The sequence below is a fragment of the Oncorhynchus clarkii genome, chromosome 24 (genome assembly GCF_045791955.1).
Source record: "Oncorhynchus clarkii lewisi isolate Uvic-CL-2024 chromosome 24, UVic_Ocla_1.0, whole genome shotgun sequence".
NCBI classification, from domain to species: domain Eukaryota; kingdom Metazoa; phylum Chordata; class Actinopteri; order Salmoniformes; family Salmonidae; genus Oncorhynchus; species Oncorhynchus clarkii.
The window spans coordinates 24120202-24192290 of NC_092170.1; the positions used below are offsets into that span (position 1 = coordinate 24120202).

At 44.0% G+C, this 72089-nt stretch overlaps 1 protein-coding gene across 4 annotated transcripts; it reads left to right on the forward strand.

The window, feature by feature from the left end:
- Positions 1 to 25613: 25613 nt before the first annotated feature.
- Positions 25614 to 59653, forward strand: LOC139382970 (Friend leukemia integration 1 transcription factor-like). 4 transcript variants are annotated; one of them, XM_071127249.1, is made up of 10 exons: positions 25614 to 25776; positions 28307 to 28395; positions 36352 to 36563; positions 36920 to 37077; positions 37835 to 38038; positions 44463 to 44531; positions 53138 to 53197; positions 54984 to 55043; positions 55191 to 55238; positions 57067 to 59653. In XM_071127249.1, the coding sequence occupies exons 2-10, from the start codon at positions 28351 to 28353 to the stop codon at positions 57594 to 57596; spliced, it is 1386 nt and encodes a 461-aa protein (XP_070983350.1). In that variant the 5' UTR covers positions 25614 to 25776; positions 28307 to 28350; the 3' UTR covers positions 57597 to 59653. The 4 variants fall into 4 exon arrangements, with proteins under 4 accessions (XP_070983350.1, XP_070983351.1, XP_070983352.1 ...); XM_071127250.1 differs by having other exon boundaries at positions 25640 to 25776; positions 36923 to 37077; XM_071127251.1 differs by lacking the exons at positions 25614 to 25776; positions 28307 to 28395 and adding an exon at positions 32385 to 32605.
- The last annotated feature ends 12436 nt before the right edge of the window (positions 59654 to 72089 follow it).

A 72089-nucleotide genomic window follows, 5' to 3' on the forward strand; every position in this document is an offset into this window, starting at 1 on the left:
GTCCAGTAGCTCATCCAATGTAACTGGAGAATCCAGTGGGTTCTGGTATTCTTTAATAACTGATTTTAAGTTTTGCAAATTATCATGTATATGTGTTTTCTTTTTGTTCTTTGTTATATGGCTGAAAAGGTTGGAGAAGAGGTTTATCCATACATCATACATGGGGAGGCAGGATAGCTTAGTGGTTAGAGCGTTGGACTAGTAACTTCATATCCCCGATAGGGTCGTTCTGCCCCTGAAAAGGCAGTTAACCCATTCTAGGCCGTCATTGAAAATAAGAATTTGTTCTTAACTGACTTGCCTAGTTAAATAAAGGTAAAATATCCATACATCTCCATTTTGGATAAATAGCTCTTTGTGTTGTTTGTTTAGTGTGTTCCAATTTTCCCAGAAGTGATTTGATTCTATGGATTCTTCAATCACATTGAGCTGTTTTCTGACATGCTGTTCCTTCTTTTTTCTTAGTGTATTTTTGTACTGTTTTAGTGTTTCCCCATAGTGTAGGTGTAGGTTCTGGTTTTCTGTGTTTCTGGTTGGATAGTTTTCCGAATTTCTTTCTTAGGTTTTTGCATTCTTTATCAAACCATTTCTCTTTGTTAGTTTTGTTTGGTTTTCTGCTATAATATTTTTAATTAGAATCTTAGCTGATAGGTAAAATATACTGTTCTGGTTTCCTACTGATACATTTACACCTTCAATATTGCAAGGAAATATTTTGTCTAGGAAGATGTCTAGGATCGATTGGATTTGTTGGCCAATTGTTTTTTGGTAGGTTGTCTACTCTACCCATGTTTTAATAACATACAGTTTGTTTGGCTTCGATACATCATGGAGTATTGGTCTGTTCAAGTAGACAGTGATTGGCTGTATCTGATAGGGGTGTCAGTGGGCTGACTGTGAACGCTCTGAGAGACTCTGGGTTGAGGTCAGTGGTAAAGTAATCTACAGTACTACTGCCACGGGATGAACCGTAGATGTACTGACCGTAAGAGTCCCCTCGAAGCCTACCATTGACTATGTACTGACAGAGCTGCAAGAGCTGTGACCCATTTTTTGTTGCTTGTTTTGTTGTAGTTGTGTCAAGGGAGGCATATTTGGGAGGGGATGCTGTCACCTCCAGGTGCGTGCTTGTCCCCCTGTGTGCTGAGGGTGTCAGGCTCTTGTCCAGTTCTGGCGTTTAGGTCACCACGGGCAAGTACATGTCACCATGCCTGGAAATGGTTGAACTCCCCGTCTAGGATGGAGAAGCTTTCTTCAATAAAGTATGGGGATTCTAGTGGAAGGATGTAGGTAGCACAGTGAATTAAACATTTTTCTGTTGAGATTATTTCCTTTTTAATTTCTAACCAAACATAAAATGTTCCTATTTTGATTAATTTAATGGAGTGGGTTAATGGAACTACAAGCTCTCTGTAACCTAGAGGGCAGCCAAAGGCAGATGACCTCAGACCTTGTATATTCCAGGATGAGATAGTAAAAACGTTCTTCCATAGTGTCTAGTATTGTTTTTGTGTGGTTTAGGCATAGGCCATTACTCTCTCTCTCTCTCTCCTGCCCTGTTGCTGATTGTGAAGACTCAGAGGGTTCAAATCAAATCATATGTTATTGGTCACATACACATGGTTAGCAGATGGTGTTGCGAGTGTAGAGAAATGCTTGTGCTTCTAGTTCCGACAGTTCAGCAATATCTAACAAGTAATCTAATAATTCCACAACAACTACCTAATACACACAATCTAAGTAAAGGACTGGAATAACAATATATAAATATATGGATGAGCAATGACAGTGGCATAGGCAAGATGCAATAGATGGTACAAAATACAGTATATACATATCAGATGAGTAATGCAAGATATGTAAACATTATTAAAGTGGCATTATTAAAGTCACTAGTGATCCATATATTAAAATGTGCAATGATTTCAAGTCTGTATGTAGGCAGCAGCCTCTCTGTGTTGGTGATGGCTGTTTGACAGTCTGATGGCCTTGAGATAGAAGCTATTTTTCAGTCTCTCGGTCCCAGCTTTGATGCACCTGTACTGACCTCGCCTTCTGGATGGAAGCGTGGTGAACAGGCAGTGGCTCAGGTGGTTGTTGTCCTTGATGATCTTTTTGGCCTTCCTGTGGCATCGGGTGCTTTAGGTGTCATGGATGGCAGTTAGTTTGCCCATTGTGATGTGTTGTGCAGACCGCACCACCCTCTGGAGGGCCCTGCAGTTGTGTGCGGCAGGATGCTCTCAATTGTGCGTCTGTAAAAGTTTGTGAGGGTTTTAGGTGACAAATCAAATGTTATTTGTCACATGTGCTGAATACAACAGGTGTAAACCTTATCGTGAAGTGCTTACTTACAAGCCCTTAACCAACAATGCAGTTAAGAAAAATAATAGTTATTTACTAAATAAACTAAAGTAAAAAAAATGGGTGGCTGGAGTCTTTGGCAATTTTTTTGGGGCCTTCCTTTGATACTGCCTGGTATAGAGGTCCTGGATGGCATGAAGCTTGGCCCCAGTGATGTACTGGACCGTACGTATTACCCTCTGTAACGCATTGCGGTCAGAGGCCGAGCAGTTGCAATACCAGGCGGTGATGCAACCAGTCACGATACTCTCGATGGTGCAGCTGTAGAACTTTTTAAAGATCTGAGCACCCATGACAAATCTTTTTAGTCACCTGAGGGGAATAAGCGTTGTCATGCCCTCTTCATGACTGTCTTGGTGTGTTTGGACCATGATAGTTTGATGGTGATGTGAACACCAATGAACTTGAAGCTCTCAACCTTCGCCACTACAGCCCTGTCGATGAGAATCGGAGCGTGCTCGGCCCTCCTTTTCCTGTAGTCCACGATCATCTCCTTTGTCTTGATCACCTTGAAGGAGAGGTTGTTGTCCTGGCATCGTGGTTGTTCTGTGTTTAATATAGGCCTCTCATCATTCCGCCTGCTCCCCCTTACCACCAGGACCGTCTGTGCGGGCCAGGGGGGCCCACCAGTTACTGTCAGCAAACCACTTTATTCTATATGTTTACTGTTTTGTGTTTGTGAACATACAGATAACTGCCAAAATAAAGGAAACACCAACAGAAAGTGTCTTAATAGGGCTTATGTCTGGAACTCTTTCGGAGGGATGCGACACCATTCTTCCACAAGAAATTCAATAATTTGGTGTTTTGGTGGTGGAAAATGCTGTCTTAGGCGCCACTCCAGAATCTCCCATAATTGTTAATTTGGGTTGAGATCTGGTGACTGAGACGGCCACGGCATCGTTTTCATGCTCATCAAACCATTCAGTGACCATTCTTTCCATGTTGATGGGGGTATTGTCATCCTATGGGGGTATAGCCATGGTAGCCAAAATAATTGCCTGCCCAGTGGATAATTGTCACGGTATTCGTCGTCGTCGGATAAGGAATCATCGGACCAAATTGCAGCGTGGTAAGTGTTCATGCTTTCTTTATTAAAACTGAACACTATAACAAACATAACAAAGAGAATAACCGAAACAGTTCTGTAAGGTGCAAACACTAAACAGAAATTAACTACCCACAAAACCCATGTGGGAAAAAGCTACCTAAGTATGGTTCCCAATCAGAGACAACGATAGACAGCTGTCCCTGATTGAGAACCATACCCGGCCGAAACAAAGAAATACAAAAACATAGAAAAAATAACATAGAATGCCCATCCAAATCACACCCTGATCAAACCAAAATAGAGACATAAAAAGCTCTAAGGTCAGGGCGTGACAATAATGGTGCCGGGGGCGTGGCTGCTGTTTTACGGGCTCCAAACCAACTGTGCTATTTTGTGTGTTTTTGTAAGTTTGTAACTTATTTTGTACATAATGTTCCTAGTACCGTCTCTTATGACCGAATATCAGAACAGAACTAAGAACAGATACAACCCTTGGTTCACTCCAGACTTGACTGCCCTTGACCAGCACAAAAACATCCTGTGGCATAGCATTAGCATCAAATAGCCCCCACGATTGTCACGATCGTCGTAAAGGGGAGACCAAAGCGCAGCGTGGTGTGAACTCCTGCCGCATGCCGCAAAACCTAAACCTATAGGGGAGGGTCTGGGTGGGCATCTGGCCGCGGTTGCGGCTCTGGCGCGGGACGTGGACCCCACTCCACCATAGTCATTTCCCTCTTCAAGGGCCTCTTTAGAGTGGCGAACCTCGCCTCCGACCTTGGGTCGAAGTCCCTAATTAAAGGCCCCACTGGACTGAGGAGCGCCTCTGGACTGAGGGGCAGCTCCAGACTGAGGGGCAGCTCCGGACTGAGGGGCAGCTCCGGACTGAGGGGCAGCTCCGGACTGAGGGGCAGTTCCGGACTGAGGGGCCGCTCCGGACTAAGGGGCGGCTCCTGGCTGGCTGATGGCTCTGGCGGCTACTGGCTGGCTGACGGCTCTGGTGGCTCCTGGCTGGCTGACGGCTCTGGCGGCTCCTGGCTGGCTGACGGCTCTGGCGGCTTCTGGCTGGCTGGCGGTTCCAGGCTGTTTGGCGGCTCCTGGCTGGCTGGCGGCTCTGGCGGCTCCTGGCTGGCTGGCTGCTCCTGGCTGGCTGGCGGCTCTGGCGGCTCCTGCCTGGCTGGCGGCTCCTGGCTGGCTGGCGGCTCTGGCGGCTCCTGGCTGACTGGTGGCTCTGGCGGCTCCTGGCTGGCTGATGGCTCTGGGGGCTCAGGACAGACGGGAGACTCTGGCTGCTCAGGACAGACGGGAGACTCTGGCGGCTCAGGACAGACGGGAGACTCTGGTGGCGTTGGACAGGCGGGAGCACCTGTAGGGACGAGACGGAGAGACAGCCTGGTGTGGGGGGGTGGCACCTGATAGACCGGACCGTGAAGGTGCACTGGAGATCTTGAGCACTGACCCTGCCCAACCTTACCTGGTTGAATGCTCCCCGTAGCCAGGCCAGTGCGGCGAGGTGGAATAGTCCGCACTGGGCTGTGCTGGCGAACCGGGGGACACCATGCGTAAGGCTGGTGCCATGTATGCCGGCCCGAGGAGAATGCACTGGAGACCAGATGCGTAGAGCCGGCTTCATGGCACCTGGCTCGATGCCCACTCTAGCCCGGCCGATACGAGAAGCTGGAATGTACTGAACCAGGCTATGCACACGCACCGGAGACACAGTGTGCTCCACCGCATAACACGGTGCCTGCCCGGTTCCTCTCTCTCTCCGGTAAGCACGGGAAGTTGCCGCAGTTCTCCTACCTGGCTTCGCCACACTCCCTGTGTGCCTCCCTCCAATAAATGTTTGGGGCTGCCTCTCGGGCTTTCAGCCACGCTGCCGTGCTGCCTCCTCATACCGGCGCCTCTCTGCTTTCGCTGCCTCCAGCTCTGCTTTGGGGTGGCGATATTCCCCTGGCTGTGCCCAGGGTCCTTCGCCGTCCAGAATCTCCTCCCAAGTCCATGAGTCCTGCGTCCTTTGCTGCTGCTGCTGCTTGCCGTTACTACGCTGCTTGGTCCATTGTTGGTGGGTTATTCTGTTACGATCGTCGTAAAGGGGAGAACAAAGCGCGGTGTGAATGCATGATTTAATGATTGACGAAAAACACGAAGTACACTGGACAAACTATACAAAATAATAAGATGAACGTGACTGCTAATGAAACACTATGCTAACATGCAACATAACATAGACAATAACCCACAAACCACAATACAAAACAGGCTACCTAAATATGGTTCCCAATCAGAGACAACGACAAACACCTGCCACTGATTGAGAACCATATCAGGCCAAAACACATAGAAACAGACTAACTAGACATGCAACAGAATGCTCACTCACATCACACCCTGACCAAACAAAACATAGAAACAAACAACGCAAATAATGGTCAGAGTGTGACAACGATATGCAACTTTTCAGGGAACTTAGGAACCAATATACACAGTCAGTTAGGAAAGCAAAGGCTAGCTTTTTCAAACAGAAATTTGCATCCTGTACCACAAATTCCAAAACATTTTTGGACACTAAAGTCCATGGAGAATAAGAGAACCTCCTCCCAGCTGCCCACTGCACTGAGGCTAGGAAACACTGTCACCACCGATAAATCCACGATATTCGAGAATTTCAAAAAGCATTTTTCTACAGCTGGCCATGCTTTCCACCTTGCTACCCCTACCCCTGCCAACAGCTCTGCACCCCCCACAGCATCTTACCCAAGCCCCCCCTTCTCCTTCACCCAAATCCAGATAGCTGATGTCTGAAAGAGCTGAAAATCTGGACCACTATAAATCAGCTGGGTTAACAATCTGGACCCTCTCTTTCTAAAAATTATCTGCCGCAATTGTTTCAACCCCTATTACTAGCCTGTTCAACCTCTCTTTCGTATCGTCTGAGATCCCTAAAGATTGGAAAGCTTCCGCGGTCATCCCCATCTTCAAAGGGGGAGACACCCAAACTGTTATTGACCTATACCCATCCTGCCCTGCCTTTCTAAAGTCTTCGAAAGCCAAGTTAACAAACAGATCACCGACCATTTCGAATCCCACCGTACCTTCTCCGCTATGCTATCTGGTTTCCGAGCTGGTCATGGGTGCACCTCAGCCACGCTCAAGGTCCTAAACGATATCAAAACCGCCATCGATAAAAGACCGTACTGTGAAGCCTTCTCCATCGACCTGGCTAAGTCGTTCGACTCTGTCAATCACCGCCCGCCCGACTAGCATCACTACTCTAGACGGTTCTGACTTAGAATATGTGGACACCTACAAATACCTAGGTGTCTGATTAGACTGTAAACTCTCCTTCCAGACTCACATTAAGCATCTCCAATCCAAAATTGAATCTAGAATCAGCTTCTTATTTCGCAACAAAGCATCCTTCACTCATGCTGGAAAACATACCCTCATAAAACTGACTGTCCTACTGATCCTTGACTTCGGTGATGTAATTGACAAAATAGCCTCCAACACTCTACTCAGCAAATTGGATGTAGTCTATCACGGTGCCATCCGTTTTGTCACCAAAGCCCCATATGCTACCCACCACTGCAACCTGTATGCTCTCGTTCGCTGGCCCTTGCTTCATATTTGTAGCCAAACCCACTGGGTCCAGGTCATCTATAAGTCTTTGCTAGGTAAAGCACCGCCTTATCTCAGCTCACTGGTCACCATAGCAACACCCACCCGTAGCACGCGCTCCAGCAGGTATATTTCACTGGTCATACCCAAAGCCAACTCCTCCTTTGGCCACCTTTCCTTCCAGTTCTCTGTTGCCAATGACTGAAACGAATTGCAAAAATCACTGAAGCTGGAGACTTATATCTCCCTCACTAACTTTAAGCATTAGCTGTCAGAGCAGCTTACTGCACCTGTACACAGCCCATCTGTAAATAGCCCACCAAACTACCTCATCCCCATATTGTTATTTATTTTTGCTCTTTTGCATCCCAGTATTCTATACTTGCACATCTATCACTCCAGTGTTTAATTTCTAAATTGTAATTATTTCGCCACTATGGCCGATTTATTGCCTTACCTCCCTAATCTTACTACATTTGCACACACTGTATATAGATTTTATATTGTGTTATTGACTGTACGTTTGCTTATCCCATGTGTAACTCTGTGTTGTTTTTGTCGCACTGCTTTGATTTATCTTGGCCAGGTCGCAGTTGTAAATGAGAACTTGTTCTCAAATGGCCTACCTGGTTAAATAAAGGTGAAATCATATTTTTTTAAGCAGCGATTATTCACCTGGAACTGGACGAAGATTTTTTCTTAAATTTTTTCTTTAACGCAATGGATATACTTTTTTGAGACCAGGCCCAAATCCCCTTCATTTGCGTGAAGAAAAAACGGCGGGCGAAGATCAGGGCGCCTTGTTAGAATTTGTCCGCCTCTACCATCCGTTATATTGGCCAACATGCAATAGCTGGAGAATAAACTGGATTAGCTCCGTTCGAGACTATCCTACCAAATTGACTGTAATTTCTTATGTTTCACTGAGTCGTGGCTGTACGATGACACAGATAATATGCAGTTGGCTAGGTTTTCCGTGCATCAGCAGGACAGAACAGCTATGTCCAGCAAGATGAGGGGTGGGGGTGTTTGTCTATTTGTCAATAACAGCTGGTGAGCGATGCCAAATATTACAGAAGTCTCAAGGTATTGCTCACCTGAGGTAGAGTACTTCATGAGCTGTAGACCACACTATCTACCAAGAGTTTTCTTCTATATTATTCTTAGCCGTCTATTTACCACCACAAACCGATGCTGGCTCAAAGACTGCACTCAACTAGCTGTATAAGGCCATAAGCAAACAAGAAAATGCTCATCCAGAAGCTGTGCTCCTAATCGCCAGGGACTTTTAATGCAGGCAAACTTAATTCGGTTTTACCTAACTTCAACCAGCATGTCACATGTGCAACTAGAAGGAAAAAAACTAGGCCACCTTTACTCCACGCACAGAGACGCATACAAAGCTCTCCCTCACCCTCCAAATCTGACCATAATTCTATCCTCCTGACTCCTGCTTACAGGCAAAACCTAAATCAGTACCTCAAAACCTCGCTCAGTACGGATGTGGTCAGATGACGCGGATGCTACAGGACTGTTTTGCTAGCCCAAACTAGAATTTGGCATTGAGGAGTATCCCGCCACAGTCACCGGCTTCATCAATAAGTGCATCGACGACGTCTTCCTGACCATATGTACATATCCCAACCACAAGCTGTGGATTACAGGTAACATCTGCATCGAGCTAAAGGCTAGAGCTACCGCTTTCAAGGAGCGGGACACTGATCCGGATCCTTATAAGAAATCCTGCTATACCCTCCGATGAACCATCAAACAGGCAAAGCGGCTATGACACTCGTTGGATGTGGCAGGGCTTGCAAACTATCAAGGACTACAAAGGGAAACTCAGCCACTAGCTGCCCCATGACGTGAGCCTACAAGACAGGCTAAATGCCTTTTATGCTGGCTTTGAAGCAAGCAACACTGAATCATGCACGAGAGCATTAGCTGTTCTGGACGACTGTGTGATCACGCTCTCCATAGACGATGTGAGCAAGGTCTTTAAATAGGTCAACATTCACAAGGGCGCGGGGCCAGACGGATTACCAGGATTTGTACTCGGAGCATGCACGGACCATCTCAATCGCACTCCACACCTCCCTTTCCCACCTGGACAAAAGGAACACCTATGTTAGAATTCTGTTCATTGACTAGAGCTCAGCGTTCAACACCATAGTGCCCACAAAGCTTATCATTAAGCTAAGGACCCTAGGACCAAACACCTCCCTCTGCAACTGGATCCTGGAATTCCTGATGGGCCACCCCCACGTGGTAAGGTGTAGGCAACAACACACCTGCCATGCTGATCCTCAACATGGGGGTGCGTGCTTAGTCCCCTCCTGTACTCCCTGTTCACCCACGACTGTGTGGCCAAGCACGACTCCAACACCATCATTAAGTTTGCTGACAACACAATGGTGTTAGGCCTGATCACCGACAACAATGAGACCGCCTATAGGGAGGAGGTCAGAGACCTGGCAGCGTGGTGCCAGGACAACAACCTCTCCCTCAACGTGAGCAAGACAAAGGAGATGATTGTGGACTACAGGAAAAGGAGTGCCAAACACACCCCCATTCACATTGACAGGGCTGTAGTGGAGCGGTGGAGAGTTTCAAGTTCTTTGGAGTCCATATCACCAACAAACTACCATGGACCAAACATACCAAGAAAGTTGTGAAGTGGGCACGAGAATGCCTTTTCCCCCTCAGGAGACTGTAAAGATTAGGCATGGGTCCCCAGATGTTCAAAAATTTCTCCAGCTGCACCATCGAGAGCATCCTGACCGGTTGCATCACCAACTGGTATTGCTCGGCATCCGACCGTAAGGCGCTACAGAGGGTAGTGCGTACAGCCCAGTACATCACTGGGGCCAAGCTTCCTGCCATCCAGCACCTATATACCAAGCAGTGTCAGAGGAAGGCCCTAAAAATTGGCAATGACTCCAGTTACCCAAGTCAGACTGTTCTCTCTGCTACCGCACAGCAAGCGGTAATGTAGCGCCAAGTCTAGGTCCAAAAGGATCCTTAACATTTTCGACCCCCAAGCCATAAGACTGCTGAACAATTCATCAAGTGGCCACCTAGACTATTTACGTTGACCCCCCCCCCCCTCCCCCTCCTCTCCTTTGTTTTTACACTGCTGCTACTCGCTGTGTATTATCTATGCATAGTCACTTTACCCCTACATACATGTACCAATTACCTCGCCTAATCTAAACCCTGCACATTGACTCGGTGCTGGTACCCCCTGTCCATAGCCTTGTTATTTTATTGTGTTACTTTGATTTCATTTTTTACTTTAGTTTATTTAGTAAATATTTTCCTAACTCCATTTCTTGAACTGCATTGTTGGTTAAGGGCTTGTAAGTAAGCATTTCATGGTAAGGCCTATCTATCTATACCTGTTGAATTCGGCGCATGTGACAAATACAATTTGATTTCATTTGTCTTCTTGTTACTCATTTATTGAGGCACCACAAGGCATGCACTCATCCCCACATGCTCTGCTGGATATACACTGCAGCAAAACAAAGACAACTAATCCCCCAAAAATAATTGTATTCAGAAAATAAACATTTCCATTGGTCATATTTTTTGAACACCTGTTGTATTCGGCGCATGTGACAAATAAAAATGGATTTGAATGGATGTTAATTGCCTAATTAACTCCAGAACCACACCTTTGTGGGAGTACCTGCTTTCAATATACTTTGTATCCCTCATTTACTCAAGTGTTTCCATTGTTTTGGTAGTTACTATATTGTAGGTAATTGCCTTGTCGAGTCGTGCCTTGTCTTCTAAATGCTATATTCGCAACTGCATGAATATTCAGTTCTCCATTTCCCAACAGTATGTCATAACACTGACTGTCAAGAACACCTGTGACCAAACTCTGATCTCTGGACGTTTGGTCCTCAACTCTAACCCAATGTCTTTCCTATTGGTATCTGAACAAATCCAGTAAAATTGGATTATTCTCTGCTGTTAATCTTATTTATTTCACCTTTATTTAACCAGGTAGGCTAGTTGAGAACAAGTTCTCATTTGCAACTGCGACCTGGCCAAGTTGTCAGTTTGCCTAAATTATTCAACGTCTAAATGTTTTGGAAGTTGGTGCGTGTTGAACAAGTTTGATGTTTGTTCCAATTCATTGCAGTCAATTTCTGTATTCCTTTTAATGGTCCTCTGGTTACTAGCTTACTAATAATCGTGAATAGACTTACATGAGGTTCTCAGTCTGTTCCAAAGCTCAACTGTGCCCTCTATCAGTGGAACACCATATTACAGCCATTTCCCAGCCAGTCCTCTCAGTAGCATGGTAAAGTGAAGAAGTGCTATACGGTTTGAAGTGGCAGATTACATTTGAATAAACTTTTTTTTTCACAAGACCTGCTCAAGCTGAGAACTTTGATTCAGGCATTTTCTGAATTGGACTCTATTTATCTTTCCCCAAAACAATTTACACCAAATGACTGAAGTGGATATGTAATCAAGCATTGAGGTGAATACATTGTCTTTACGTACACAAAGCCCATTATAATAACTAGTATGGCCACCTACTGGCTTCAACGTATCCTGCAGTCAGACCCAGAGAACAGCACAATATGTTAAAACTTTATTCAACAGATACACATATGATGACAGTGACACTGTCTCTTTAAGAGGCATGCAGGAATGCAGTGGTTTTGCCCAGGCGTTTGGGGCACTGCCCTTATAATTGCACACAAACACAACCTCTCTCTCTCACTCTCAATTCAAAGCGATTTATTGCCATTGGAAACACATGTTTACATTGCCAAAGCAAGTGAAATAGATAATAAACAAAAGTGAAATAAACAGTAAACAACACACTTAAAAGTATCAAAGGAATAGACAATTTAAATCTTATAGTATGGCTATGTACAGTGTTCTAACAATGTGCAAATAGTTGAAGTACAAAAGGGAAAACAAATCAACATAAATATGAGTTTTATTTACAATGGTGTTTGTTCTTCAATGGTTGCCCTTTTCTTGTGGTAACAGGTCACAAATCTTGCTGCTGTGATGGCACACTGTGGTACTTCGCCTAATGGATATGGCAGTTGATGAAAATGTGATTTTATTTTTTTGTATTTGTGGGTCTGTGTAATTTGAGGGAAATATGTGTCTCTAATATGGTCATACATTTGGCAGGAGGTTAGGAATTGTAGCTCGGTTTCCACATTATTTTGTGGACAGTGGGCACATAGCCTTTCTTCTCTTGAGAGTCTGGCTTTCCCACGGCGGCCTCTCTCAATAGCAAGGCTATACTCACTGAGTCTGTACATAGTCAAAGCTTTCCTTAATTTTGGGTCACAGTTATCAGGTATTCTGCCACTGTGTACTCTCTGTTTAGGATTAAATATCATTCCAGTTTGCTCTGTTTTTTGGTTGAACCTTTTACTGAAGTGGGCTAAATCAGGGTCAACTTTGAGTTTGCATCCCAATATTACACTTTATATACATTACAGAAGAATGAAATATTCTCTGTTTAGGGCCATATAGCATTCCAGTTTGCTTTGTTCTTTGGTTGGTTCTTTCCAGTGTGTCAAATAACTATCTTTTTGTTTTCTCATGATTTGGTTGGGTCTAATTCTGTTGCTGTCCTGGGGCTCTGTGAGGTATGTTTGTGTTTGTGATCAGAGCCCTAGGACCATCTTGCTGAAGGGACTCTACTCTAGGTCTGTCTCTCCCTATGTGATGCCTTTGTCTTATCTCTCAGATCGTTCACAGCTTTGTGGAAGTTACCTGTGGTGCTGATGTTTTGGCTGAGGGAGGTATAGTTTTTGTGTGCTCTAAGGCAATGATGTCTAGATAAAATTTGTATTTCTCGCTCTCTCCTCTTTGAAGTTTTTGAGCCCTGTCCTCTGGAAGGATGTGTGTTGTTGTTGCGGCTGATTTTCATTTCACTCAGCGTTTTGGAAAAACAATGCTTGGCATCAGTAAACTGCACTGTCTGTTTCCCCGTTCACACTTTTTTTTTGAGAGAGAGAGAGAGAGAGAGAGAGAGAGAGAGAGAGAGAGAGAGAGAGTCTTCTAAAGATGTCAAATAAGAATAGAATACAGTGACTTATGTTGAAGTTGATTAAAATACCTCATTTCAGCACTTGACTTGTTTTTGTTGTAGAATACATCTCTAAAGAATATGGCAATCGCTACGTTGTGAACTCTCAAACAGAAGACGTGTCTGTGTTTTGGGGTATAATAAGTGAAAGTATATAGGCCTCGTAGCTAAGGAAATAGTCATGTATTATCAAGTCTCCTGAAGATCTGCCAATGGAACTAAACATATTGTTCATATATATAAATGCATGTCTTAGGACATGCTTCTTCTCTTCAACATGCCTTGTAAGATGTTTAAGACACAGAGCTAGGTAAGTTGCTCTATCTTGGACCAGAGAGCCCTCTAGTGGTCTGAGGTTGAATGACTCTTAAAGGAAGGGGATCAATAGTGGGTTCCTTTATTAGATCCAGATTTGACTGTCTGAAGGCACAGATGAATGATTTTTGTAGTCTGGTGAACAGCCCACATCGAGAGAGTTCAGGCTGTCAGACATGTCTGGGGGGGACAGGGGCCTCAAAGTAAATGCCTGAGAATGTATGGCACGGTAAACCTGAGAGCCCTACTGCCTTCAGCCGCCTTCCAGGGAACAACACAAGTCTTATGGAGCAAAGCAGCTAGATCAAAATTAGAGGTGACAGCATATTCATTTCATTCTGTGTTTTTCTTTAAGGGCTTTTTAAATGCTGTTGAATGATGAGCGGTCAGTAGATTTATAGTCCAGGGATGATTTAGGCTTTCTAAATGGCATTACTCTCTACTGCTCGCTCCGTCCTTTTTTTTCATGGAGTATAGGCATTTTTTAAGGCTTTATTCCATCCCCATGTAGTTTATACAAGGATGAATCCCCTTGTGTTTTACTATTTTGAGTATTTGTGTAAAGTGAACAGCACCTTGGTTCCCATGTGCAGTAAGGAAGAATGGCAGCCTTCTTTACACTTTTGTACTCACACAGAGAAACGTAAACACACAGGGTAAGTACTATTTGATTACAAGTGGGATACACGTTTAAGGTGTGGTGAGACAATGGTAAGGCATGTAATCAACACACACACCCTTTCAGTGATTTTCATGAAAAGCATACCAGAACATATTGTGTATAATGAGAGCTTGTATTTGCTGTCTGAAAGATAACCCTCTGGGCAGCAGCCAGCGAGGCCTTCATATAAAGGACTTCTCATTTCTCCATGAGGTCAAAGAGGGTGTATTATTGATACTCTCAGAGCGTGATGAGTGGCAACACATCAGGGATGCCATTACCTTCAGAAATGTTTGCCTCATGAAAGGACTGCAGCGCTTTAATTTAATACTTCCCCCCGCAAATTATTATGACACACGCGAGTGTGTCTCTGATTACACAGGGTGGGATTGATGGGGGCATTTTCCTCTCATCGTCTATGAATTTATATTGCATACCATGAATCTGGAGCATTGTTCTTCTACACATTCATCTGCAACAGTCCTTTATGAAAAGAGGATTGGTGAGACTTATATAGGCATTATAGTCTTCTCTACTCATAGTCTATAGCCCCCCCTCTACCCACTCCCTCCTTACCCCCCTCCTAGGACCAGAACTCTCTTCCCCAGAAGTCACGGTTTTAAAGTTTGGGTCTTTGGGTTTAACTACACTGCATCTGGGCTTGACGGGGGCTAGCGTGAAAAGATGTCAAATTCCGCCCTGCCTTGCTGTGCCTGGTGCCACGCTCCAATTTTCTCTGCCCCTGAGGAGTTAGCTCCCATTGCAGCCCTGGTTCTATCTCAATATCCAGATTATCTCTCCTGGTAGCTCCTCCAACTAAATAAATAACGAATTACAGTTCAGAGTCAGTAAGGGGCTTAATTTACTCCAGTCGATGTAATCAGAGATGTCTGTACGGCGTTGCTGCCACAAAGTCCGAAATACAACTGTTTTGGTGGAATCCCAGGAGAGGGTGTGGAACTCTGGAACAACCCATGATGTTAACACCAGTCAGAGGGCCTGCCAGTGGAATGGAGATGTGGCACAGACCGGCATGCATACATGTTTTTTTATAGAGCAAGACAGAGAGAATGGCTAGAGCCAAGAGATACAAAGAGAAAGCTAAAGTCTAGCTACTGTAACAATTACAAATATGCAGATCATGTAGCTGTAACACCAAAACTAGCTTACAAGTGAAAATCTAATCAATGGTACCTGTGAGGTTTTTTTATATATATTTTTTTACTTTCTGACGTTAGATTGGAAGGCAGATTGGATGGCATCTCTCTGATTCAGAATCAGATGAGCATACCTATAGGTCTTCTTTTTTGAGAACCATTGTTTTTACTGTGTCACATAGGCAATGCAATCAATCCAAAACAACACAAATGTTCCCCCTTCTTTCACAACCCCATCCCAAAAAATACCCCTTACGGCCCCACCCAATCCCCAACCTCGGTCAACACATGAACTCAGCAAAAAACTAAATGTCCCTATTTCAGGACCCTGTCTTTCAAAGATTATTCGTAAAAATCCAAATAACTTCATGATTTTCATTGTAAAGGGTTTAAACACTGTTTCACATGCTCGTTCAATGAACCATAAACAATGTACATGCACCTGTGGAACGGTCGTTAAGACACTAACAGCTTACAGACGGTAGGCAATTCAGGTTACAGTTATGAAAAATTTGAACACTAAAGAGGCCTTTCTACTGACTCTGAAAAACACCATAAGAAAGATGCCCGGGGTCCCTGCTCATCTGCATGAACGTGCCTTAGGTATGCTGCAAGGAGGCATGAGGACTGCAGATGTGGCCAGGGCAATAAATTTCCATGTCCGTACTGTGAGACGTCTAAGACAGCACTACAGGAAGACAGGACGGACAGCTGATCGTCCTCGCAGACCACGTGTAACAAGACCTGCACAGGATTGGTACATCCGGACATCACACCTGCAGGATAATTACAGGATGGCAACAACAACTGCTCTAATTACACCAGGAACACACAATCCCTTCATCAGTGCTCAGACTGTCCGCAATAGTCTGAGAAAGGCTGGACTGAGGGCTTATAGGCCTGTTGTAAGGCAGGTCCCTACCAAACCCACCGTCGCTGGATCAGACAGGATTGGCAAAAGGTGCTCTTCACTGACGAGTAGCGGTTTTGTCTCACCAGGGGTGATGGTCGGATTTGTGTTTATTGTCGAAGGAATGAGCGTTACACCGAGGCCTGTGCTCTGGAGTGGCATCGATTTGGAAGTGGAGGGTCTGTCATGGTCTGGCGCAGTGTGTCACAGCATCATCGGACTGAGCTTGTTGTCATTGCAGGCAATCTCAACGCTGTGCATTACAGGGAAGACATCCTCCTCCCTCATGTGGTACCCTTCCTGCAGGCTCATCCTAACATGACCCTTCTGCATGACAATGCCACCAGCCATACTGCTCGTTCTGTGCGTGATTTCCTGCAAGACAGGAATGTCAGTGTTCTGCCATGGCCAGCGAAGAGCCCAGATCTCAATCCCATTGAGCACGTCTGGGACCTGTTGGATCGGAGGGCAAGGGCTAGGGCCATTCCCCCCAGAAATGTCCGGGAACTTGCAGATGCTTTGGTGGAAGAGGGGGGTAACATCTCACAGCAAGAACTGGCAAATCTGGTGCAGTCCATGAGGAGGAGATGCACTACAGTACTTAATGCAGCTGGTGGCCACACCAGATACTGACTGTTACTTTTGATTTTGACCACCCCCCCTATATTCAGGGACACATTATTCCATTTCTGTTAGTCACATGTATGTGGAACTTGTTCAGTTTATGTCTCAGTTGTTTGAATCTTATGTTCATCCAAATATTCACACATGTTAAGTTTGCTGAAAATAAACTCAATTGACAGTGAGAGGACGTTTCTTTTTTTGCTGAGTTTAATATAGAAAACACACAGAAGAAAATGAATTAAAAAAAATAACAAATCAACACGACAATTAAATAGAAAGTACACACAGTAAGATGTATGACCAGTATAACAACATCAATAAAGCATTTTTATCCCGCACCTGCACCATCTCAAGGAATTCAGAGATTTCTGAAGCAGAAACTTTCCACGTTTCCAGAGTAGTATGTTTGGTTTTGTGCACGCGGGCAGTGGATAACTCCAACATAACCACGTCCTGAAAGTTTACAAACCATTTCCTTATATGAAGGTCATGTGGTGGCAACCAGCACTGAACAACAGGTCTTTTGACAGCAATCAACCCTTAGCCAGGCAAACTTTCCATTGTTTCTCATTCAGATACATACTTGAAACTACATCTCCAGCACCACCCTAACATCAACATACAGTGAGTATAACAAACATAAGAAACACCTTCCTAATATTGAGTTGCAGGCTCAATTCTTCAGGCCATGGACTCTACAAGGTGTCGAAAGCGTTCCACAGGGAAGCTTGCTCATGTTGACTCCAATGCTTCCCACCGTTGTATCAAGTTGGCTAGTTGTCATTTGGATGGTGGACAATTCTTGATACACACAGGAAACTGTTGAGTATGAAAAACACAGCAGCATTACATTTCTGGACAAAAGACGGTGCACCTGGCACCTACTACCATACCCATTCAAAGGCACTTAAATATTTTGTTTTGCCCATTCACCTTCTGAATGCCACACATACGCAATCCATGTCTCAATATTCTCAAGGCTTAAAAATCCTTATTTTACCTGTCTCCTCCCTTTCATCTACACGGATTGAAGTGAATTTAACAAGTGACATCAATAAGGGATCATCGCTTTCACCTGGATTCACCTGGTCAGTCTATGTCATGGAAGAGCAGGTGTTTTTGTATACTCAGTGTATGTGAAAATGGCACGTTTCTATGTTTTGCAGTAAAAAAAAGATAGAAGATAAGTGTTTCCAGTGACATCATCAACCAATTAGTAGGCAATTAGTAGGCAATGCCTACTAGTAACTGGTTAAAATCACATGAATCACACTGATGATGTCATTGGAAACACTTATCTTCCTCTATATTTTTTACTACAAAACATAGAAACGCACAATTTTCACATACAGTATGTTGATGTTAGGGTGGTGCTGGACATGATGAATATGAAGTTGAAAATGTTTGAATTGTCCTTTAAAGTAACAAAGGAATTTGTTCAAGGGTTTCTAATCCCAGAGGTGCAATGTTGCAAGATTTCGGGGAACGCTTGTGAAACAGACCCAAGCCTGGGTTTGGGGTTGAGAAGTCAATGAGAGAAGTGAAAAATGATTTCTTAGTTGTACATTTTCTCTCTATCTAAAGGCAGAAACTAGATACAAGCCAGTGTCTTAAGTAGTCGAGCATGTTATTACTCCAACCTTGTGAAAGAGACAAACTGACACGTTTAGATTTTAGTCAAAAACAACTTTATATTGAAGTAGTGCTTTTGATTTGACGGCCTGCCTATGCGCAGTCAGGCACGAAACGACCATTACACCCGACGACGTGTTTCTATGCATGAGCTTAGCTAGCCAACTTTGCCATTACGTTGACCAGAAGTGTGACCTGGGATTTCTATTGGAGAAGCAGTTTTAGCCTATCTTCATACTGTACTGTCTTTGGTCACAATTTTATCAATCATATCAGAGAGAATAGATGACCTTTTCCTCCAAAACTCATAAACCTCAGGACCATCCCAAATCATATGTGCCAAGTGTCCTATTGAGGCAATAGGTCACAATTTGAGTTTGGAGCCTGTTTTGCATTCAATCTTACCAGTGGTGTCCATTGCAACCTATGACAGAGCTTAAAATAAATAATTTGATGATTTGAGTTCTTTGATAAGTGAAATATATTCTTCCAGACATTCTCTCAATCAATAGTGTCATGTTGTGTCTTGTCTCTGTCCTTTCCCTTCACCCTGTCTCCCTCTGCTGGTCGTTGTTAGGTTACCTTTTCTCCCCCGCTTTCTCCCAGCTGTTCCTTGTCTCCTCTAACTACCCATTCACCCCGTTTCCCACCTGTTCCCTTTTTTCCCTCTGATTAGGTCCCTATATCTCTCTCTGTTTCTGTTCCTGTCCTTGTCGGATTCTTGTTTGTGTTTCATGCCTGAGCCAGACTATCGTCATGTTTGCTGTAACCTTGTCCTGTCCTGTCGGAATCTGCCGGTCTATCTGAGCCTACCTATGTTTGGTTATTAAAGAAGCTCTGTTTAGGTTAGTTCGCTTTTGGGTCCTCATTCACTCACCATAACAGAAGAATCCGACCAAGAATGGACCCAGCGACTTCGGATCCTCTCCACTCAGCCGTCGGGATCCAGGGAGCGATGCTAGGCAGACACGAGCAGGAAGTGTCTGCTGCTCGACATGCCGTTGAGACCCTGGCCACCCAAGTCTCCAACCTCACAGAACAGGTTCACCATCTCCGCCTCGATCCACCGGCCACTTCCAGGGCTTTCGAATCTCCGGAGCCCAGAATCAATAACCCGCCGTGTTACTCTGGGGAGCCCACTGAATGCCGCTCGTTCCTCACCCAGTGTGATATTGTGTTTTCTCTCCAGCCCAACACTTACTCCAGGAGCACTGCTCGTGTCGCCTACGTCATATCTCTCCTTATTGGACGGGCTCGTGAGTGGGGCACGGCAATCTGGGAGGCAAGGGCTGAGTGTACTAACCAGTATCAGGACTTTAAGGAGGAGATGATACGAGTTTTTGATCGATCTGTTTTTGGGGAGGAGGCTTCCAGGGCCCTGTCTTCCCTATGTCAAGGTAATCGATCCATAACAGACTACTCTATTGAGTTTCGCACTCTTGCTGCCTCCAGTGGCTGGAACGAGCCGGCTTTGCTCGCTCGTTTTCTGGAGGGTCTCCGCGCAGAGGTAAAGGATGAGATTCTCTCCCGGGAGGTCCCTTCCAGCGTGGATTCCCTGATTGAACTCGCTATTCGCATTGAGCGACGGGTTGATCTGCGTCACCGAGCTCGTGGAGAGGAGCTCGCGTTCTCCGTTGCCCCCCTCTCCGCATCACTACCATCTTCCTCTGCCGGCTCGGGAGCTGAGCCTATGCAGCGGGGAGGTATCCGCATCTCGACTAAGGAGAGGGAACGGAGAATCACCAACCGCCTCTGTCTCTATTGCGGTTCTGCTGGTCATTTTGTCACTTCATGTCCAGTAAAAGCCAGAGCTCATCAGTAAGCGGAGGGCTACTGGTGAGCGCTACTACTCCTGTCTCTCCTTCAAGATCCTGCACTACCTTGTCGGTCCATCTACGCTGGACCGGTTCGTCAGCTTCCTGCAGTGCCTTAATAGACTCTGGGGCGGAGGGCTGTTTTATGGACGAGACCTGGGCTCGGGAACATGACATTCCTCTCAGACAGTTAAGGGAGTCCACGGCCTTGTTCGCCCTGGATGGTAGTCCTCTCCCCAGGATTCAGCGTGAGACGCTACCTTTAACCCTCACTGTTTCTGGTAATCATAGCGAAACCATTTCTTTTTTGATTTTTCGTTCACCTTTTACACCTGTTGTTTTGGGCCATCCCTGGCTAGTTTGTCATAATCCTTCCATTAATTGGTCTAGTAATTCTATCCTCTCCTGGAACGTCTCTTGTCATGTGAAATGTTTAATGTCTGCTATCCCTCCTGTTTCCTCTGTCTCTTCTTCACAGGAGGAGCCTGGTGATTTGACAGGGGTGCCGGAGGAATATCACGATCTGCGCACGGTGTTCAGTCGGTCCAGGGCCACCTCTCTTCCTCCACACCGGTCGTATGATTGTAGTATTGATCTCCTTCCGGGAACCACTCCCCCCCGGGGTAGACTATACTCTCTGTCGGCTCCCGAACGTAAGGCTCTCGAGGATTATTTGTCTGTAGCTCTTGACGCCGGTACCATAGTCCCCTCCTCCTCTCCCGCCGGAGCGGGGTTTTTTTTTGTCAAGAAGAAGGACGGGTCTCTGCGCCCCTGCATAGATTATCGAGGGCTGAATGACATAACAGTTAAGAATCGTTATCCGCTTCCTCTTATGTCTTCAGCCTTCGAGATCCTGCAGGGAGCCAGGTTTTTCACTAAGTTGGACCTTCGTAACGCTTACCATCTCGTGCGCATCAGGGAGGGGGACGAGTGGAAGACGGCGTTTAACACTCCGTTAGGGCACTTTGAATACCGGGTTCTTCCTTTCGGCCTCGCTAACGCTCCAGCTGTCTTTCAGGCATTAGTCAATGATGTCCTGAGAGACATGCTGAACATCTTTGTTTTCGTTTACCTTGACGATATCCTGATTTTTTCACCGTCACTCCAGATTCATGTTCAGCACGTTCGACGTGTCCTCCAGCGCCTTTTAGAGAATTGTCTTTTTGTGAAGGCTGAGAAGTGCACTTTTCATGCCTCCTCCGTCACATTTCTCGGTTCTGTTATTTCCGCTGAAGGCATTAAGATGGATCCCGCTAAAGTCCAAGCTGTCATTGATTGGCCCGTCCCTAAGTCACGCGTCGAGCTGCAGCGCTTTCTCGGCTTCGCGAACTTCTATCGTCGTTTCATCCGTAATTTCGGTCAGGTGGCCGCTCCTCTCACAGCCCTTACTTCTGTCAAGACGTGCTTTAAGTGGTCCGTTTCCGCCCAGGGAGCTTTTGATCTCCTCAAGAATCGTTTTACATCCGCTCCTATCCTTGTTACACCTGACGTCTCTAGACAGTTCGTTGTCGAGGTTGACGCGTCAGAGGTGGGCGTGGGAGCCATTCTTTCTCAGCGCTCCCTCTCTGACGACAAGGTCCACCCATGCGCGTATTTTTCTCATCGCCTGTCGCCGTCGGAACGTAACTATGATGTGGGTAACCGCGAACTGCTCGCCATCCGGTTAGCCCTAGGCGAATGGCGACAGTGGTTGGAGGGGGCGACCGTTCCTTTTGTCGTTTGGACTGACCATAGGAACCTTGAGTACATCCGTTCTGCCAAACGACTTAATGCGCGTCAGGCGCGTTGGGCGCTGTTTTTCGCTCGTTTCGAGTTCGTGATTTCTTATCGTCCGGGCTCTAAGAACACCAAGCCTGATGCTTTGTCTCGTCTCTTCAGTTCTTCAGTAGCCTCCACTGACCCCGAGGGGATTCTCCCTGAGGGGCGTGTTGTCGGGTTGACTGTCTGGGGAATTGAGAGGCAGGTAAAACAAGCGCTCACTCACACTCCGTCGCCGCGCGCTTGTCCTAGGAACCTTCTTTTCGTTCCCGTTCCTACTCGTCTGGCCGTTCTTCAGTGGGCTCACTCTGCCAAGTTAGCCGGCCACCCTGGCGTTCGGGGTACGCTTGCTTCCATTCGCCAGCGTTTTTGGTGGCCCACCCGGGAGCATGACACGCGTCGTTTCGTGGCTGCTTGTTCGGTCTGCGCGCAGACTAAGTCCGGTAACTCTCCTCCTGCCGGCCGTCTCAGGCCGCTTCCTATCCCCTCTCGACCGTGGTCTCACATCGCCTTAGATTTTGTCACCGGACTGCCTTCGTCAGCGGGGAAGACTGTTATTCTTACGGTTGTCGATAGGTTCTCTAAGGCGGCTCATTTCATTCCCCTTGCTAAGCTTCCTTCTGCTAAAGAGACGGCACAAATCATCATCGAGAATGTTTTCAGAATTCATGGCCTTCCGTCAGACGTCGTTTCGGACAGAGGTCCGCAATTCACGTCTCAATTTTGGAGGGAGTTTTGCCGTTTGATTGGGGCTTCCGTCAGTCTCTCTTCCGGCTTTCACCCCCAGTCTAACGGTCAAGCAGAACGGGCCAATCAGACTATTGGTCGCATCTTACGCAGTCTTTCTTTTCGCAACCCTGCGTCTTGGTCAGAACAGCTCCCCTGGGCAGAATACGCCCACAACTCGCTTCCTTCGTCTGCGACCGGGCTATCTCCTTTTCAGAGTAGCCTCGGGTACCAGCCTCCGCTGTTCTCATCTCAGTTCGCCGAGTCCAGCGTCCCCTCCGCTCAGGCTTTTGTCCAACGTTGCGAGCGCACCTGGAAGAGGGTCAGGTCTGCACTTTGCCGTTATAGGGCGCAGACTGTGAGGGCTGCTAATAAGCGTAGAACTAAGAGTCCTAGATATTGTCGCGGTCAGAGAGTTTGGCTCTCCACTCAGAACCTTCCCCTTAAGACGGCTTCTCGCAAGTTGACCCCGCGGTTCATTGGTCCGTTCCGTATTTCTCGGGTCATTAATCCTGTCGCAGTTCGACTTCTTCTTCCGCGATACCTTCGTCGCGTCCACCCGGTCTTCCATGTCTCCTGTATTAAGCCCGTTCTTCGCGCCCCCGCTCGTCTTCCCCCCCCCCCCCCCCATCCTTGTCGAGGGCGCACCCATCTACAGGGTCCACAGGATTTTGGACATGCGTCCTCGGGGCCGTGGTCACCAGTACCTTGTCGATTGGGAGGGGTACGGTCCTGAGGAGAGGAGTTGGGTTCCCTCTCGGGACGTGCTGGACCGTGCGCTGATCGAGGATTTCCTCCGTTGCCGCCAGGTTTCCTCCTCGAGTGCGCCAGGAGGCGCTCGGTGAGTGGGGGGGTACTGTCATGTTGTGTCTTGTCTCTGTCCTTTCCCTTCACCCTGTCTCCCTCTGCTGGTCGTTGTTAGGTTACCTTTTCTCCCCCGCTTTCTCCCAGCTGTTCCTTGTCTCCTCTAACTACCCATTCACCCCGTTTCCCACCTGTTCCCTTTTTTCCCTCTGATTAGGTCCCTATATCTCTCTCTGTTTCTGTTCCTGTCCTTGTCGGATTCTTGTTTGTGTTTCATGCCTGAGCCAGACTATCGTCATGTTTGCTGTAACCTTGTCCTGTCCTGTCGGAATCTGCCGGTCTATCTGAGCCTACCTATGTTTGGTTATTAAAGAAGCTCTGTTTAGGTTAGTTCGCTTTTGGGTCCTCATTCACTCACCATAACAAATAGCCTCTTTATCAATAGCCAAATCCTTTACCCGTGTTTTAATCATTGAAATAGCTCACACAAAATGTCTGGATGGGAATGTAAAAATCCACTCTATCACAGGGTACCCATTGGTCTTCTAAAAAGGAAAATAAAGTTACCATATTAGCTATAAACTGTCCCGCTATAACAGTAGCATCTGTCATGAATGCCATTACTCATTTCTGGCATTAGGTTGACTTATATTGCAGATTTCAAAATGTCAAAGTTCCTCACCATTTTAACTGGAATTCCTATAGGTAGACTAGTCAGTCCACTGTTTTCTTTTCCTGGTGTCCTGCTAGGAGGCTCTTGGATGTGTATGCGTCACCAACTTTACAATGTTGAAGTCATGTGTATGTTTTGTGGGCTTTGTTTTTTAATGATCCCCCCCACCTGTATGGCTCCACACTTCAGTTATCTGTTACAAAATCAACAGATGCTCAACAGATTGTCTTAAAAGAAGGCTACTGGAATATGACTGTAGCCTGTCATGGAACAGAAGGAAACAGTATTGAGAAGTTGAGAACATTGTCAGTTAACGGATGTTAGAATTTCGGGTTATTGTTCTGTAGAAGCAAATCATGTAGCAACTGATGCTATTTTTAATAGGAACACCTTGACCACATCAGTGCACACCAGCCATGGTACTACAATAATCTACCAGCTTTGACCCATAGGCCTAGGCTACAACATGCATCCATTACAGAGTATTGATGCATGGGTTAGGCAAAGTGCCTATACCTAAGCCATATGTAGATAACTGAAAGCTTCTCAATTTCACTTTGGTTGTCCTGCGTTAAATGATGACCTTAATGAGGCTGTAAAATCCTATGCTTGGGCAACTTTTCTCCCTGTGAATTGCCCAACATCCTTTGAGGGACTCTTGGGTGGAGGATAAGGGCACTGTGTAGGAAATGAAGTTACTGAACTGAGTGGGGTCAACTGAACAGGAAAAACAAACTCACTGGAGACACGTGTCTCTGTTAGGAGGCCACGAAGCGCGGATCCTGCTATGGCTGCAATTATTCATGTGGGAATTATCACAAGAATATCTCCATTGTTGGAGACATTTCAAAGTAAAATAAGAGAAATTTAGATTTTTTTAAAGGTTTTACATTTAATTCAATCGGACTGTACTGTTGTAAACACGTAAAGGGAAATATAACTTATTCCATCAGACATTATGTTATCACTTTCTGTGTTTGAAAATAACACATTATGTTTAACAACAGAAAGGTTTCATATGGTTGATATCATTAAGATCTCATTTGTGGTTTCAAGGTTGGCATGATATTTCTTTTGATAAAGCATTTTGTTTAAGTTTTGTACAAAAGTTCACTCGATGTCCTGTTGTATTCATAACGTAAACATAGCCTACATGGACAGGTGTGTAGAAATGCCTATTTATTTGTCCTAAAAACACTTGGTGGCCTTCAATATCCCCCGAAAGGGCGGCGGAAGGACATTCGGCCCTATTATTTTTCCAATTTAAAAGTACCTCTCACTATTTGCCTTTTTTATGGTGCTGTTTCTATTTCCTATAAGATTGTCCTTATTTCATGGTTCATTTGACTTGCAACTCCGGCTCCCTCTCACACTAAACCCAAGGGGAGTTTTTTCACTCACTTCCCATTGGTTGCCGACTGGCGGCTCTCTCATCACAGTAACATTCCCATTCATACACCCCGCGCTCCATACACCTTCTCAAAATAACTTACTGTCATCCATGGTAACGACTTTGAATAGACGGGACAAATTATTTAAATTGGGGAATAATTAAACTGAAATAATAGACGACTGACAACATAACGACAGGTGAGTGAGGAAATTACATTTGTAAGATTGCGACCCGTAGGCTATTCTAACCAGCCACAAACCTCTGTGTATGCTGTGTGTTTGGTGACCATAAATCAATTCCACTGTTTTGTTACTAATTCTGGATTAATGTAGCCTGCCTTTTCATAAAACTATCTAATTTATCAAGATTCAATGCCAGTCTGGTTTCCATTTAGATTAAACAAATGTTTTGCAGGCTATCATCTGATAAAAAAAATACATTTAGTTTATTTTTCGTTTACAAGTCATGTTTGTTTTCGAAATGTGTTTTAGTTTGTCCTAATATAACTTGCTTTCGTGGTTGCTTGATGAGTGAAAACTGTGGTTAGAAAGAAGTGCAAAGATTAGGGGAAATCAGTTCGTTCTCGTGTATGATGGATAACAGCAAGCTCTCGTACAAGGTAATATGCTTAAAATGTAACACTAGAGGCTTCCAGTCCACGGGCTGTCTCAGAGGAAAGTCACTGCAGTTATTCAACAGTCCTCCTGAGCCGCGAGTCGGCTAATTGGCTACATATGCGGAATTCTATGCTCTTTTACCATTTAGAAATTGGATGCATTTGGGAAACTTTATGAGGCGAGCCTAAAGTTTGCCTACAGGAGCTGAAAATACGAAACATGTTGGTCCCCTACAATTATAAATCCTGCCACGATCATGAGCCTCTTGGAAATGTATCAGTGGCCGGTGCTGAGGCAGATATTCAATAACCAAAACATTTCAGCCAAACGTGAAAGGATTCTATAAAATATGTGAATGTGGGCCTATAAAATATCTGATCAGATACTAGTCAGTCCGTGTGTTTTACATGTATTTATTTGTTTAGAGATTGCTATAACATGAATTCTGGATGTGTAGTGGTCCATTTGTTTTCATCGTATTTCGAACATGTGATTATTTTTAACATAATGCCGCTGTGGATTTGGGGGCCCTGCACAATGCATTTTAGGCCTATAGTGACAATTTATACTTTACCTTTCGGTATTCCCCGTTTTCACAATGACAGTGAATGTCTCCTGTCAGTGGATGTGAGTCGAAATTAATGAGTCTTTGGCCGCAATCTTTGCACTGACAATAAAAAGTTCGTTTTCATTATCCACTCGTTCTGGAGACCAGTGTTTGTCTCAGTGTAATTTGCTTGATGTTAGGAATGTTAAATGCTGCATGTGCCAGCCTTCTTGATAATTGCACACTGAGGGAACCGCTAAAGACACCGTCCTCGAGCTGCCCTTTCACCCTAGACTTTGTAAACTGCACTTATTAAAGCGAAAAGTGTTTCAATATGTGGTAAGCTTTAGGGAGAAACGTGATGGGGGTTGGGGTTGGGGCTCTGCTGCCCTGCTTTCTCCACATGAGTTGTCTATCGAGAAAGTTAAAGTCAGTCAACCATGGTAGTGGTTCTGGTTATCATGAACAGTGGTATCATGCATGATAATATGTGATTGGTTGTTAGATTATCATTGCGCCACCAAATATGTGACGAAGGAAACAACACGGCAAGGAAGGTCACATGTCTGAATGAATCAAGTCTGTGTCCAATAACTTACAGTGGGCCTACGAACCAAATCTGACCCTATTCCTTATTTCAGTGGAAGTGGTTGCACGGAATGGAACGCAATTCACAAAACCGCAAGGTGCTCGTGCGCGGTCCTGGGATCGCTCTCTAGCTGTGGTGGTTATTGATAATTGTTTCCATAATTTACCCTGATATCACAACAGCATGAACAATAGCAAAAGGCTTCCGAACGTAAAAAGGTTTTCAAATTGTTTATTTAATTGAAACCACAATATGTGGTCTGAGGCTTGGAGACTTGGCTAAAGTCTATATAAATAAATAATTTTACTTGAGGGCGAATTGAAAAAATATCTAAATAAACTCATTTGATAACACCCAGAGTGCAGAAAACTGGACTGTTAGCCTGAAGGGAATATTTTCAGGAGATCACAGCCATTGAAAATGCACAAAAGTTTGCATATTTAATTTAACATAAAAAAAATGAACTAACAAAAGAGTCGAAGAAGTATGAGTTAATTGATGAATGATGCTTGAATGCTGGCTGTGTGGATGCTAGTCCATTATGAAGAGAGGTTCTTAATGGTCGATTGCATTACTGAACGAGTGGTCAGGAAAGTTTGTTATCCCAGTGTTACGTCAAGCCTACTGTAGCTCTTTTACCAATAGGAAGCGGAGTCATTCTTCCACCAATCAGACATAGCTATCATAGCTATTTAGACGTGACATAACATGTATTATTCTCCACACTATAGGCCTTATTTGTCATTACACTGTTATTACATAATTAATTATTCTCATATGCATTGAACCACAATTGATGATCAATATGCACATTATTATAAGTATTGTTATGCACAATATTAGCATATTATGCATATGTTTTATGAACCTATTTATTTGTGTTATAATTATTTTAATGCATTGTTATTTTAGAATATATTTCACTCTTTCATTTTTTCCCTTTTTTTGTGTTAATATTCCTCTACTCTCCCCAGGGCCCGTTGAACACTGTTGAACACCTCTCGGCCCTCTCGGTTCTATGAACATGTTTCAGACCGTGCCTGACACTTCGTCTTATGTCAAGGTAAGACAACATCGTCTCTTCGAGCAGGTAATTTTGGTGGACGTTCTGGGTCGTCCCTAATTTTATATTAATGAGGATACTTTGCGAATAATTTGCATCTGGTTGTCATTTTTAAAATCTCTATCGGTATGCCTACCCTACGCATAATATGAGAGGTATATTGAATAGGTAGGTATCCTATCAATTAAATCTAGGCACAATTGCCTCTCTCTATTCCATTGTTGTTATCATGTTATAACCGTTCTGCAGAATAGTCCTGTATTCAAACATTGTATGGTAGTCTTCTGTATAATGTGATTATGTTAATCTATCTGGACATCAAGTTTGATTTAATATCTTTGCGGGACCGGTATAGCACATTATTATATTTGACATCATGCAGTTTTTGTTCTCTCTCCGCCACAATCTCAAAGAATGTAAACAAAGCAAATAGTGGACATCTGGTTTTCAGGTTTAAAACTCTGTGCATTGAATCACATGGTACAGCGTGTAATTCTTGCAAGCGGACAATGTGTAGGCCTTGGGACGATTTGTTTGAAACGAAATATGCATTCCCATTGTTAATCTTAAATCCTACATTAAACTGCCCAATCCCGGACATGCCATAATCTGACTTTAGAAAACTATCAGGGTACGTGCAGACGTCATGTTTTATGGGAATGTGTTGTGTGAGTGTATATGCCTTGTCATTGTTCTGCCTGTTGAGTGCTCATCATAACACATAAACATTTCGCCAGGCTATTATGTGAGTCAGGCTGTTTTATAATACTATTGGAAATGTGATGCCATATCTTTCATAGATCATTGGTTGAAGACCAATTGCATATAGGCGGAGCATGTCTGCTTATGAAAATGAACAATTGTGCTTAGTCAAGCCATTCATAATATCTTTATAATCAAAATATTCCAAGAGTGACTTGTTATGTTTTGGCGACTTATTTCCCTTTGCATATAAGGGCTCTTTTCATACAGTCATAACGTTTGTAGCGCTCTGCAGAAAGACTTAATTTTCACTGGCCACATTGCTTGAGTCCTCTGAACAATTCACGATTTGTTTTGGGAGACTTGAACAGCAAGGAATGTTTGAGGAGAAAATGTGTTTTGAAATGACCCTTTTTGCTCCCTAAATAAGACAAAGGGGCAATGACTGGGAAACCAATCCAAGAACCTGTGCGAAGTACTCTTTGGTTAACCACTGAATGCTTAAGATTCCTTAAGCAACCCACATTTCAGACAAAGTAGGTCAGGTCAATGAATATCGCATTGCCCTCGTTTTAATCGAAGCGTTCGTTTAATTATTTTGCATTTTCGGGCAAGATATTGGTTAGAATGTGAACCAGGCACGCCTCAAGGCAAATTTTAAATAAATATGCTGCTTCATTCAAGCGAATCCATGGTCTAGCATTTGTTTTGTTAGGTTAAGGCCAGGCGAGGCTCGAGCTCTCCAATACAAATAAATCTCAAATTAATTATGGCCCGGAGCAAGGGACCAGACAGTTAGGTCTTGTATGCTGCAGTCTCTGCTTTTTGCCCTGAGTATTTTACTTGTTTTTCTTTTTGCCGAGAGAGGGAAGGGGCTTACCAGAACTCTGAAGTCTAATGAACAATCTTAAATGGCCGATCCATATCTATGGCTATGTAAGCCTAGTGGTTAAAATAATAGGCCAAAAAGGTTTGTCACATAAATTAATTTATAGAAGTGGAATTTAGTAGGCCTAACGTTTGTTTGGTCTTTTATTAATTAATATTTGTTCACGAACAATATAAACAAAGGCCTTTCAGTATGCTAATAATCTTGACTAATAATTATGATGAATATCTATAATAATACCGGCATAATCATCGCCGTTATAATTTACTCTTAGATCATTTGGTTACATTATGGAGATGTTTAGGCCTATATAGGCTATTCTTGCGCACTTGTAAGCAAGTGAAGTGGTGAAGTGCTGTAAATTCACGATGAGCAAAAGGGCAACTATTTAAAAACTGAAACTAGTAGTATCCACCCACTTCTTTTATTGTCCAATGGAGGAGCTATGGCTTCCCTCAGCTCGTGGTAAGAAATGTCTGGCTGTCAAGTTTCAGCGTCAAGCCAGATGTTATGTGGTTCGCTGTATAAACCAACTTGCATCTGCTTATTGGCCTCCAAAAATGTTTGTTACCACAGTATTCATTATGGCCTTGGCGGAACCCGGGATAGCTTTTCTCTCTTTGCATAAACCTGCATGTTTCGTGCGTAATGGCGAGAGTAATTTGATTAGCCATAGCCTAGCTCTTACTTAGTCTTTAGTTTTTTTTGGTGATTTGCCTCGCTTACTGTGCCTCTATGACCAACTCAATCAATATTGGCAGGTGATTTCAGAGTTTGGTCACATTATTCCTCAAGTAACCCCAGGTGTCAACAAATCACACAAGATTGTGTTAGCGTTCTACGGGTTGTTAGGCATATTGGAAATATGCCTACTTATATGGCCCAGAAAATGACAGACATTCACTATTAGGCATACTAGTCAATAGGCTATTTAAAATAATAAACATCTATTATTTTCTAAAAGTTAAGCCATGCTATTGCCCTCTGCTATTGCAAACGGGATTAAAATGGATGGAATCTATAATGAATATTATACCATGACATCATTCGCCCTACTTTTATTTTGAACTAAAATTAACGAAATCCAATACAAAACCAAAACAGTGGAATGTTGAATTAGAAAAAGTTACGGCCACTAAATAGTTAAACAAGGTGTCTCCCTTAATTACACGAAGCTGAACTGGCCTCAGGCAGGAGAAGCCTTGACCCCAAGCAGGATCCAGATGTGGTGGTCTCGAGGGGGCCTCTCCCACAACAGACCCCCAAGTCGAGAGCAGACAGACCGGCCCGTCTGTCAGTCGCAGCAGCGCAGGCTCGGTTTGGCCGCTCTGTGGCCTTGCGGCTCCCTCAGGCAGAGCCCTATTGGTCTGGTCACGTTCAGAGCTGGCTCCATGTCTAGCATCTGAGCTGAAATTGTGTCTGAATTGATGAGGGCAATTTCCAAAGGTAGAGGAAAAATGGTTGGGGGTGGGGACAGGAGATGTTTGTCCATGGCTCCAGGAACCTAAGGAAGAAAGTAGTTCAACTATAGCCTAGACCTAATAATACAATAATAATAATAATAATAGAAGCCTATAATAATGTAATAACATGTAATAGCAATGTAATAACATATCATGGGAGTAGGTATACTTCATCATTACATTAATGAAAACCACACACATTTATTCATGAACTAAACTCCAAACATATTTAGAGAGGGGGTTCCCCTTTGCAATATTTGGAAATATAAGCCTACAATCCATCATAATTCCCTACTGTGTTGGATAGCAGACGCACACGTGTAGAGCGGACCTTGATCTGGGGCGCTGCGTGCTTGGATGTTATTAATGGTGTTTCAGGAAAACGTCACTGAGGCTTGGAAAGCTATAACAAAGAGCATCAACCCTTGCCACAGGTAGTTCAAGTTCTTGTTCCTCTTGGTTTGATTTACAGTCAATTTCATCAGCACTCTCGAGGAAAACATCTGTCTGCTTTGAAAGTGAAACTCTATTTTATATCTCCATCTCGCAGTGGAAACGCGAATATAAGATGTTAAAAGAGCAGGGGATGAATTAGGCTAAAGTAAAATCAAGGGGGGAAAATGGACGCATTGTATTAAAAGCAATGAGGAGATTATACAACATTATGGAATCACATAACAGTCTATACCAGTTTAAATTGTTACTTTTTCATCGGCAAATGAATTTAACATAATACATGTATATTGATGGAATTGTTGAAACAAACTCATTCGCCAGTGTCTGTGACGTTTGTATAAAAAATGACACAAATGTAGCCTACAACAACATGTGCACAACGCTGGCAACCATTCTGTAAATATTTCAGAGTAAAAACATTAACAGCGGAGGAAACACGCAATTGTTTTCCCTGCTTATCTCTTTGGGACAAGTATCCTGCTTTTTGGAGCTGCAATGAAGGCAGGGCTTGCAGTGACACACATAGCTTCCTTCTCAAAAGCGGTGACTTCACTTCCCAAATGTAGAGAAAAAAACCATCCGGTAACTGTCTCTTTCTCTCTGCGACATATCGGGGGCTGGAATTAATTCAGGAGCGTGTCATGTTTGGAATATTGTTGGGGTTCGCTGAAAATTGCGCAAAATGGACGGAACTATTAAGGTAAGGGTGGAAGACTGGGTGTACGAATTTGTGAGAGCTTTGCTTTTCGGAGTTGCGCCTCCTTTTAGCATGAGTTGCTATGTCTGTGAGCAGTAGCCTACAATGTTGGGCAATGAACGTTTTTTTTTTGCTCCGAAAGCGGTAACCAGATGTCCTTCTTTTTTCCTATTTATCCCGAAGTTTCCTTTTCCGTTAGGAAACTTTGAAAGGGAAAATAAGCTTTGGTTGGATAAGAAACGTTTAGACTCGATATATGCGTTCAATGTTGGAACGAGAGCGTAGATGCACATCTGCAACTAAACAAAGTGCTAATTTTATTCAGTGGAAAGTATGTATTATATATCAAAATGGAGAACAATTATTTGTCTCCAGTTGAAATAGTGTTGGCTAGGGATTACGCAATATGTAGGCGATATATTGCTGTGCGGTTAGATGAACGTGCGTTTCTTTGTAAGGTATGGTGTGTCAAAGATGTGGCTGCGCAATTGTGGTGGCACGGTGCCCGGGGATCCTCTCACAGTTCATGGTTCAAAACGTTACTGATGGTGTACAAGGAAGTAGAATCCATGCGTAAAACCATAGCTTTTTAACGCATATTTTCGGTTGTAAAACGAGTGTTGAACACTTGCCATTTTTAATAGCCATATCAATAGCCAGAATGTCATTTGGAAATATCACGGAGTGATTTAGAAGCGAAAACTGCACATCTCCTTCTTGTAAATCATGAATAACAAAAGGCTCATAGTCTTACCTGGGTAGTTATACTTAAATTGAACACAGAAGGTCATTCATAATAGGGAGCGCTCATATTTTAGTCTTGAGGGACGGGTATTCAAGCACGGTCCTCCATGTATTGAAATTCCAGATGCATGGCTATGCAGATGTGTGATGGTTAGGTCACTGCATTTCGCACCACGGTATTGTGTCTTGACTTTGAGTAGACATAGCCGATTGTCAAATATAGTTATTCTGCTCTTATTTCTAACTAACTGGGCTATTATAATACCCATGGAAACGTATTGTTCTGCCAATGTGTTTTCTTTGGATGTTGAAAGAAGCGGGGTTGTGTGGTTGAACTAGCGGCTGGGTGTGGTGTAAATTTTGGAACGGTATAAGCTTTGACTGCACAGAAAAATTGAATGAATATTAAATAATTTTCACCCGAATGGTTTGTGATTGTTTAATACACAAACATGCACAAATAGAAACATTTAGGCCTTGTGAAATGATTGTTAATATTCTGATAAATTGTGATGATGTATAACAATGATGACTATATAACAATAATATAACAGCAATAATTAATATATTATTATGAATGTATCAGGACTGTGCATGTATCCGTGTGTGTATTTGATTGGCTACAAACTGTATTCAGACTTTACTCATCAAAAAGGGGGGGGGGGGTTATCGAGCCATGAGAGCTTCCTGTTCTCCACAATCTGGTTTCCTGACAGGTTTCCCTTTCCTCCTCAAACAAAGGGCAGGAATGCCTCCTGAATCGCATGCTGATGGGTGTGTGTGGAGGACACAATAGACGTGTGCAGTCAGATTGGAAGTGGTGTACTGGGTACTGGCACTTGGTACTGGCACGCATCGTGAGGCATTTGTGATCCAGGCCGTTTGGCTGTAAGGCATCTGTGGTGGCCCAGGCACGTGGCAACTTCCACTGTCACAGTTTCCCAAGAATAGTTTAGGAAGACCTGTTAGTTTATAAATGAGGGTTGTGAGCAACATGAACTTATGTTGAGTTCATAATGGCATCATATGGTACCACATAATCATTGAAAAGTACTGTAAATCATTTAGAGAATGCTAGGCTTGGAGTGCCTTTCTGTTTGTTCCCAGTGAATATTATGTTGTAGGCTACTTGAATAGCCTACATGGGAAGGGATGTTAGCACAAGATGTTCAGGAGAGAAGAGTGTAGATCAATGAGTGTAGATAAATTAACTTTATCTCTGTCGCACCCTTACCATTGGCAGTGTGTGTGTTCCACATTGATAAAGAACACACATTTCAAATAGACTCAGACTGGTGTGTTAGATTGTCTGTTTGGAAGTGCATACACTCACATTATTTAAAAAAAACCTGTCATCTTGATAGGCACATGCTGATATGTCAGTGTAAATGTAACGTGCAACAGCCATAACAGCAGAGCTGCCCTTATCAGGAGACATTTAGACATTCCCTCACTGCTCTCAACATATCATCCACAGACCAGGCTAGCTTCTGTATAGACTTCTCTGATAGGGCATATGGCTACCAGACTGCTAGTGTGCAGCTATGATGGTTTGACTGATGAAATCACTGGCATGTCTGTCCAACTCTGAGGGCATTATCAGATGCTGTCACAAAGTATCATCCATCCAGCCCTCCCAATGAATGGCCTTAAAAGCTGTCGCCTTGGTCAGTTTAGAACCGGTGGCACATTACAGGCACATACAGTCAGTGTTAGTGAATGTACATTGAAGCATTAGTTTGCTGGAAAGCACTGTACTGTATGTGAATATGCCGTATTATTCTGATTAGCGGTGTAGATAGAAATCCCCATCCTAAGATTAGACTTCTCAGGAGATGAGTACACAGGCTGTAAACAGCAGACTGGCCACTGTATGTATCACTGCAACTCCAGTCCACAGGGAAAACTCTGCTTCACTTTTTCACTTGTTAGGACTCATTGGCTCCGGTTAAGGGCTTGTAGTAAGCATTTCACCTGTTGTATTCGGCGCATATAACAAATACAATTTGATTAGATTTTTTTTTTTTTGATCCATGTTTGCTATTTCGTGAACAGTCAGACGTGTTTTGATGCATACATACAGTACTTTGTTCTTCGACGGGGTAAGAACTGTGCTAATGGCACATCTTTGTCTTGATCTAGGATGTTATCTTTTAAAATATATATAATCCCTCAAGATTACAGACATCTGTGTAATCTGTGACATCAGAGGCTACCAGATCAGATGTGTGTCAGACATGAGCATAATCCTTGAAACAGCTTAATTGTAATGACTCTAGATCAGTTTGTCTCTGTTGCTGCTGCTTTGTTTCACTAAAATGTGTCATTGGCAGAGCTGAGGCAAGGCAGAACTCACCAGCTCCTTCATTCATAGTAAACAGAGGTTTTAAAATGGATTTAGCTAAAAGGCTGCCACAGTCTATACAGGCAGAGCCGTTTACCTGCATGTCTCATAAATACTGTACATCTCTTTGGCTCTGTGTATAGGTTGTTGCATGTCAGATCATTGGAATAGCAAGTGTTGTATTCCCATTAGCCCATATACATCTCTGGCAATGATAGATCTGATATGTATTCCATGTATCAGTTAACAGACATGAGACAGAACACGTGGACACAGACAGAGGAGAGTTCCAGTGGAGCCACTGCACTGGGGTCAATGTAGAACTGACCCCCCTGCTGTTCCTGTTGATTCTTCATCTGCTGTTCCTTCTCTGTGGAAGGAAAACGCAGACTAGATCTTGTTGTGCATAGTAGTCATCAGGATTTTAGTCATGTTTGAAGTCATGGTAACATCAACAGGAAGCTGTAGTTGCTACATAGGCCCAATCACTGTATACACAAACCCCTTTGGATGCCAGATTGCGATATGACACATAACTGCACATAATTACTGTAAACAAAATGGATCTACAACAAGTGAGAGATTGAAGTTGTGAGATCACAGGTTCTCTCTGTTGTTCTAGAGGTGCCCCGCTATAACCTGTTCCTCCTCTGGCCTGCAGGAGGCACTGTCAGTGGTGAGTGAAGACCAGTCCTTGTTTGAGCCTCCTTACGCTGCTGCTGCCCCTCTACCCAAGACAGACATGACTGCATCTGGTACACAGGACTACGTCCAGCCCCACAAAATCAACCCATTACCCCCTCAGCAAGAGTGGATTAACCAGCCAGTCCGAGTGAACGTCAAGAGAGAGTATGACCACATCAATGGATCCAGGTATGTTCAGCAGTATGCACAGTCCATCTCACTAGACTCCAGCTCTTGTCTTGTCGTAGTATGTCTTCGTCTCTGCTGATTTGAGTTGATGTTCCCTAGATTAGTCTAGATTCAAAAGGATAGTTGATCATAACAATTGCTTGTGCACAGTGAAGTATGATTTTTGTCCACCTTCTGCAGAAAGTGAGCTGTTCATCTACCACTAACTCACCTGACACTTACATTTTATTGGGCTAGCTCAAGCTCTGCTCCATTGGCCCTGTGGTTGGTCTATATTGCAAACCATTTTCATCTGCTTAGAGCCAATATAAGGATCTCTTGTCTCTCTCTGACACTGACACTGTGTGTCTGTGCAGCAGGGAGTCCCCAGTGGACTGCAGTGTGGGGGGTAAATGCAACAAGCTGGTGGGGGGCAATGACACATCTCAGATGAGTTACGGAAGCTACATGGACGAGAAGAACGCTCCGCCCCCCAACATGACCACCAATGAGAGGAGAGTCATCGTCCCCGCAGGTAACAATGACTTCTATAATATAAACCGCATGGTATTTCTTTATAATGAATGAAAGTAACATGTTGTTTTTTCTTTATTTCGATGTTATTAATTGCTCAATAACTAGACCTATAAGTACTATGACTCTACATTCCAGGCTGCGAGAAAGGTTTATTTCTTAGTAATTGTTCTTCCTAGTCAAACGGAGGGCCTATAAACATGCTCTTAATTGGCATACATTTTCTGATGTTGTAGAAATGTTTTTATTAGCCCCGGATGTATTTAGCTATGTCACGGGTGAAGGCTCTTTCATGCTTTTGTTAGTCATGTTTTAGTTTACTCATGGGAGTACGACTAAACACGTACAGGCAACAGAGGTCTGTTCAGTCAAAGAGCTCTTTACATTGGCAAATTGATTCACATATTACAGAGTATTATTTATGAGGGATAAATGCTTTGGGAAACACTCTCTGTCAGTCTTGGAAGCGATTGATGGTACATCAGATATACTGTAGAAAGGTGCAGGTGTATGATTTCTCTCCATCAAAGTATTACATAGGCTACACAATCTGGGAAAGGATGGGTCGGATACATTCACTGAAAGATGGATGAATGAATAGCTAGTTAAATAAACAAGTGAAAATAACGAATGGATACATTAGCCATAATTTGGAAATAATTATGAGACCAAAACTTGAAATGCATTCTCAATCACTGTGAAAAGACTAGATTGTCCCGTGCTGTATACACTACCTCTGTCTTCTTGTATTTCTCCAGATCCGTCGCTGTGGTCTCAGGATCATGTCCGCCAGTGGCTAGAGTGGGCCATCAAGGAGTACGGCCTGCTGGAGATGGACACGGCCATGTTCCAGAACACAGACGGCAAGGAACTGTGTAAGATGAGCAAGGACGACTTCCTCCGACTGACCACCATGTACAACGCTGAAGTCCTACTCTCTCATCTCAATTACCTCAGGGAAAGTAAGTTCTGGCAGCCATTTGAATTGATCTATACTGAACAAAAATATAAACACATCATGTGAAGTGTTGGTCCCATGTTTCAGGAGCTGAAATAAAAGATCAGAGAAATGTTCCATAAGCACAAAAAACGTATTTCTCTCAAATTTTGTGCACTAATTTGCTAACATCCCTGTTAGCGAGCATTTTTCCTTTTCCAAGATAATCCATCCACTTGACAGGTGTGGCATATCAATAAGTTGATTAAACAGCATGGTCATCACACAGGTGCACCTTTTGCTGGGGACAATAACAGGTTACTCTAAAATGTGCACTATTGTCACACAACACGATGCTAGAGATGTCGCAAGTTTTGAGGGAACGTGCAATTGGCATGCTTTTTGCAAAAATGTCCACCAGAGCTGTTGCCAGATAATTTAATGTTAATTTCTCTACCATAAGCTGTCTTGTTTTATAGAATTTGGTAGTATGTCCACTCGGCCTCACATTCGCAGACGTCGTGTGGGCGAGTGTTTTGCTGATGTCGTTATGAACAACGTCTTCTCCTGAGTGGCTCAGCGGTCTAAGGCACTGCATCTCAGTTCTAGAGGCATCACTACAGACCTGGTTCAATCCCGGGCTGTTTCACAACCGGCCGTGATCGGGCAGGTTTGGCCGGGGTAGGCTGTCATTGTAAATAAGAATTTGTTCTTAACTGACTTGCCTAGTTAAATAAAGGTTATGGATATATATATATATGAACAGAGTGCCCCATGGTTGCGGTGGGGGTATGGGTAGGCATAAGCTACGGACAATGAACACAATTGTTTTGTATCAATGGCAATTTGAACGCACAGAGATATCGTGACAAGATCCTGACGAGGCCCATTGTCATGCCATTCATCTGCTGCCATCCCCTCGTTTTACCATGATAATGCACGGCCTCCTGTGTATAATTCCTGAAAGCTTAAAATGTCCCAGTTCTTCCATGGCCTGCATACACACCAGACATGTCATCCATTGAGCATGTTTTGGATGCTCTGGATTGATGTGTACGACAGCATATTCCATTTCCCACCAATATCCAGCAACTTTGCACAGCCATTGAAGTGGAGTGGGACAACATTCCACAGGCCACAACAACCTGATCAAATCTATGCAATGTGTCGCACTGCACGTGATACTGACTGGTTTTCTGATCCACGCCCCTTATTTTTTTTAAAGGTATTTACAGTATTTACAGATGCATATCTGTATTCCCATTCATGTGAAATCCATAGGTTACATTGACTGATTTCCTTATATGAACTGTAACTTCGTAAAATCTTTGAAATGGTTGCATGTTGCGTTCATGTATTTTTTCAGTATATGTCAGTGATGGATAGTAGGACGCTAGTTTCTCAATGATCTTTATTCTCAGTGTGGTAACAAACAATGACAGAACAGAAGTTCTCTGTCTCTTCCATTAGCCAGTTTGTACTGCATTCTGACATTGACATACGTCCAATCTCGTTCACCCGGCCATGTGAGAATGACAGAAAATGTGGTTTACCCACTTTGAATGTTTTACATTGGTCTTTTGTCTGGATTGGTTTTTCATAAAGTGTAGAGGAGGCTTAAATAGCACAGACATTTCAGTCTCTGTTTCTCAGGGCATCGCCCGTGCTTTTGGATGTGAACAGAGTATGCCGAACCAAGGGAAATTAAATGACTCACTGTGTTTTGTCACCATAGTCATCATGTTACAGTCGCCAGACAATGATACAGCCTTACTGGAAAACTGGACCCCATTTCTCCAAAATGGCTGCCCTGCGGGCCTTGGCACATACAGCTATTCCAGCCATGAGGACTTAAGAGTTTTTTCCCTGTAGATAACCATCATCTCTGGACTGTAACCCGCTCTCCCTCCACTCAGGATTGCCTTATTCCACATAGGCCACAGTAAGATGAAGCCCAGGTGCATTGCCTCAGGAATCACGCGAGTGAGTGAGGTCTGTGTGTTCAGCAGAGCACAGGAAGTGTATCTGTAATATACAATGGAGGCAGCTTTACTGATTAATTGGAAGGCCTTTTGTACATTACGACCTCACACGTTTTGGCAGCGAGACACGACTATAAAGAAACAAGGTTTTGCTGCACCAATATGCAAATGCAATCTATAAGCAAGATACCAGGAGGACAGGCAGCATCTGGCATCTCGTGGAGATTATCTGGAACTGTGTACCGTTCTGTGCTATAGAGTTCAGGTTTTATAGACATCCACTGCACTTAATGGAGTTGGTGGATGGCCATCACCAAACATGCTAAGCCATAATGTTGGAGGCCATCCATAACATCAGTTATTTCAGTAAACCAGTTAATATTTCCATGGATATCCCACCCTCTATGTATGACAGTTATCCTCTGCTGTTTGCACTGTACTGTATAGCAAGAATAGCAGCTGCAAAGCGTCATGACATGGAGCAGGGTGGAGCCCTAATGGCTGACTCATTTGAAAGTTTCTCCTAAAAATCGTGATGGGTCTTGCTGTGATGTAATGGGAACTTTATTCTGTGGGTGTCAACAGTTTTCTCTGTGCTGTGCGTGGCGTCTGGGCCCAGGGAATAGGGATGGCTGCTGTGAGTATAACAGCCCCATTGTGTTACAATGCAGCATGGACTGGAGGCTCTATGTGTTTGAATGACCGCCGCTGGGCCCTCTTACTCTCAGCAGAGCAGTTTTCATTAGGAATGGTTGCCGCGGGACTTAGCCTGGCTTAGGCGTCCTGCACTCCGCCACCATTCTTTTGATTTAGTTGTTGTGTGTTTTGGAAACAGAAGAGATGCTTCGGAATCCTCGGCTCGGGTATTGAAATTGCTTTGGACTCCTTCCCAAGCCAGGAGACAAATGCTCTCTCTTCGTCCCGTGCCAGGCTGACCAGTGGCAGGCCTTTTGAGAAATGAGCAGCATTAGGGCGTATATTGACGCGGGGCGGTGAGCTCGCGTTGAGGTGGAAGGAACTGTGTTAGTAAAGGCACGACGTTGTAAGAGTGTGGGGACTTTCCAGGGTTTACCCTGACCTCAGGGCCGCAGATATGAAACTGAAGCCGATCTCTTCCCCCTGCAGCACAAACAAACACAATCACAGACACGGAGCTAGCCCATCCAGAACGCAGACCTCTGGCTTCACTCACGAGGAGAGGTGGAGCGGGGCTAAGCTCTCGGTTCCGACTCAGACACACAGGAGAGGGAGAAGCAGGCCCTGGAAGTTTTTAGTGATTACAAGCCGTCTGATGCCTCACCCTCTCCAGTCCTCCACCTCTCCACTCTCCTCCCAACCTGACGACAGTCTGTCCTCGACGAGCTGGAATAATTTCATACACATCTGTGTACATCATTTGTGTTACTTTGGGGTCTGTTTATTGAAACTCTGATTAACATTCTTCAGTGTCATTAAGCTTATTCACAGTAGGCCCGAGCAGGGCAGGGACATTTCCCCTCCCTGCGGCTATACGCTAAAAGTAAAAACACACGCCTGTCTCATTTGTCTTAGTCATACACAGGGAGGAATATCATATAAAAGTTCATGCCAGCAAGGCATTCTGCACATATCTGAATCTCTGTCTCCAGCTGCGAACAGTAATAAGGGTGGTTGCCTGTGCATTATTTTGGCCCCATTGTTGGTCACTTATCCAGATTTTCTACGCGATGGCCTCCCATTCTCCAATGTGCTTTCAATTTGGGGCGCAATTTGAGAATTTGTTCAAATTAGTCTGTCAGGGAGGGACTGCGGACTGTTTGCTTTATTGCACCCATGTAGGTCGGTTTGATACCACATGTGCTGGAACGAACCAAGCACAGCACAGTGAAACCTCCAACAAGGAGAGACTGTATCCTCAGACACAGAGACAGGAGAAAGGGGGGAGAGAGAGAAAAAGAGAGAATGAAAGAGTGGGAGTTTTTATTGAAGTGCATGGAAATAGCCTGAAGTGGCTCTGATTGAGTGCCATAGGAGAATAGCTGCATTGCTTTCTTTCCCAGGTGTCCCTGCTATGGTCTGGTCTGCTCTGTGTGGCTGACTGTGGCTGGAAGGATTTACAGAGTGATAAGTCTGGGCTCCCAGCCTCCCGGGCTGCCTCTGCTCCTGATTCCTACTGCTGCTGCTGGTGCAGCCCACTCGAGTGTGGGGACATTCTCAAGACCTCAATAGTTTATGCAGACCATAAACATCTGGGCTGAAGGCTGCAGAGGAAAAGGAGATCTGGAGTTCTCTCCTTCGCAGCAAGTTACTCCCAATCTCTCTCTCTCTCTCTCTCTCTCTCTCTCTCTTTTTAGGTTTTTATGGAGCTCCTCCTGCATTAGTTATTTCTATTGGCAGATTAGCACTGCAGTGGAGGGGCTCAGAGGCCTGGCTGCCTCTTGTTAGCTGTTAGGTACCATTACACAGCACCTCTGGTTGGTTTGGCGTTGGTCAGGGAACCGGGCTAATGTAGTCTAATTACTGGGGTCTCCTAGGCCTCCTTTAAGGGGCAGTGGCCTCATCTCCCAGGTGGGTGCCCTTCAGATTGTTGATGGAGAGAAGGGTATGTACATGTTTGAGGGGGTGTGGGACTTGAGAGGGGTTTGTTGATAGAGAAAAGGGTATACATGTGTGAGGGGATAGTATAGATTTTAGCTTGGTAGGATCAACATCAGGCCAGGGCTCAGCAAAGGTCAATGACGTCTAACCATCTCAGAAGGATGTCTGTCAATATTATGGTGTGTCAAGATGGAGGATGAAGGGGCAGGAAGCGTTTTAGACTCATCATTTAGAGAAAAGAAAGAAAACAAAACACTGCTATTGGAGGTATTATGTAATAGAAGTACAGACTTTTGGCAGATGTGGCTCGGTTGGAGGAGGCTGAACATCAGCCAGTCATTCCACTGCGCAGTCAGATTACTGGGATGTGTTTTCGAGGGGGAAGAGCACGTCCAAATAAATAGGCGGTTTAGCCAAGCCTCCCTCGCCCAAAGTGTCAGTGTTGGCGCTCCCCATTTTCTCTTTCTCCCTCTTTCCCTTGCTCCCTCTCTCTCTCCCGTCCTTATAATAGCGGTCCCAGTGTTCTCTTTTGAATCTGTTTTCTCAGCAGCTCTGCCTGTCTGGGGCGGCCCCCATGTGGAACCCAGTAAGGCAGTAGTTAACCTTAACCCCGTCTCTCTCTCTCTCTCTACTACTTTTTACTATTCTCTCTCTCACCCTGGAGATGGGTTGGTGCCATGCCTGCCCCGTGCGCTTACACTGAGAGTGTGGAATAATTTTTGTATGGGGAGCTGCGTTTGATTGCTGAGCAGGGACCCTGCCTCACACAATGCTGCCCCTGTTCACCAGCCCCAGGTCCAAACCAGGGCCAGAGCCTTGGGGGTGGTGTGGGCTGTGGTGTTGCGGGATGGGGTGGGGGTTAGAATATGTGTGTAGAGCCCCCACCTCCCGCCTCCCTCCGCCAACCCGCCAAGAAACAGACCCCAGGTCTGCATTGCTGTGGCCCCCCCATTCCCCCCCCCCCTTCCAAAATGAGCAAAGGCATCCTGCATTCCCAAGCTGTAGCCTATACTGTTATTCATCTCTCCGTCTCCTGCCCATTCAGAAAAGCTCATAGAGTTCCTTCCTAACCAGCAACTCCCATTAGTAGTAGTCTTTGTCTTAAATTTTACACTCCCCATAGTAGTACTAGTACTGGTATTTTCCCAGTGCATTTTTGGTCTGTTTTTCCACTCTGATTTATGCGTCGGGGCAGCTAAAGTTAAGAGAGCATTTTGGTGCCGCCCAGGGTGCCTGTGTAAGCAGAGGAATGCAGAGCACAGTTCTGCTCCATAAGGTAAAATGAAAAGCTAGCCATTATGCTATTATAAATAGTCTTGGTTTCTGGACTTTAATAGTCAGGAGGTTTGTGGTGGAATTGTTGACTCAGCACAGCATTCTGAGTTTAAAGGATTACATATAAAAAATATTGCTGGGTCGATTCTTTATTGGATAGAATGGATTGATTGTTTACAATGTACCATGGGCAGTTTTTAAGTATACTTTTAAGAGGCATCTCAAATTAAAGGAAATTGAGATCTACTTACACTAATCAAGGATCTTCTTACTGCCACCTACTGGGTATTGGCCAGTGTTTCTACTCACAGCTAATATCATTGTACACTGCATACCAAACATTAGAAACACCTTCCTAATATTGAGTTGACTCCAATGCTTCCCCTAGTTGTGTAAAGTTGTCTGGATATCCTTTGCGTGGTGGACCATTCTTGATATACCTTTATTGGAAATTATTGAGCGTGAAAAAACCTGCAGTGTTGCAGTTCTTGATGCATTTCTATACTATATAACCTATTAGCCAGTATATTTTATCAATCTTGCCCTATGCACAGATAACTGTAAACATTTTTTGATCATACAGCTCTGACGTTGTGCCCATCTGGCGTGTTGCAGGTAGCTCATCATTATCCTACAACACTCCATCTCACACGGACCAGTCTCCACGCCTGGCTGCCAAAGAAGGTAGGACAGCATTATTTTCTAAAACCTTACTGCTAATGTTAAATATGGGCAACAGTTTTCTATTTCAGAGGTGTTTTTATAGGGGTCTATGCTTCCTTTTTTGAAGAGAGCCAGGTATATGCTGAAAGAGTGAGAGAGAGAGAGAGCGAGAGCGAAAGAGAGAATGTGAGAGAGGACAAGAAAGAGTGTTCTCATTTAGCACGATCATTTAGCCAGCATCATTTAGCCAGCACGCTCCGCTCTGTCTGCCAGCCCCTCAGCGCACGGTGGTCTCAGTGTGAGTGCCAGCTCCCTCTCTGCTGCCACAGAGGAGAACAGGCCCAGGTCCTGGCAGCACCAAGCAGAGACACAGCTATTGACAGGTGTATCTTTTGTACAGGGGAATAATATCAGGCAGCGCTACCCCAGTCTGTGCTATTCATGGCCTACCTGCACATGGAGGAAAGCGAGGGCCACCTTACAATGGAAGGGAATTAGCAAAACAAAAGGCATGCCGTGGCTAACCTCCCCATCCACAGGGGGAGATATAGGAGGATAGGGTGGGGGGGCTCAGTGAGATAGCACGTCTAAATAAGGTCATTTTTGTGGAGCGGTGTACTTAAAGGACAGGTCAGCCACAATGTAAACAGAGACAGAAAGGAGACAGAAAGGGAGATGAGTTGTTTTTGTTGTCACAACTTTGACTCAATCTAAGAGGGAACACGTGGTGGTAGGGAGGAAAGGTTTTTTGGCGGTTGATGTGTGTATTTGTGCAGGTTTTGGAGGGCAACTGTTACACTGAGCATTGTAGGGCACTGTTCATTGTTTTAACATGTAGATTAGTGTTCTGTGTTGTTTGGTGTTGATGAGACATGTTCATTCTCTCCGATCAGATACACTGAAGAGTCTGGAAGACAGGGTTTTTTGCAGACAGCTAAAATGTGACTTTATGGTCCATAAATAACTCTGAATGTTTTTTATTTAACTAGGCAAGTCAGTTAAGATCAAATTCTTATTTACAATGACGACCTACCCCAGCCAAATCCTAACCCAGACGACGCTGGGCCAATTGTGCACCGCCCTATGCGACTCCCAATCACAGCCGGTTGTGATACAGTTTGGAATCGAACCAGGGTCTGTAGTGACGCCTCTAGCACTGAGATGCAGTGCCTTAGACCGCTGTGCCACTCTGAGGAGACACTTTGTCAAATGCGCATTTGCAGTGACATTTATCAAATCACATTTTATTTGTCACATGCTTCGTAAATGACAGGTTTCCCAATGCATTCCCAACAATGCAGAGGGAAAGGAAATGGAGAAATAATAGAAAAGTAAAACACAGAATAATAATAAAATTAATAATAGACACACAATGAGTAATCATAACTTGGCTATATACAAGGGGTATCATTACCGAGTCAATGTGCAGGGTTATGACGTAAGTGAGGTAGGTACATGTACAGTGCATTTAAGTGAGATATGTACATGTACAGTGCATTTGGAAAGTATTCAGACCCCTTGACTTTTTCAACATTTTATTACATTACAGCCTTATTATAAAATGGATTAAATAAAAACATGTCCTAATCAATCTACGCCCATAATGACAAAGCAAAAACAGGTTTTTAGAAACTTTTGCAAATTTATTGCAAATAAAAAACAGAAATACCTTATTTACACAAGTTTTCAGCCCCTTTGCTATGAGACTTGAAATTGAGCTCAGGTGCATCCAGTTTCAATTGATCATCCTTGAGATGTTTCTACAACTTAGAGTCCACCTGTGGTAAATTGATTGGGCATGATTTGGAAAGGCACACACCTGTCTATATAAGATCCCACAGTTGACCATGCATGTCAGAGCAAAAACCAAGCTGTAAGGTCTTAAATGAAAGAAGTTTGGAACCACCAATACTCTTCCTAGAGCTGTCCGTCTGGCCAAACTAAGCAATCAGGTGAGAAGGGCCTTGGTCAGGGAGGTGACCAAGAACTCAATGGTCCCTATGTCAGAGCTCCAGAGTTCCTCTGTGGAGATGGGAGAACCTTCCAGAAGGACAACCATCTCTGCAGCTCTACACCAATCAGGCCTTTATGGTAGAGTGGCCAGATGGAAGCCACTCCTCAGTAAAAGGCACATGACAGGTTGGAGTTTGCCAAAAGGCACCTAAAGAACTCTCAGACCATGAGAATCAAGATGCTCTGGTCTGCTGAAACCAAGATTGAACCCTTTGTGGTGGTGGCAGCATCATGCTGTGGGGATGTTTTTCAGCGGCAGGGACTGGGAGAATAGTCAGGATCGAGGGAAAGATGAAAGGAGCAAAGTACAGAGAGATCCTTGATGAAAACCTACTCCAGAGTGCTCAGGCCCTCAGACTGGGGCAAAGGTTCACCTTTCAACAGGACAACGGCCCTAAGCACACAGCCAAGACAGCCAAGACAACTTGGTGGCTTCTGGAAAAGTCTCAGAATGTTCTTGAGTGGCCAAGCCAGAGCCCAGACTTGAGCCTGATCAAACATCTCTGGAGAGGCCCGAAAATAGCTGTGCAGCAACGCTCCCCATCCAACCTGACAGAGCTTGAGAGGATCTGCATAGAATAATGGGAGAAACTCCCCAAATACAGTTGTGCCAAGCTTGTAGCATCATACCCAAAAAGACTTGAAGCTGTAATTGCTGCCAACGGTGCTTCAACAAAGTACTGAGTAAAAGGTTGAATACTTATGTAAATGTTATATTTCAGTTTTTTAATTTGAATACATTTGCAAAAATTTCTAAAAACCTGTTTTTGCTTTGTCATTTTGCGGGTAGATTGATGAAGAGAAAAAAAAACGATTTAATCAGTTTTAGAATAAGGCTGTAACATAACAAAATGTGGAAGAAGTCAAGGGGTCTGAATAGTTTCCTAATGCACTGCAACAAGGAATAAAGTAACAGATAGTGAACAGTAGCAGCAGCGTATGTTATGAGACAAAAAAGTAATTGCAAAAAGGACCACTGCAGAGGTTGCTATTTGGTTAACTATTTAACTACATTTTTTGCAGTCTTATGGCTTGGGGTAGAAGCTGTTCAGGATCCTATTGGTTCCAGACTTGGTGTGTCAGACCCGCCTAAGCCTGTGTTAGTGTCTGTGAGATGAAGTACATATCCTTTACATGTGGACTGTGAAGTCACCACCATATACAGTACATGAGAACAGGTTGCAATAACACTGATAGCCTGGCTCACAGGAAAAGGGCATATCTAGCTGGGAAGAGAGGAAGAGACTAGGCTGAGTTACACTGTTCTCACCCTGGTTCATATCATCATGGGTGTGCTCGATGAGATACTTTATGTTTCTGTATGATTTTATTCAGGGTTTTTTTAGACAATAGACATAGACAAAATACATGAGCGCTAAGATTCTGCAGTGTCACCTCTGACCCCGTCTTCCTGGTTCTCAGTGGCAGGTATTTGGACTGGCAGATCCAGCAGGTCAACTCCCCTCAACACCATTTCCCCAACACAGAGAAGTGGCTACCATAATAGTGCTCCTTCTTCTCCTAATACAAACTCAGTCACAGCCCAAATTACATAAAAGCCTTTTTCTTCAAGAAATGCCAGTATTGAGACTTTTATCAACTTTCTATCGCCAGATGTTCACAGTCATATTGTCTGTAGAAAAGGGTCACATACCATCTCAGCTCTGTCAGGGTATAGTAAGCACCGTTATTCAGCAGGAGACCTCCAAATCTTTTCCAGACTGTCTGATGTAAAAACCAATGTTATGAATAAAAGTGAGCATATAAAACATGGAATGCAGCAGCCATGAAAAGTGTGTGTGCGTGTGTTCATGTGCTTGCTTGCCTGTGTGTTGAGCTAAAGGGTACAGGGAGATAGTTTGGAGATTCAGTGATTTACCACATGGCTCCTCAGTGGTCACAGAGAGGGAAGCTTTAGCGATTGATGGGCTATTCTTTGTCTTTTATCTTTCCCTCTATGGCCTCCCAAGTGGAGAACTGCTGATTTACATTGGTTGTATAGCCAAGCATACATACAGTACTCTATCCATTGTATGTACATTGTGTCTGCTAAAGCTTGGCAGCTGCCTCTGCCAAGCTCATATAGTCAGCTCTTTTCCTTTCTCACACAGATGGCTTTTAAAGCACCTGCATACAGTATAAAGAGCCCTGCTCTGTCTGAGTCTGTCTTTGGCTTAGACTGTGGGTTAAAAGCGGTCCATGACTATGCTTGTCTCTCGTTGGTGCTCAGCCCTTGTTTTGAATAGCTGGTCTGCAGTCAGGTCTCCCAGGAGGAGCAAGCATTGCACCACACCCCAGCCCAGAGTGGAAACTGGCTCTACTCAGAGGGCCTGGAAAAAGAGGGAGAGAGAGGCTCCATACTTCTGGGGTGTCTGTTGAGTTTGCATGGCTGACTGTATTCCTGACCTGGTGTGCTCATCTGGACTCTGGTCGTCCTTCCCAGTCTGTCTGCCTGGCTTCCCCCTTTCCTATCATCTCTTCTCGTTTCCTCTCTACTCCTTTCATACCCTCTCCTCCCCTCTCCTCTCCTCTCCTCTTCTGCCCTTGAGCAAGGCAGTTAACCCCCACAACAACTGCTACCCGGTTGCCGATGAAGTGGATGTCGATTAAGGCGCCCCCCACAACTCTCTTATTCAGAGGGGTTGGGTTAAATGTGGAAGACACATTTAGTTTGAAATCATCCAGTTGACTAAGTATTCCCCTTTCCCTTCCTCCTCACCTTCCGTCTCCTCTCGTCTACTCTGCTGAATGGTGCTCCACATAGGTCTCATGTCCACCCCTGCCCTTCTGGTCTGACTCAGACCCTAATCGAATCAGGAATAGGAACTTCCCCACTGTCTATAGCGGTGAACCCTTAATATGAGGATATTGCAGGGATGTGACCCTCTCTCATGTCTAAAGGCTACATAGTGGAGCCGAGTGTAGTCTATCCAACCACCTCCTCTGCTCTTTATCAGACAGTAGCGGGATTCAACGCCATTGTTTTCTTTTCAGATTCCAACGTTGTGTTTCGTCTGTCTGGGTCTCTTGAGTTTCTCACTCTCTCTCTCTGTCTCTCTCTCTCTCTCTCTCTCTGTATCTGTCTCTCGCACTCTCTCTCTCTCCCCCTTCTGTTTGTGACCCTTCTCTTGGAAGGAGGTAGCCCCTGTGTGTTTTTTCGCAGAGGAGGGGGAGCGGGAGAGGGGAAAAAAGGGCTAGTAAAACAAAGAGAGGTTGTCTGCAGGCAAGGCAAGCAGGAAACGCAACTCTCCGAGGACTCTCCCCCAGTCGTTGCTACTTGGCTATCCCACCAGCCCACTGCAGATTGGACCTGACAGCCTCTGCTGAGCGACGGCCGCCCGACTGTTATTCCTCTCTCACTCTGTCTCTCTCTCTCACTCTCTCTTCTATCACTCTCTCTCTGACTTCTCTCTTCTCCCTCCCCCTCTTTCTCTACCACTCCACCCAGCTCCCTCCATCCTACCCCAGGCCCATCTGACAGTGAGAGACCCACTCTTTGTTTAGTTCTTCCAGGTTCAGGCCCATTGAGTCAACTCTGGGATTAATAGTTTAAAAAGCATAAAGAGTGAGATGTTCATGAGATCTCTTTTTAGGGAAATGTTTCTGCTGAATGACGGTTTTATAAAGCACAAACACACATGAGCAAAAGGAAATTAGTTGAAATAACATCCTGTGAAAGTGTGATTAAATACACTGTTTGTAATTATTTTTATTGTAGATATGTAATTTATGTTAGACAATAAAACAAGTTCTAGTGACATTGCTTCTTAGAAAGCCTGATTTTTAATTTTTTATTACAGCTTTAAATCAAGTTTGTGGTTGAGAAGTACTCAACACTAAAGTAGATGTGCATTTTGATTTATTCAATGTTGGTTGAAGTTAACCAGTGGAAGGTCTGCATTTCCAAATGTTTGTTTTATAGGAAATGACATGTTTCTGACCACGAGAGGGAAGTGTTGGATAATGTTTTGAGAAGCCATGACATGGCTCTCAACCAGTTGTAGATGCGGAGGTCACTGATGAGTCAGAGGGAGCTAGTTGTGACAAACCCTCCTGTAATAGGTGGGTGTCTGCATCACCACGGTGAAGCATGTTAAGTTCTAGCTGTCCCATTGGCTGTATATGTAGCGTGACACATGTGATTTAGAGCCTTAAGTCTTCACATTAGACACCTGCGGTGTCTCTTAACTGCATGTTGAGCTCAGCAGGGGCTTATATGAGCACCACTTATGTGACCAAACATAAAAACAGTGGTGACATCATGAGATTTGAAACATTACAAATATTAATGTAGTCATTATAACACGATGGAAGACTAGTAGGACATTACATCAGCTATATGTAATATTAGTAGGACATTACATCAGCTATATGTAATATTAGTAGGACATTACATCAGCTATATGTAATATTAGTAGGACATTACATCAGCTATATGTAATATTAGTAGGGCATTACATTAGCTATATGTAATATTAGTAGGACATTATATCAGCTATATGTAATATTAGTAAGACATTATATCAGCTTATGTAATATTAGTAGGACATTACATCAGCTATATGTAATATTAGTAGGACATTACATCAGCTATATGTAATATTAGTAGGACATTACATCAGCTATATGTAATATTAGTAGGGCATTACATTAGCTATATGTAATATTAGTAGGACATTACATCAGCTATATGTAATATTAGTAGGACATTACATCAGCTATATGTAATATTAGTAGGACATTACATCAGCTATATGTAATATTAGTAAGACATATCAGCTATATGTAATATTAGTAAGACATCAGCTATATGTAATATTAGTAAGACATTATATCAGCTATATGTAATATTAGTAGGACATTACATCAGCTATATGTAATATTAGTAGGACATTACATCAGCTATATGTAATATTAGTAGGACATTACATCAGCTATATGTAATATTAGTAAGACATTATATCAGCTATATGTAATATTAGTAGGACATTACATCAGCTATATGTAATATTAGTAAGACATATCAGCTATATGTAATATTAGTGGACATTACATCAGCTATATGTAATATTAGTAAGACATTATATCAGCTATATGTAATATTAGTAAGACATTACATCAGCTATATGTAATATTAGTAAGACATTATATCAGCTATATGTAATATTAGTAAGACATTATATCAGCTTATGTAATATTAGTAGGAAATTACATCTGTTAGATGTGTGTCTTGCTTCACTGGCTGTTATATGTCCTCCTGTCTAGTGACTCTTTGCATGTGGTACAGTCTTAGCCGATAACAAAGCTAAATGTCAGGGTTGCTATAGTCGTTGCCAGCCAAATGAAGGTGAAATTGCATCTACTTTCAATTTAGATGGGAATGTGCAGTACTGTTTTTGATGCCTTGATGGAGAAAATATGCATCTTGTTTTATCTGCACGTCAAGGAGATTGATTACAACTGGTAGCAATTCAGGTACCAAGACAGCATTCAATCAGTTAGGAACCTCACAAACGTAAGGCAATTCTTTCCAGTTGCAGCATCTTACAATCATAAACTACTAGAATGTCTATCTGTCTGTGTGTGTGTCAGTTTGTGTGTATTTTCCCCTCCCGTTTGTGGTCACCATGGTGCAACCTGCTCATAAAACTGTCATTTGATCGAAGACATCTTGTTGGTTCCTTTAGTTTTGAGACATAGTTGTATGTCAGATAAACCCACATAACCGTGGCCAGATATCCTGCTGCACAGGGTTTCTTGGACAGGGCTTGGATAGACAGGCAAACCTTTTTATAGCCAGCTCTTGGCATCACTACTCTGCCTTATTTCCGTGACAATCTCGTTGCTTGTTTAAAGCCAAGTTGTGTTCCTGAGATGGGTTCGCTTGCAGGTGGGGAGGTAGAGAGCACAGCCTAGAACATACACAGCCACATACCATAAAGAGACACTACCACATTTTAATTCAGGACTAGTGTATATTATGAGATTAAGTGGAGGGTTCATCTTCTCAAGCTAGAATCAGTTCATTTCCCACTCGTGCATAGGCTGCTTGATTGTTTAGCAACAAAACCGACTTGTGCGCAACCATGAGGCAAAAAAGATTGGGTTGGCCTAGATTGTTGACAACATGTAAACTATATTCAGTCTGCAAGGTTTGGGGGTGGGGGCGGGGGCGGGAGGGGTGTCGAGGGAGAGGTTGTTGTTTTATTCGGGGGGGTTCGAATGGTTAAGGGGCAGCTCTCACGTAACTGTAGGGGGATCTTGGATGGTTGATGGCCTGGCGGTTGGGAGCTTGGGCCGGTGACCGATAGGTCGCTGGTTCGGCTCCCTGTTTTTGAAAATTAAAAATTAAACAAGTTACACTGAGTTAAAACGAGCCACAAACGGTTCCCCACATGGCAGCTTCTTGTAATTGTTGCTAGCTGTCTGACCATTCAGAGTCATAACACCCCACAGCCTTCTGCCTCATCGATGCGTGGGCATCATTTTCGTATACGATGTCAGCCAACCCATCTATAGGATAAATAAATGTAATACTCCGATATTAAATGTTAGGAAGTGCAGTAGAGTGTTTAATGTTGACAAATCTCTCTTTGTCGCTCTCCACTTCTCAGACCCTTCATATGATGCTGTACGGCGGACTGGATGGTCGAACAACATGCACAGTGGAAAAGGTAAGCAAGCGCTTTGCTTTACTGAGTCGCAGAAAGACTTGTAGCCTAACCACACAAGGAATTAGCATATGGTCCAACCCATCATGCATCATCACATACAGTGCCTTCGGAAAGTATTCAAACCCCTTGACTTTTTCCACATTTTGTTACGTTACAGCCTTATTGGATTCAATAAAACAATTTCCTCAGCAATCAACATGCAATACCCCATAATGACAAAGGAAAAATAAGTTTTTAGAAACTTTTTCAAATGCTTATAAACAAAAAACAGAAAAACTTTATTAACAGAAGTATTCAGACCATTTGCTATGTGACTCGAAATTGAGCTCAGGTACACCCTGTTTCCATTGATCATCCTTGAGATGTTTCTACAACTTGATTGGAGTCCACCTGTAGTAAATTCAATGGATCGGACATGATTTGGAAAGGCACAACCCTGTCTATAAGTTGACATCACATGTCAGAGCAACAGGATTATGTTGAGGCACAGATCTGGGGAAGGGTACCATTTCTACAGCATTGAAATTCATCAAGAACACAATGGGCTCCACCATTTTTAAATGGAAGAAGTTTGGAACCACCAAGACTTCCTAGAGCTGGCCGCCCGGCCAAACTAAGCAATCGGGTAAGAAGGGCTTTGGTCAGGGAGGTGACCAAGAACACGATGGTCACTCTGATAGAGCTCTAAAGTTCCTCTGTGGAGATGGGAAAACCTTCCAGAAGGACAACCATCTCTGCAGCACTACACCAATTAGGCCTTTATGGTAGAGTGGCCAGACAAAGCTACTTCTCAGGAAAAAGCACATGACAGCCTGCATGGAGTTTGCTAAAAAGCACCTAAAGACTCTCAGACCATGAGCAACAAGATTGGTCTGATGAAACCAAGATTTAACTCTTTGGCCTGAATTGCAAGCTTCACGTCTGGCGGAGACTTGGCACCCTCCCTACGGTGAAGCATGGTGGTGGCAGCATCATGCTGTGGGGATGGGTTTTTTAGCGACAGGGACTGGGAGACTAGTCAGGATCGAGGCAAAGATGAATGGAATAAAGTACATAGAGATCCTTGACAAACCTGCTCCAGAGCGCTCAGGACCTCAAACTGGGGCAAAGGTTCACTTTCCAACAGGACAATGACCCTAAGCACACAGCCAATTCAACACAGGTGTGGCTTCGGGAAAAGTCTCAATGTCCTTGAGTGGCCCAGCCAAAGCCCGGACTTGAACCCGATCATACATCTCTGGAGAGAACTGAAAATGGCTGTGTAGCAATGCTCCCCATCAAACCTGACAGAGCTTTAGAGTACCTGCAGAGAAGAATGGGAGAAACTCCCCAAATACAGTTGTGCCAAGCTTGTATTTTATAAATTAGCAAACATTTAAAAAAACTTGTTTTTGCTTTGTCATTATGGGGTATTGTGTGTAGATTGATGAGGAACAAAACAATGTAATCCATTTTAGAATAAGGCTGTAACCTAACAGAATGTGGAAAATGTCAAGGGGTCTGAATACTTTCCTAATGCACTTTACATTCTTCCCTAGCTCATAGAGAGTCGTGTGAGAGCCCACTCAACCCAAGCATGCAAGGCAAACCACCAATGATTAAATCCTCAGTCGTCAACCCTGAAATCTGTGAACTTTAAGCACTTACCCTAGCCACCAGTTACTGGCCTGTTTTCTTTGGAACGGGGCTGACATGCCATTAAGATGTGTACTGTGGTTTATCCATGACCGCCCAACTGGCTTTCTTCCCTCCTGTTTCTTTCCCCTCCTAAACTCTCCCTCTTCAGGCTCGCCGGTGGTCACACAGAACGTGTCCAAGTCCACTGAACAGCCCAGACCTCAGCCAGGTAATGTATTTCACCCTGCTCATTCCTACCATCATGTGTGTGTGCTCCACTTAAGACAGCCGCAGTTGGTTACACCCATCTCACAAGGATGAGGATCAGCCTAATGTATAGTGATACATACAGACTAACAGACCTCTCTCTCCACAGATCCTTACCAGATCCTGGGGCCCACCAGCAGTCGACTGGCCAACCCAGGTAGGTACAGGAGGATGTGTGAGACCAATCATATGTCAGATGTAAACAAAATTTCCCAACATACATTGCTTCATTATGGCCTTGGTGGATTTCTCTGAAAAAAAAAATCTGCTGAGAATTGTGCACATTTGCATTCTACTTTATTGCAGTGTTCAGTAAGTACAGTCGTGGCCAAAAGTTTTGAGAATGACACAAATATACATTTTCACAAAGTCTTCTGCTTCAGTTTGTATGATGGAAATTTGCATATACTCCAGAATGTTATGAAGAGTGATCAGATGAATTGCAATTAATTGCAAAGTCCCTCTTTGCCATGCAAATGAACTGAATCCCCCCGAAACATTTCCACTGCATTTCAGCCCTGCCACAAAAGGACCAGCTGACATCATGTCAGTGATTCTCTCATTAACACAGGTGTGAGTGTTGATGAGGACAAGGCTGGAGATCACTCTGTCATGCTGATTGAGTTCGAATAACAGACTGGAAGCTTCAAAAGGAGGGTGGTGCTTGGAATCATTGTTTTTCCTCTGTCAGCCATGGTTACCTGCAAGGAAACACGTGGCGTCATCATTGCTTTGCACAAAAAGGGCTTCACAGGCAAGGATATTGCTGCCAGTAAGATTGTACCTAAATCAACAATTTATCGGATCATCAAGAACTTCAAGGAGAGCGGTTCAATTGCTGTGAAGAAGGCTTCAGGGCGCCCAAGAAAGTCCAGAAAGCGCCAGGACCGTGTCTTAAAGTTGATTCAGCTGCGGGATTTGGGGCACTACCAGTACAGAGCTTGCTCAGGATTGGCAGCAGGCAGGTGTGAGTGCATCTGCAAGCACAGTGAGGTGAAGAATTTTGGAGGATGGCCTGGTGTCAAGAAGGGCAGCAAAGAAGCCACTTCTCTCCAGGAAAAACATCAGGGACAGACTGTTATTCTGCAAAAGGTACAGAGATTGGACTGCTGAGGATTGCGGAAAAGTCATTTTCTCTGATGAATCCCCTTTCTGATTGTTTGGGGCATCCGGAAAAAAGCTTGTCCGGAGAAGACAAGGTGAGCGCTACCATCAGTCCCGTGTCATGCCAACAGTAAAGCATCCTGAGACCATTCATGTGTGGGGTTGCTTCTCAGCCAAGGGAGTGGGCTCACTCACAATTTTGCCTAAGAACACAGCCATGAATAAAGAATGGTACCAACACATCCCTGAGAGCAACTTCTCCCAACCATCCAGGAACAGTTTGGTGACGAACAATGCATTTTCCAGCATGATGAAGCACCGTGCCATAAGGCAAAAGTGATAACTAAGTGGCTCGGGGAACAAAACATCGATATTTTGGGTCTATGGCCAGGACACTCCCCAGACCTTAATCCCATTGAGAACTTGTGGTCAATCCTCAAGAGGCAGGTGGACAAACAAAACCCCATAAATTCTGACAAACTACAAGCATTGATTATGCAAGAATGAGCTGCCATCAGTCAGGATGTGGCCCAGAAGTTAATTGACCGCATGCCAGGGCTGATTGCAGAGGTCTTGAAAAAGAAGGGTCAACACTGCAAATATTGACTCTTTGCATCAACTTCATGTAATTGTCAATAAAAGCCTTTGACACTAATGAAATGCTTGTAATTGTGCTTCAGTATTCCATAGTAACATCTGACAAAAATATCTAAAGACACTCAAGCAGCAAACTTTGTGCAAATTAATATTTGTGTCATTCTCAAAACTTTTGGCCACGACTGTACATAATGAGTTATGGGTCTTTGATCAATCGGATGTTAGGTGTTCAGGGATAGAACAGCTGTTGATTTGACCTATGTGTGTGTGTGTTTCCTGGTCAGGTTCAGGACAGATCCAGCTGTGGCAGTTCCTGCTGGAGCTCCTGTCGGACAGCACCAATGCTGGCTGCATCACCTGGGAGGGCACCAATGGAGAGTTCAAGATGACTGACCCAGACGAGGTGGCGAGGCGCTGGGGCGAGAGGAAGAGCAAGCCCAACATGAACTACGACAAGCTGAGCCGCGCCCTGCGCTACTACTACGACAAGAACATCATGACCAAGGTGCACGGCAAGCGCTACGCCTACAAGTTTGACTTCCACGGTATCGCTCAGGCCCTTCAGCCCCACCCCACCGAGTCCTCCATGTACAAGTACCCCTCGGACCTTGCATACGTGCCCTCCTACCATGCCCACCAGCAGAAGGTCAACTTCGTGTCCCCACATCCCCCCTCCATGCCCGTCACCTCTTCTAATTTCTTTGGACCCACTGCTCCGTACTGGAGCTCCCCTACAGGGGGCATCTACCCCAACCACAGCGTCCCCCGCCACCCCAACTCCCACGTGCCCTCCCACCTAGGCAGTTACTACTAAACCCCACTGCACCATGACGTCTTCCCCAACCTTCTCTCCCCCCAACCAAACCCACCAGTGCTGATCTGAAACCACAATGAAACCAAACCAACTAAGACCGAGAGAAAGGGCGATTCTCCGCCTGGACCCAAAGTCTGCTCTTAACTGGCAAGATGAAGAAAACTAACTGAAGAAAGCTACCTGAAGAAAGCTAACTGAAGAAAGCTAACTGAAGAGATCTAACTGAAGGAATGTTTGAAGGATAAAAAAACTGGATGTTCCAAATGGAGTACTACTTATTTACAAGACAAGAGACTGTTTCCATGTTTGTTTTGTTCAGTTTTTCAGTTTGTCTGTGTTTTTTGTGCCATGTGTCCCTTGAAAACAGCACCCATGGGCCAGTTCAGAGTGCCCCCAAAATCTAGACACGTTACCCACACAGACGCAGCCTTATCGAGAGACCATAGAGCCTCTCATACCTACTTTGTGCCTGATCACAGACATGGACCCATTCTCTATGTGTCTCAATCTACATTTCCCTCATATGATAAAGCTCCTGCCTTGTTCCTCGTTCCAGTCCTGTATGGGGTCTCAGATCAACATCATGTTCGTCTGTCTCATGTTCTGTTATCAGTCCGTCCATCTGCATCCGGTATAGGTAGGGCTTTAAAGAAAATGACTTTTCAGCACTGAATGAAAATGAAATGTTGGCAACTGGAATATGCCATTGATTCACAATTATCTTATCCTCCAAACTGGAAGTAGGCGAATTGGAGACCAGAGTTGGAAGTGAAGCGCTGTAGCTATGTTTTCAGGGGGCCACACACCGGTTGGCTGTTGTTATAGGAACTATGCTGTTTGTCCTCTTCAGCCATTGGTTCGTTCCATTTCCAGATGTTTTGTTGGACCAAGTCATTATTAATGTGAATGCCCTCTGGTCCATGGAACACATCCTCAATTTGACAATCACAGTTGTTTGTCTGTCCAGGCCAGTCAAGTGTCTCTGTGCATTCATACTTCACTGCCATTTCAAAACGTGCATTTTCAGATGTTTAAAGTTTGTTGTATGAAAGAAATAATTGTATTTAAACAGCTGAATATGGACTTGTTTCACTACTTCTTGAAAATAAATGGTTTACTAAATAAAGAACAAAACCAATAAAGTAAGAAAGGATGAAAACGTAGAAATCCTCAGATTCGCGAATGCTGTGCGTTCGTCAGACCTATTTTCTATTATTTTGTAAACATTGGTCAACTAGGCATTAAAGCAACTTACTGTATAAATTATGCAGAGTTATTTTCATATGTGACACAGTTTTAAAAAGTCAAGAGAATTAATACGAGTTGACCTCGGTCAAAAATGCAAACATTGTTAAGTCCGTTACTGATATATAGTATGTTCAACATTTTTAAACGTTTTATATCTGTACATTTGGGCAGTCCATTTTTACATGATTTTTATTTTATTTTATGAAATTCAATTTGTAATGTCCTCAGTGCCTTGGAGTGAACACAAGATTTGTTCTAGCTAGTTATTACCAAAAACCACAAATGCCTGCTTGAATCATAATCCTATACTTATAGTCAATCTGTTATTCTGTATATACCATGCTTTTGGTTGCTTTCAATTCTAAAATAGGCCAACAATACTTGTCATGTCTCATATCATTAAGCCAACCACCCAGAAATTGCCAGCTTTTGTCTGTGCCTTTAAATTGGCCTGGTATATTATGCAAAAGAGCACAGACACCCCTTATATTCACAGCAAGCATCTCTTTTAAGCTCGATTGCTTTAGATGTGTGAATTAAAGGGAATTTGTTAGATGTAGCATGAAGGTAATAATCTAAAATGTACCCTTTACATCCACCTCTCATAAACAGTAATGTTCAATGAAAGGGGAGCTGTGCTACTTCGTATATGCAATGTATTTTGGATATTAAATATATAAATGTAATTTTGCAATTAACCATTTTATTATTATTGTAATTCCTGCCATGTATTAAGTACTAACTTTTGAAAAAGGGCTTTTGTATAGGAAAGAAATTTGACAAAATAAAAGTTTTTACTTCTGAACATATTTACTTCTGTTGGTCCATTGTCTGCCAAAAAGTAGGATACTGATCTTTAGCTACTAGGCAAAGTTACAACATAATTTGTATATTTTTCCTCTTATCTGCATCACTATAAGAAATCTAGTTAATGTGTAGCTCTGTTTCAATCAATACGTAATCATTACTAGCAATATTATCCAGACTATAACACAATTTCATTCATTTTTATAATTTCAATGTTATACAAAATTATTTGATGAGAAAATACATTTCCTGTGGAGACGAGATTGTAACAGGAAATACTTTTTTGGTTTCTCTGATGTTTCTTATATACTGTATAATGACAACACACATCGACCCAAGTCCCAATACATGTGCTAACAATATCAGATGACTACTGGGGTTGTTGGGTTATGTAAGTGCCTCAGAAGAGTATGTTGTGATTTCTTCTCAACTTGAGAGGTACATGGATGTGAGGAGAGACCTTTGTCCTCTTGTTATCATAGAGGATGTCAAGTGTGTTTATGATAACTGGGTTATTTACAGTAATGTATTCAGTGTACCCCATCAGCCTACGTACAATTGAGTCGTACAAAATGACAATGCGTGCATGTGTGTGAGAGAGAGAGAAAGAAAGGAGAGAAACACTTTCCTATCCTATACTGTCATACTCATTTATCGATGTATCATGTCAGTCGGTCAAGCAATGCAGGTCTCATCAGGCTATAAGTTTCCATATCAAGTTTTTTATGTGATGTCCATTGAAAGCCTTGATTTGCATGGATTTTAAACAGCTGTGAAATATTCTGTGAATGATAAAACATTTATTGTATTCCATGAAACAGAGAAGGCAACATCCATCACATCCATCCCATACCACCTTTAAAATCGACAATTGCAGTCATGCAAATCACCACGAGCAAAAACACTTCACTGTCGCCACCATGTGGCTAGTACAGGCCAATGCAATTGACGAAGCAATTCACTGTGTAAATCAGCTTCGAACAGGAGTCTTTTTTTTCACATCTTGTCTTATCACCTAGTGAATGATAATGTCAGGGAGAAGTAATTAAAATTTTAAAGTGAATAGATTTGGTCGATAGTTTCATTATTTCCAAGACCCGTTCTCGTGGGTGCTTTTTCAAAGCCTATGTCAGAGACTCCAGTGAGTGTAATGAGCTCAATATTAGGACTTGAGAAATAAAGTTATCATTAGAAAGAAGATGTTCCCCTCTTATCTACTGTAGGAAATTTCATAAACATACACAAAATCACTTTAATATATATACAGTACCAGTCAAAAGTTTGGACGCACCTACTAATTCCATGGTTTCTTTATTTTTACTATTTTCTACATTGTAGAATAATAGACTTCAAAACTATGAAATAACAAATATGGAATCATGTAGTAACCAAAAAAGTGTTAAACAAATCAAAATAAATTGTATATTTAGCCAGACTTTGCCTTGATAACAGCTTTGCACACTCTTGGCATTTTCTTAACCAGCTTCATGAGGTAGTCACTTGGAATGCATTTCAATTAACAGGTGTGCAATGTTAAAAGTTAAGTCCCATTTATTTTGTTCTTATTGCGTTTGAGCCAATCAGTTGTGTGGTGACAAGGTACGGGTGGTATATAGAACATAGCTGTAACGGATTTCCTCTTCCTCTTCTGAGGAGGAGTAGGAGAGATCGGACCAATGCGCAGCGTGGTACGTATCCATAATGTATTTTAATGAGAATTAATACAACATACAAAAACAAGAACAAGAGGATCAAAATGAAAACCGAAACAGTCCCGAATGGTGCAAACACTGAAACTGAAAATATTCACCCACAAAACACAGGTGGAAAAAGGCTACCTAAGTATGATTCTCAATCAGAGACAACAAACACCTGCCTCTGATTGAGAACCATACCAGGCCTGTTACGCACGCCTCTATGAAGAGGGAACGCAACACCCTGCTACAACTAAACTCTCTGTGAAGTAAAAAAGGTATGGACTATAGGTGCGAGTAAGGATGACAACAGGCAGAATGTGGTACTGTTTTACAAGGACTTTATTCCTGTACACGGTAATATGGGGAAAAGGGCTGGACGGAACCAAAGCAAAGAAAGTAAATCTCAAAGCCCCCCCCTCTCCTATCTTACCTGCCTACCCACTACTTACCTAATTTAGCACCACCTGGTGCCCTAACCAAAATACAGGGAGTGGTCCACCCAGGTCTTACCTAGTGTGCCTAGACAGTGAATATACTACGGGTATATGTATGCCCGCGGGCCTCTTGCCTAAGCACTCCCAAGGTGCCTTCCCCTTCTCCCCTGGGAACAAATGAAACAGAATATTAAACAATTTCACAAACAAACTAAGAAACAAAGGACATCAAATAAGCTCTACCTGAGCAACAAACTCACAGAACATACCAGCTCTCAGCAATGAACTCCCAGCAAAATCAACCTTTAGCAAAATCTCTCTGCAATGACCTCCAAGCAAATCTATAGCAAAATCTCTCAGCAATCCCTACCTCCAAAATCTCTCTCCTGAACAGAACACTGGCTTTTATATAGCTTCAGAATGAATTTATAATTGGAGACAGCTGTGTCTTGACGAGGGGGCGGGGTCAGCTCTCCAATTAGCCCTGGAGTCGACCAATCAGCTGCTTGAGGGATTTCAGGAAGCCATTTCCTGAAATAAACACATGCAAGTACACAAACTACAACACATAAACTGGGGAACGTAACACGCCCACCACAAAAATTGCAAACCTAGTTTTGCAATAACAAAAGCCATCGCTTCCCCAGTTAGTAAACCCGTGATAGAGCGTCAGCAACCACATTCGCTGAGCCCTTCACATAAGCTATCTGTACATTATATCCTTGTACAATCAGAGCCCACCGCATAAGGCGGCGGTTCTGGTTGTACATTTGCTTTCAAGAACACCAATGGATTATGGTCCGTGAAGACCATAACAGGCAAGGCACTGGAGCCCACATATACCTCAAAGAACTGTAAGGCAAGCAATAAAGCCAGCGTCTCTTGTTCAATTGTAGAGTATCTTGACAGACACGAGTTGAACTTACGGGAGACGAAACTGACGGGCCGATCCACTTCGTTTTCATCTTCCTGTAAGAGAACTGCACCCACCCCCACTATACTAGCATCTACCTCCAACTTAAAAGGTTTGTCAAAGTTGGGGGCGGTAAGCACTGGGGCACTACAAAGTAGCGCTTTAGCGGACTCAAAAGCGTAGTTACAGTCCTTGGACCACTTGAATGGTACCTTGGGACTAAGCAGAGATGAAAGGGGAGCTACTACCGTCGAGAAATTCTTACAGAAGGTACGATAGTACCCTACCATCCCCAGGAATCTGCGCAACTGGCGGCGAGTAGTGGGAGCAGGAAAAGCAACAATTGCTTCCACTTTGCCAGTTACTGGGCGCACTTGACCTCGTCCCACTTGTTTCCCTAAGTAAGTCACTGTAGCCTTCCCAAACTCACACTTGGCCAAATTGAGGGTTAAAGAAGCCTTCTCCAACCGCTGAAACACACTTTTCAAAGTGGAGAGATGATCAGACCAAGTAGACGAATGAATCACCACATCGTCAAGGTAAGCAATACAATTTGGCAGATCTGCAAACACAATGTTAACTAGCCGCTGAAAAGTAGCAGGTGCGTTACACATGCCAAAGAGCATCACAGTGTATTGTACGAAGTTATCTGGCGTAACAAAAGCCGATATGTCAGAAGCTCGAGAGGTCAGAGGCACCTGCCAATAACCTTTTAACAAATCTAACTTACTAACGTAAGCAGCAGAGCCTATTCTATCAATACAGTCATCTAAGCGAGGTAGAGAAAAAGAATCAGACTTTGTAACTGCATTTACGCGACGATAGTCCGTACATAAGCGGGATGTACCGTCAGGCTTAGAAACAAGAATACATGGGGAACTCCAGGAGCTGTTACTGGGTTTTGCCATGTCATTCTGTAATAAATAAGCTACCTCACTTTTCATTACCTCCCTTTTCTTAGCATTAACCCGGTACGGATGCTGACGTATAGGAACAGCGTTCCCCACATCCACGTCATGTTCCAAGATGGATGTGCGACTTGGAATGTCCTGAAACACACTGAGAAAACTGTTTGTCAATAGGATAAGATCCTTAGTTTGATCATTACCCAAATGTTCCATTTGAGAGGGTAACTTCTTCAGCATCTCTGAATTACATAAGCGTTCACCTTGCTGTAACGTATGGCGTAACTCCAACCCGTCCTCCTTATCCTCATCTAGGTCCCAGCCAGGCTTCAGCACCACCGCAACCACACTGGAGACGGCGGGCTGGACCGGCTTACTTGAGGAGCTGTCTGGAGAATCACGCACATAATATGTTTTCAGCATGTTAACATGACACACGGGAAGAACGCCTTCGATCTGGTGTCTTTATCACATAATTGGTGTCATTGATTTTCTTTTCCACCAGATATGGTCCAGAAAAACGTGCTGACAGAGATGAGCCAGGGATTGGCAACAAAACTAAAACTTGATCCCCTGGTGCAAATGAACGGCCAACAGCCTTTTTGTCATAATGCAACTTCATGCGTTTTTGAGACGAGGAGAGAGACTTTTGGGCTAACGCACATGCGGTGTGCAGTCTCTCCCGCATCTTACTGACATATTCCAACACATTTTTAGGGGCGCTACTGGGTGTAGGAGATAAGATATGCTCCTTCAAAACTTTCAGCGGACCCCGTGGGGTGTGTCCAAACACAAGGTCAGCAGGGCTGAACCCTAAGGACTCGTATCGTTTCCCTTATAGCAAATAGGACAAAGGGCACCCCCTCATCCCAATCAGTACTGGTATCCATACAATACTTGCATAGCATTGCCTTCAGCGTCTGATGCCAGCGTTCTAGAGCCCCTTGACTCTCTGGATGATACGGACTAGAGACCTGATGGGAAATACACAATGTCTTTAACACATTTGAAAACAGTTTAGACATGAAGTTGGATCCCTGATCAGTTTGGATTACTTTAGGGAGTCCAAACGTAGAGAAGAACTTCACTAGTGCCTTCACCACAGTCTTAGCCGTTATTGTACGGAGAGGAATAGCCTCTGGGTATCGAGTAGCACTGCACATTATTGTTAGTAGGAACTGGTTACCTGACCTGGTTTTCGGCAATGGACCTACACAATCAATTATCACTCTTTCAAACGGTTCCCCCACCACAGGAATCGGGCAGAGTGGCGCTCGTGGAACTGTTTGATTCACTTTCCCAGTGAGTTGACATATGTGACATGTTTTACAAAATTGGACCACGTCAGACTTCAAACCTGGCCAGAAGAAATGACGAAGGACCCGGTTATAAGTCTTTGTGATCCCAAGTGTCCAGACCACGCCTGGTCATGGGCGAGTGACAACACCTGCTGTCGGAACGGTGTAGGAACAACCACTTGACACACTTCACTCCAGTCATTAATGGTGTCATGGGATGCCCATTTACGCATCAAAACTCCTGCTTCCATAAAGTAGGCGGTCTCTCTAGTTTTAGCTTCCTCAATGGAAATTACCGAAGCAAAACACTTGCGAAGACTGGTGTCTTTTTGACATTCAATCACCTTCTCAGGGGTGACAGACAAAAGAATGTCATGTAATTGGGGCACAATTTCATTTTCCCCTGCCTTAGTTTTTACGGGGGTAAAAACTGTCGGCATTGCAGAAGGCATACTCGGTGCATTGTCTTCTACCTCAACATTCTCAAAAATAGAACTAGCCAAATCCACCACATCTCCTAGCTTGCGAGATTGTGCCCTCGTTAACACACAAGCAGGAAAAACATGTGGAAATGCTTGAACCAATTTCTCATCTGTAGTTCTGATTTCTGGATTGTCTACTACCTCTAACACAGGAATGACATTACCACCAGCAATATCATTCCCTAGTAGCAATGTGACTCCTTTTACTGGGAGTGTAGATACTACAATAACACGGAAATGTCCTGATACCAAGTCTGACACTAAGTGGACCCAGTGTAATGGTACAGGTACGGTTTTTGTCTCTATCCCCTGTAATATGACATGTGAGCCACAATACGTTTCAGGAGACCAGGGTAAAGCATCAGTAATGATTACTGACTGCGCCGCCCCGGTGTCTCGTAGGATTTGGATAGGCTTTTGATCAGCTTGTTCTCCTGTTAAGGAAACATAACCGGTAGAGATAAACGGAGCATAGACAGGATCCGGTTTCTCAAATGCTGAATCAACAACTCGATCCAATGGACGAGCCAAAGACTTGACTAAACCCAAACTTTTCATTTTTGGGGACGGTGACTGGGACTGTTTCGGTTTATTTTTCAAAACTGGGCAGTCCGCAATCACGTGACCCTTTTGGTGACAGTAAAAACATTCACGGATTTCATGAAAAGGCTTAGGGTTGTCAGAGGAAAAGCGACCTGAACGAGGAACTGATGACGTAATCGTCCGGCCTTCAAAACGAGGTGCACCAAAGACAGTCTTTTGTGTCAAAGCGTACTCATCTGCCAACACTGCTGCTTGGGCCAATGTCACCACTTTCTGTTCATTTAAATTAACTACAATTCTATCTGGGAGGTTGCCTTTAAAGTCCTCCAACAGCATCAACTCCTTAATATCAGCAAAGGTGTTAGCTTTGCTGGCTGAACACCAGCGACTAAACAGAGACTCTTTGTCCCTAGCAAACTCAACAAATGTACGGTGAGATGTTTTTTTGTGGTTCCTGAAGCGCTGTCTATAAGCTTCAGGCACCAACTCATAAGCCCGCAACACGGTAGTTTTAACTGTATCGTAGTGTAAACTGTCTTCCAGGGAGAGAGCAGCTACTACTTCCTGGGCTTTCCCAGACAATTTACATTGTAACAGGAGCGGCCAAACCTCGAGTGGCCAATACAGCGCAGCGGCCACACGCTCAAAAGCAGAGAAATAAGAATCAACTTCCGACTCTCGGAATGGAGGGACTAAAGCTATGTTTTTACTCACATCGAAGTGGTTTGGATGAGCAGCTTGTGGAGTCGCACTGGAGCGAGCCTCTAGCTCCAGTTGTCGGATCCTCACCTCTTTGTCAGCTTCTATTTTCCTTATTTCAAGTTCAAAATTCATCTGTCTCTCTTTATCTTTTTGCTCCATTTCTAACCGAGCCAGCCTCACCTTCAGCCTAGCAGTTCCATCTGAACGACCCGAAGCAGAAGATAAAGGATCGAATCGGGGCAATGTAAAAGGGGTACGAGGAACCCCTTCCTCCGCCTTGTCCTCCGACTTGGCATCGGAAGGTCTACCCGTCTCCTCTCCTTGCAATGAGAGAATCCGTTCTCTCACTAAACCCTCCCTGACTAGCAACAAAAGCTCAGCCTTTAGGGCTTTCTCAGGGACAACAAATCCATAATGGTCAGCAATAGCTATAAGGTCTACTTTACGAAACCTACCCAAACAATCAATAGAGGGCGCTTCAAAAAACTTAGAGATGGCTGATGCAGCCATCTTATACAATGCAGTCTACTGAACACACTAACTAAACAAGTCATCCAAACTCACAACCTACCATCACACCTCAATCACTAACCACAGAAAGCTCAGAGCAGCAGGGTCCGGTGGGTTTAATGGAAAGATCCCGGATGATCCCCCATTATGTTAGGCACGCCTCTATGAAGAGGGAACGCAACACCCTGCTACAACTAAACTCTCTGTGAAGTAAAAAAGGTATGGACTGTAGGTGCGAGTAAGGATGACAACAGGCAGAATGTGGTACCGTTTTACAAGGACTTTATTCCTGTACACGGTAATATGGGGAAAAGGGCTGGACGGAACCAAAGCAAAGAAAGTAAATCTCAAAGCCCCCCCCCTCTCCTATCTTACCTGCCTACCCACTACTTACCTAATTTAGCACCACCTGGTGCCCTAACCAGAATACAGGGAGTGGTCCACCCAGGTCTTACCTAGTGTGCCTAGACAGTGAATATACTACGGGTATATGTATGCCCGCGGGCCTCTTGCCTAAGCACTCCCAAGGTGCCGTCCCCTTCTCCCCTGGGAACAAATGAAACAGAATATTAAACAATTTCACAAACAAACTAAGAAACAAAGGACATCAAATAAGCTCTACCTGAGCAACAAACTCACAGAACATACCAGCTCTCAGCAATGAACTCCCAGCAAAATCAACCTTTAGCAAAATCTCTCTGCAATGACCTCCAAGCAAATCTATAGCAAAATCTCTCAGCAATCCCTACCTCCAAAATCTCTCTCTCCTGAACAGAACACTGGCTTTTATATAGCTTCAGAATGAATGTATAATTGGAGACAGCTGTGTCTTGACGAGGGGGCGGGGTCAGCTCTCCAATTAGCCCTGGAGTCGACCAATCAGCTGCTTGAGGGATTTCAGGAAGCCATTTCCTGAAATAAACACATGCAAGTACACAAACTACAACACATAAACTGGGGAACGTAACAAGGCCAAACACATAAACACAACCTTGAAAAACGAACATAGGCTGCAAACCCCAACTCACGCCCTGACCATACTAACAAAGAAAAAAAAAGGAACTAAGGTCAGAACGTGACAATATTTGGTAAGATACCAAGTCCATATTGTGTCAAGGAGAGTTAAAATAAGCAAAAAGAAACAACAGTCCATCATTACTTTAAGACATGAAGGTCAGTCATTCTGTAAAATTTCAAGAACTTTTAACGTTTCTTCAAGCGCAGTCGCAAAAACCATCAAGCGCTATGATGAAACTGGCTCTCATGAGGACCACCACAGGAAAGGAAGACCCAGAGTTACCTCAGTTGCAGAGGATACGTTCATTAGAGTTAACTGCACCTCAAATTGCAGCCAAAATATATGCTTCACGGAGTTCAAGTAACAGACATATCTCAACATCAACTGTTCAGAGGAGACTGCTTGAATCAGGATTTCATGGTCGAATTGCTGCAAAGAGACCATTACTAAAGGACACAAATAAGAAGAAGATACTTGCTTGGGCCAAGAAACACGAGCACTGGACATCAGACCAGTGGAAAGCTGTCCTTTTGTCTGATGACTCCAAATTTGCGATTTTCGGTTCCAAACACTGTGTCTTTGTGAGACGCAGAGTAGGTGAATGTTTGATCTTCGCATGTGTGGTTCCCACCGTGAAGCATGGATGAGGAGGTGTGATAGTGTGGGGGTGCTTTGCTGGTGACACTGTCTGTGATTTATTTAGAATTCAAGACACACTTAACCAGCTTTGCTACCACAGCATTCTGTAGCAATCTGGTTTGCGCTTAGTGGGACTAATCCCATCTGGTTTGCGCTTAGTGGGACTATCATTTGTTTTTCAACAGGACAATGACCCAAAAAACACCTCCAGGCTGTGTAAGGGTTTTTGACCAAGTAGAGTGATGGAGTGCTGCATCAGATGACCTGGGCTCCACAAGCACACAACCTCAACCCAATTGAGAGGGTTTTGGATGAGTTGGACCGCAGAGTGAAGGAAAAGTAGTAGTAGTAAAAGCATTCCAAAATGGCGTAGCAGTGCAGACGTGTTTTGTTTGTCCTCTCGTCTACTTTTAAATTTTTCGTCCTTTTTTTGTATATATTTCAATTTTATTTTCAATCTACTTTCCATTTCAAATCAATTATACCTTCCGGTAACCTGCCTCACCCAATGTGATAGGGAACCGCAATTATAAAAAAAAATATTTTGGACCTTGCAGCCAGAACCACCTAGCCATCAAAGGTAACCAGCTAATTAGCTACTAGCTATTAGTCATTGTTAGCCACTGCTAGCGGCCTTTACCTTCTGCACAGATACCAGCCCTTTCTTTTGTAGCCTGGAAAATACTTGCCAGCTTACCAGTATCGGACTGTTTCTCCACAACAACGCCGGACTCCTGCCTTTAACCCTGGACCATTACTCCTGATCTTCACAGCTAGATAGCTGCCACCGAGTGACCCAGTACCGAAGCTAGCCCTGAGCCAGGCCCACCTCCCGGGCCTACTCAGTTGTTCACCCGGACTCCACCCAAACACGGCTAGAATCCACTACCGGATCCTTGCCGTAAGCTCTGGACCTTGGCACCAGATCACCGCTGCTATCGAGTGGCTATAGTGGCTAAAGGCCCTGCCCCGAAGCTAGCACAAGTTAGCCATGAGCCAGGTGCATCTCCTGGCTAGCAAAGTCAATTACTACAACACCTCTTTCGCCATCTGGCTTCGATCCTTTGTCGACACGGCGCCCCGCCGCACCACCACGACTGGTCTGCCGACGAATACTCCAGCCACTGTGCTTTCAACCAGCCTCTGTCGGATGTCAGAGCAGACGCTTCTACTAGCCCCGGGCTGCTAACTTTAAACGCTGTGTCGCCCGCGTGCTACCATATTAGCGACTACTCCGCGGCTTCCCTGTTCCATCTATTTTTTTATATATATATTTTTTTAAATTACCTTTATTTAACTAGGCAAGTCAGTTAAAAACAAATTATTATTTTCAATGACGGCCTAGGAACAGTGGGTTAACTGCCTGTTCAGGGGCAGAACGTCAGATTTGTACCTTGTCAGCTCGGGGATTTGAACTTGCAACCTTTCGGTTACTAGTCCAACGCTCTAAAAAACTAGTCTACCCTGTCGCCCCCTATTGCTGTCCCCTGGACCCTATGATCACTTGGCTACATAGCTGATGCCTGCTGGACTGTACATTAATCACGGTACTCCATTCTGTTTATTTTTGTTTATTTGTCGGCCCCAGCCCACGAACTCAGGCTCTATGTGTAGATAACCGACCCTCTCTGCCTATTCATTGCCATTTTACCTATTGTTTTTGTCTTAGCTGATTAGCTGTTGTTGTCTTACCCATTGTTGTCTTAGCTAGCTTTCCCAATCAAAACCTGTGATTGCTTTATGCCTCGCTTTATGTCTCTCTCAAATGTCAATATGCCTTGTGTACTGTTGTTTAGGTTAGTTATCATTGTTTTAGTTTACAATGGAACCCCTAGTTCCACTCATCATACCTCTGATACCTCCTTTGTCCCACCTCCCACACATGCGGTGACCTTACCCAGTATAACTAGCATGTCCAGAGATGCAACCTCTCTTCTCATCACTCAGTGCCTGGGCCTACCTCCTCTGTACCAGCACCCCACCATACCCTTGTCTGCACATTATACCCTGAATCTATTCTACCACGCCCAGAAATCTGCTCCTTTTATTCTTTGTCCCCAACGCTCTAAAACGACCTAGACGACCAGTTTTGATAGCCTTTAGCTGTACCCTCATCCTACTCCTCCTCTGTTCCTCGGGTGATGTGGAGGTAAACCCAGGCCCTGCGTGTCCCCAGGCAACCCCATTTGTTGACTTCGTTGATCTATCTACTGCAGAGATTATCTGCAAAGTTCTGCCATACTTTCCAGGTCAATGCCCAAACAATTCAAACTTCTAATTTAAAAAATGAATTTCTCCAGAAATAAGTCTTTCACTGTTGCCGCCTGTTATCGACCCCCCTCCGCTCCCAGCTGTGCCCTGGACATCATGTGTGAATTGATCACCCCCCATCTAGCTTCAGACTTTGTTCTGTTAGGTGACCTAAACTGGGATATGCTTAACACCCCGGCAGTCCCACAATCTAATCTAGATGCCCTCAATCTCAAACAAATTATCAAAGAAACCACCAGGTACAACCCTAAATCTGTAAACATGGGAACCCTCATAGACATTATCCTGACCAACTTGCCCCCCAAATACACCTCTGCTATTTTCAATCAGGATCTCAGCGATCGCGGCCTCATTGCCTGTATCGGCTATGGGTCCGTGGTCAAACGACCACCCCTCATCACTGTCAAACGCTCTCTAAAGCACTTCTGGGAGCAGGCCTTTCTAATTGACCTGGCCCGGGTATCCTGGAATGATATTGACCCCTCCCATCAGTCGAGGATGACTGGTCGTTCTTTTAAAGTAATTTCCTCACCATCTTAAATAAGCCTGCCCCTTTCTAAAAATGTAGAACTAAGAACAGATATAGCCCTTGGTTTACTCCAGACCTGACTGCCCTTGACTAGCATAACAACATATTGTGGCAGACTGCAATAGCATTGAATAGTCCCTGCGATATGCAACTCTTCAGGGAAGTCAGGAACCAATACATGCTGTCAGTCAGGAAAGCAAAGGCTAGCTTTTTCAAGAAGAAATTAGCATCCTGTAGCTCTAACTCCAAAACGTTTTTGGACACTGTAAAGTCCATGGAGAACAAGAGCACCTCCTCCCAGCTGCCCACTGCACTGATGCTAGGTAACATGGTCACCACCGATAAATCCATGATAATCGAAAATTTCAATAAGCATTTCTCTACGGCTGGCCATGACTTCCTCCTGGCTACTCCAACCCCGACCAACAGCTCCGCCCACCCTGCAGCTACTCACCCGCGCTTCCCCAGCTTCTCCTTCACCCAAATCCAGATAGCAG

Excerpts from the sequence above, each read along its gene's own strand:
- LOC139382970 (XM_071127249.1), top strand. The coding sequence starts at position 28,351 with ATGAACATGTTTCAGACCGTGCCTGACACTTCGTCTTATGTCAAG. Across the intron at positions 28,396-36,351 it reads ACACTTCGTCTTATGTCAAG|GAGGCACTGTCAGTGGTGAG; the intron begins GTAAGACAACAT and ends TCTGGCCTGCAG. Across the intron at positions 36,564-36,919 it reads GACCACATCAATGGATCCAG|CAGGGAGTCCCCAGTGGACT; the intron begins GTATGTTCAGCA and ends GTGTCTGTGCAG.